Below are 72,089 nucleotides of genomic sequence, written 5' to 3'. Positions count from 1 at the left end.
GGTGACCATTTGAGAATACCAGGTGCTGTATGTAAGACGTCTCCATCTTGCAAGTATTGGGGAAAAGAAAAAAAAAAAAAGACTGATGTCGTAATCTCATCTGACCGGGATATAGCCCACAGGGTTCTTTTGCTTATCACTAGCTAGGAGAAAATCTATGTTGCCTCCATAAATGTCAAGTTATCGCATGACTAGTGCATATTGCTTCTGTAATTGGTTCCAGTTCCTTGAAGATATTTTGAGCTGGGGTCAATAACTCGTATGTTGCAAATTCACCAATTCATGATGACATGCATAAAAGTCTGTCATCATCAAGTAAGCCTACTTGTAAAGAGACATCTTAATATTCAGTTATTCATACCACTAAACAGTACAGACAATTTTTGTAAATCAGCTGGGTAGACACCAACAGTTTCCTTAGTGAAGTCGCTGGCCAATAAATTATTATCATGCAACAAAAGAATTTGTACCAAATGCTGGGCTTAATTTTGTTCAAGTCTGGTTCATCCCTGAATTGCGTAGACTCCTCTGGCTAGAAAAGAAATCCAGAGTTCTATGATATGGTTAACAGTGGAAGACACAAGATGAAACAAATGGAAAAGAACAGACACAAAGCAGTGAGTAAACAATGAACAAATTTTATATCATGATCAAAAATCAAAACAAAAAACGAATATTGTCTCTTTTCATATACATAAAGTTCATTTGAAAAACTTCAAATATGTTCATATGCAGATCAATAGTATTTAAAGTCCATTCACTGACTATATATTTTTTCTTTCTTTTCACACATTCAACATCTCCAATCAGACTCCTCATAATCCAAACACTTTACTATTCTTCAATTCAAAAAAAAAAAAAAATCACCCTGCCAAAAAATAAAAAGGATTGACAGCTAAACTTCGGATTTCCCTTTATTTTTCGTAAACATTATAAGATCCATCACTCACCCTCTACAATTCTTACTCCTATGAAGTCAGTAAGGAAGAAGGAAAAAAAAAACATCAGCTAAACTGCAGTTAAAATCATTGTTACTCGCTCTCTCTCATATACACACACACACACACACACGCACGCACGTACATACACAATGCATATACGTGTGGTTGTCATTTCTTCCATTTTTATTTTTACCACAAATTTAATTTTGATTTCAATTTAAAAAAAAAACAATCAATGATATTTTTGTACTTGAAATAGACATTTAAGTGTTGAATTCTCATCGCATGTAAACACTATGGATCAAATTCAATGCAAATCTGAATTTTCATACGGAAAGTTATGCCCATATTATGCTCCCTAAAAACCTATATGATATTCCATGAAAATTGAAATTAAGGGAATATTTAATTGATATCTAATATTTATTTTTAAAATTTTACAGAAAAAAAAGAAAAAATTAAAAGGTATCTGAATGTTCATGAAGGGCTTTCACTTTTTTTACCTCCTTTGTATAAAGCTAAATTAAACTAAATATAGTCCACATTTGGAACCCTTAAGCTTAACAACTGAGTTTCAAAATTCATGATTACTGTACATACAAATATGATCACATCTAAATTTATATAGAGATAAAAATTTAAGCATTAGAAGTGCATTACATTTTTTATTTAAAATAAATAAGATTTTAAAATTTAAATTTCTTCATTACATTTTTCTTTTTAATTAACTATTTTAAACAAATTAATAATCAGACAATTTTTATTAACTTTTTTTTTCAGATCACACTTACTTGTATTCACACACACAATATCTCACCAGATAAAATGTTGGTTCTTTCTCAGGATTCAACCTAATTAAAAAAAAACAAAAACACAGAAAAATCTTTATGATGTACATATCCATCAGGGAGCAAAAGATGTCATATTCCAAAAATCATATAAATTGATCAAATATTTCTTTTTTAGAGAGAAAATAATTTTTTTTTTTACTATTTTTAGCGATTTTGATGATAAAATATAACCATTACAAGACTGATTTTGATCTCAGTGGTTCAAATTGAGTTGTCTCCCCTTTATTAACATTGGCTGATCAAACACCAATGTCTCGCTTTGTCATAAAATTTGATTTTCTTAATTAAAAATAAACTACTGGATCAATTTACACGACTTTTGGAATATGATATTTTCGTTCCTTGACAGGTAAATACACCATAAAGATTTTTCTGTATTTTTGTTTTTGACCCAGGTTGAATTCTGAACTTTCACAGAAATGTTTAACATATTTGCTTCCTGGACAACATAAGGTAAATCTGCTCAAGTTGAATACCATCAACTAAAGTAAACTTTTTTTTCAAAATACAAGAAATAATTCAAAATCTTTTTTCTCATCCTGATTGTTGTTATCACAAAATTTGATCAGTTTTGTTCTGAGGCCCTTTTCAGGTACCTTGCAAAACCTTCAGGTGCTACCAGCGTAGTTTCATCTGCCTTTTCCAGTGTACTATATATGTGTTCAGAGATGACGGTTAAGATATCCGTGGTAGAATGAGATTGCCTCAATTCATACTGTTAGCTAAAAAGATGTTTAACATTTTTGAGATGGTGGACTATTGTTAAATAAATTACTGATTCAAAGATTTTAAACAAGAATGAGAGGAGACTTATAGTTCAATAATATTTAAGTTAGTTCTTTCACCAAAGATTTTGAAAACTGATAAAACAGAGGAAATATTCCAGCTGCCAGAGAAGCAAGATTTGGCAAGGCATTTCTTATTGAGTTTTTAGAGAGGACAGAGACCAGCTCAACATTTGTTTATTACTACAGCAAGAATAAGATTTGGTCTACATGATTTGGAGATGTCAAGGTTTTTTTTTTTTTATGATATCCAAGACATGGAGAAAGATGAGGATCAGATCTAGTGTGGTTTCTATAGTGGTAAATTAAGGATGCTGGGAGGTGGTTCGATGGGGGTAGGTGACTGTTCATTGATTTTCTAGAAACCATGAGTTGCTACTTTCTGCAACTCGATGCGTTTTCATCTTAATATATCTACACTTAGTTGGGGCTGTTACATTCTTATAGTGGTTTCTTGATGCTATACATTTTCATCCATTTGTATCTAACCTACAACGGTTCAAATGGCAGAATGCTTGCTGCCTATGCACAACAGCAGCTGAACAGGTTGAAGTGAACCATCAGGGAGAGTGGAAATTTCTATAGAATTTCTGTATCAGAACAAATGCTTTGATCCATTCATTTACTTCCTTTAGACAATGTTCAGCGGAGAGAGGGAGAGAAGAAATTTTACCTCAAGGTGCATTGCCATAGAGATCTCACAGAAATTTCCAATCATCCCAGTGGCAATATATCGTTTTAAGTAGTGGCACTTCGAATTGGAACATGGCGATATCAACCATTATTACTATAGAATCAGCATTCTAGGATGTTTCTCTGTGGTGGACATTAAAATTCCCAAATACAAGTAGATCCAATGAAAGCACTTCATCTATGCTATTGAATCAAGTAGTGTGGGAGGTATCCTGACCTATCAAAACGATATTTGTAAAGAACAGTTTCAAAGAAGGAGGCGGTTTGGTCATTTTCAGAGGGGTGTCCAGTTTGATGATATTACTGTTTATTCTCCTTGTCATTCTTTATAGATAGAGTGGATTGGACAAAATAGGCATTAGTCAGAAAACAAAGTTCACACAATAAGCTATTAACTGAGTGTGGCTTGGGAAAGCCAACCGAAGATAAGTGCAGGGTCTTTTTCCATGCACTGCATGGCACTAAGTTATCCCAATATACAACTGCTCATAGCGCTACATGTACTACCAGTCGGAAACAACAGCCAGACCAGCTGTCAAACTTGTACCCTAAATCTATCAGAGTAAACTAAAACAGATGAGTCATGCAAAATTAAGTGATAAGTTGCCCGGATAGAGAGAATAATCCCCCCTTCCCCCAAGAAAAACATATTTCATGGAAAGACATTGGTATAAACATTTCTGCAAAAGTTGTAATTATTTAATTTGTTCAAGTTTTTAATGTAGTCCAATTAATTTCTCAATCGAAGGATATTGCCAGTCATTCTCTGCTAATGCTTTCGCCTTTTGCCGAAGTTGCTTTATGCGTTTCTCGTGTAAATCTGAAAATAAAGTAAATCGATATTAAACAGGTAAAAATTTAAAAAAAAAAAAAAAAAACGATGGCCAATTATTTACGATAATGCCATCATGAAAAACAAAATAATCTTAATATTTTTTTTATATATTCCAATTTTTGACATGGATATTTTAGTTTGATTTTTCTTGATGCATCGAGTTCTAGATCATGTTTTACTAGCTGACTAGCGAAGTAACAACATGTTTGCCATAAGAGATTTCTTGGCCTTCGAGCCAAGATCAAAGTGTAGTATCTGTTCCGGCAGATGCTGCACTTAAGATAATTTGTACCAGTCAATGGAGGGGAAACCCTCTATACTGGGACAATTATTATTTTTGGTAACCAGAGTGCCCCCTTTTTGCCTACTTTTAGGGGAGCTGGTTTTTACCTCACATTAAAAACGGCCTTGTGCCTAATTTGCTCAGTGGGGGAGCAAATAAATACCATCTGTTCTAATGCTACACTTCAATTATTTTCTTCTCGGTTAGTGGAGAAGAAACCCTTCACGACTGAGACAATTTTTATTTTTGTTCCTTCCCCAACATAAAAAACTGACCCTGGTGTCTAATTCTGCCCTCATGGGGAGGCAAGTAAATAGGAACAGCATGTTTACCAAATCAATTGCATTCTTTACAGGTTAATCATCGAAATGAAAATGAATTTTTAAAGTTTTATGAAATGTGGGTTTTTTCCTACACATTTGAGTAAGTTCAACTTTTTCAGATCACCACGCATCAAGAATTTTTAATATATGTAAAATATTTTGTATATTACTTTATTAAAATAAATCCTGTTACAAAAATATAAGTAGGATTTAAATCTTTTGTTTTGCTCATTTGGATGGTTGCTTTTTTAGTTTCAGTGGCTGTACAGGCTCGAGATATTTTATTATTATTACTATGGAGAGGAAGAATTATTCACAATATCCAACCATGAAAAAATAGCCATATTTTTTTATATAGTCCAATTTTTAACATGAATATGTTGGGGTTGCTTTTTTTTAATGCATGGAGTCGTAGGTCTTGTGCTGATGTAGTGGTGAACCATTGGATTGTTTGATATAAAAGGCATGACTCACAAGTCGACAAGTTTTTTCCCCCTTTTTTACCAGCTGACCATTAAAGTAACAATCTGTTGGCCAAATCACTTATTTTTTATGGTTTAATGATTGAAATGAAAATGTTAGTCCGTTGCTCAAAGACAAGTTTTGTGCGAGATGATTTTCTTTATACATTTAACTTAGTTTGCTTTTATCATATGTCTATGAATTAGGAATTTGTGATATATATTGACTATTTAGGATAATTTCAATGGAGAAAAAAAAAAAGAAAAAGATACTTGCATCGTTTACTGACCGTGTAGAAATAATGTTATTTAATAACCTATGATTAATATGAAAAGGGGAGGGGTGGCTTTTTAAATAGGTTCAAGTACTAAGTAGTTAATAAATAAAATATGCGGTAAAATATTTAATAAAACAAAAAGATACCATTTGCCAATTCAGCTCCTGCGATTTCATTGGCTAAGTGTTTTGGCATCCTCAGGCCATTTATGTAATCTGCCTAAACTACATCAACGATAATGCAGTCTGTATTCTGTGCACGTATTGAAAAATTATTTAAATAATAAAAGAAATTAAAAAAACTTAAAATATTGATTGAGCATCTAATTTGTAAAAGATATTTTCAAAAAATAAAATAAGAAAATGATTGTGTTATGTTATTCGTTATTAGTTTTATTTAGTGATGGGATGATTCCGATATTTTTCCTGATTCCGATACAATTACCGATTCCGTACTAAATTCCTGATTCCGATTCTTTATAAATCTCTAAATATTTAATTATAAAAGTGTTATTTCATCCCGATTACTGTAAAAATACATATTAAATGTGCCTATATTTTCTCAAACGTAAAAATACACTTGTGAGGGGGGGGGGGTCTAGAGATTTTTGTCTTACTTGAAGTTTAAAATCAGTAAATATTTATTATTTTATTATCACTACAAGCAGTGGAAGATTTTTGTTTAACTAAAATCAAATAAAGATAATTTAAGGAATCTCTTTTGGCATCGGAAAATAGGCTCAAATTTTTCCGATTCCACAAAAAGTTAAGATTTTTCCGATTCCCAATTCTGATTAATCGTCCCAACAGTAGTTTTATTCTATCATTTCACTCAATGTAATTGTGTGACAGAGCGCAGAGATGCGCGTGAAATGAAATCATGGTAAGGAAAAGAAAAAAAAACTACAAAAAGGAGACAGTCATGTTAGAGATATGGATGACATTCGAGAGCACTTCGGAACACCATTCAAGATGACAGAGGTCAGAGAGAAGGAGCACGATTAGTTTATTCGGAAATGTACCCGAAAATAAATGTTGTGGTTACAAAAAAAAAAAAAAAGGAGTTATTAGTTGTCCTATGTTTCTTGCAACATACTCTGCTATGTGTTGGTTGCCTTTCAATGTTACAATAGTTTTTCTTATGTGTACAACAAAGTATTATCAAGTATAAAAAATATTTTATCAACTATTTCTTTTTGATTAGAAATTAGCAATACAAATTTTAGAGGGGAGAAGAAAAAGAAGAATTTCTTTATTGGTTTTTGTTACCTTCTCTGGTCTGGTTACTTTGGTGATATTGGAGAACAGGGTGGGGTAGGTGTTAGTGCAATTACAAGAGTTAGGAGTGAATAAAGTTCAATGAACTTTTACCATTACTAACCAGTGGAGTTTTATCACTTTTGAACAAAGGAAGAGTCTATCTTGAATGTGTATGCAGTGTGATGATGTATGAAAGTAAAACCTGATCAGTAAAAGTTGAGGACATGCATTGCATGGACAGGAAGATTAAATCTGGACAGTATAGGGAGATGTATACAGAAGGGTAGACTTCGATGGCATGTCCAAATTGAAAGAATAGATGAAAGCTCTTAGTGGATGTAGAACAGTTGAGAGAGCAGATTCAGTTCACAGGGGGGAAGCCAAGGAAAACATGGAAGTGATAAGAATGGAACTTAGAAAAAGAGGGATAAATAAAGACCTGGGCAGAGATATCAGTCAATTTGGAAGTAAATTTCTAAAAGTCACCCAATATATGCCAGCATATAAAAATGAACTGTACACCAAATATGAATTTTTATATATATATAAATTTACGAAAAAATATATGGCATATATATCATAATGTACTGTCCAGCTCTACTCATGTATTGAGCACTGCTGAATTAAATATAGAAAAATCGATGCATAAATTTTATCTCATGATAAAAGTTTATGAAGATACATGAAATAATAATAATAATAATATATATTTCTATCTCTGCTTATGTTTAAAAATTCCAAAACGGCTAGACTGATTTTTAAAAATTTCACACAAATATACTTTATGTGTCTAGAATGTTTCTTAGATAGATTTTGTATAGGAATGTCCCTGATAAGTGTCAAAAATTGATAGTTGAAAAAATCCGATTAAAGAAAGAACGGTCCGATTTTGAGCAAAGTCAACACCCTTATACAGTCTAACATCACAAGTGCATTTGAGAAGCACATTTGAACCATCGTACTTGACTTTTGCATTTTAAACTTTAATTCATGCCATTATATAAAAATAATTTATAAAATCAACAGTATGTTCTCTACAGTGCAATGTAAACTATAATGTATTCTGGACTGAGTCACTGCAGGGGAGATATGTGAAGCTTTGGTAAGTCATTGACTAGAGCAGGCAATCAATCGATTTAATTGAAAACTGAGCAATTTCATCGATTTTGATGACAATAAAAGTATTGGCGGTGTAGAACATTCATTGATCCTTATTCAATCCTGGGCAATGCCAAGTTTCTTTCCTAGTCAATGAATAAATGTAAATTCTGTAGACATTCACGTATCCATGCTGAGATTTAAAATAGGATAATCTTAAATTACTATTCCTCTCTATATATTCAAAAACTTGTTTAAATACTTAACTCGCTTAATCAGTAATCGCTGTGCATTTTATTAGTTATTCAAAATTACGAACAAATCTTTGTTCAGCATGCCTCTTTCATGTAAGACACGGGTTGCATGTTGACCATGGAAACAGTTAAATAACTATCTTGTGTTATTTTAAATTTTATGGTTCATAACCGGAAAGTAGGAGAAGAGGGTTCTATTTGCTTTTTAATAACTTTGCAAAAAGGCAAGAGTTAAAAAATAACACCCTTCCACTGACAAACCTTGAAACTATGCTAAAAAACAAACAGAATTTCTACAATTTTTTTTTTTTTTTAATTACATTTTCACCCCAGACAAGGCATATTGCCACTTTGATGTAGAGGGCTACTATCAGGGACCTAATTTCCAGGGGTACTATGTATGGAGTTTAGCAGCAAGATGTCTGTTCACATTACATTTGAACTTCTGCATGTCAGTACAGTTGGGGAAGCTGGAAATCGGAAGAGAATTCCAAAGTCCTGCCGTTCTGGAGAAGAAGCTATTAGAGTAAAGACTTTCTTACATCTAGGGATCTCAACTGTGAAGGGATGGGACTTTGCTGTTTGTCGAGTTTGTCGGGGGTATTTTCGTCGAGGGGGTACAAGTGCTTGTAGTTCGTCAGAGCATCTACCATTAAAATACTTGTAAAACAGGCAGAGGGATGCAACATTTCGTCGGTGGGACAGGGGCTGAAGTTTAGATGACAATTCAGGACCTATTAGGTTGGAGACTCTCTTTTGGACCCTGTCCAGAAGTGAGAGACTAGTAACAGATACACCAGCCCAAATGTGATAGCAGTACTCCATACATGGGCGAATGGTGGCTTTGTAGAGGTACAGGATACTTTCAGGCATAAGTAACTTTCTAGCATGATAGAGAGAGCCCACCTTTGCCTTAGCAATGATCTCAATGTATCTATTCCAACTCATGTTTCCTGTGAACGTTAAGCCAAGGGGCTTGAATGAAGTGCCCTCAAGTAAAATATCTCTAGCCATAGCTATTGGTGGGTGGTAAGGTTTCATGTAATTATGACAAACTTGGACTAAGATTAAAACAAGTGAAGCATGCATGCCCCCGCCCCATGAGTGCACAATGAACGAGGAATAAAATAATGACTAAGTTCGGCATTGCCCCCCCCCACTTAGCCCCCAGGAGGATGTCAAATCCTGGTGGAAATGAACAAATGGTGCAGTTTTAGGCTTTAACATATGTAAATTTGTAGTTCTGCACCATGCAAAAAAAGAAATGACCAAGTCCATATTTGCACCCCCCCATTTAGCCTCAAAAGTCCCCAAGGCCTTAACATATTTAAATTTGAGTTCAGCACCAGGCAAAACTGCTAAATAGACATACACAGAAAAATTTGGACAAATATGGTAAAATAGTCCCAAAAATGGAGTGTTTTTATTAGCCCTAAAAGAGCCCTTGGGGCACACCCAAGAGTTATCGCGAAGTATAGACAAACAAATTTATATAGAAATCAGTTAGTTAACAACTTTTCAGAAAGTTTTATAAAAATCCTAGGCATCAATTTTTTTTTAATAAGCACAAAAATGTCAATTTTAGCCATTTTAACCCGAAAGACATCCCTAGGGGACAACCGGAGTTTTCTCAGAAAATCCGTTCTGTTACCTTTTTACTCATATCATGTTTAATGTTTGTGCAAAATTTTTTAAAATTCCAAGATGTAGTTATTGAGAAAAGTGCGGACAGATAAACGGACAAGGGTGAATTTACAGGTCCAGTCTCCTTTTGTCGGGGGGGGGGGGGGGGGCCAAAAAAAAAAAAAAAAAAACAATCATAGTATATTGAAATAAACAGTATTTATTTTTTTATCAAGTTAAAACATTTGATGACATTAAAAAAAATCGTGTGATATTAAATGCAAGTAGGAAACGACAAAAAAGCTGAAATCAGATGAATTTTCTAAACCCCCCCCCCACCTCATGCGGGAGGAGACAACATCACAAAAGCAACTGGGATGATGATGTAATAGTGATAAATAGCAAATCACATTTAAAATAATTTGAAAAATGTTTAATCAGTGAAATATCAATTTTTGTTCAACAAGAATGTCAAAATTAAAAGACAAAGAACAAATGTATGAGGGGGGGGGAGACAAGTTATTCTTTAATGAAGCAAAACTCATCTAACTCCCTCATCCCCATCATAACTCATTTGAATCTTAGCCTTTGCAGCATTCAGACAGAACTGTCATAAGAGCAAAAACTAAGGTAAGACAAGATGGAGAGAAGAAAAGAGAAAGAAATGAAAAGGAAAAGAAAAAGAGGAAAAGAAATAAAATGCAGTAACCAAAAAAATAAGAATGTAAAGCTATAATGATTTGACAGAAATCAGTCTTTTCTTATTAAAAAACAAATAAAAGCGGATTTTGATCCAAAAGCAGAGAACTCACATCCATGTGTGGTCATAGCAAATTAAGCGGAAATCTGCCGTTTCTGAATAAAAAGACATGTAATTCCACTAAAAAGTGGAGATTTCACATTCCTGAATCCGGATTTTGTTATAATCTCTGTCTGAGATTCTTATTGATGACTGTTCTTAAACTTCTTGGGGGTTTTTCTCATCAAATCTTTCTGGGAGTTTATATGTTAGATCCATTGTGCTGTCTGCTTCTTGTAAAGTCGGTTCTCTCTATCGCTCTAAACACTTTCTCATGTCAGAGGCTATTCTTTATCTTTATAAACCTAGTATCAGACCATGTATGGAGTATTGTTGTCATATTTGAGCTGGTGAATCGCTATCCCATTTGAAGGTCCTTGATAAGGTGCAGAAACGTATCTGCAATTTGATTGGTCTCATCCTTTTTTTTTTCCTGCAACTTTCTTCTCACAGATGTGGTGTTGCTAGTCTCAGTTTCTTCTTTAAATACTATTATAGCATGTGTTTTTTTTTCAGAATTGTCAGATATATTCCCTGCTTTCTTTGTTCCAGCTCGTTTGACTCATTGATTTAGTGGTTTCCATCAATTTCCTGTTCTGATACTTCATTGTAATTCAGCTTCTTATTCTCGTAGCTTCTTTCCAAGAACTATAATCTTGTGGAACTCTTATTACTGATTGTTTTTCTCCTAACTATAGCATTAGTCTTTTTAAGACTAAGGTCAATAGGCACATCCTGTCTTTGTGATAATCAACTTTCATTTTTGTTAGCTTGTTTGGAGCAATTTCCATAAAAAAAAAAGTGTAAGTAATGTTAAAAAAAAAAAAAAGAATTTTTTAAACAATTCAACAATTTGGTAATAGTTAATCATGAAAATTAATTCTTCTGTAATTATATTCAATGTATTTACTATTATTATACTAAGTTTTTATTTAATATTTTATTACAGAAATTTCCCCAACAATGCATGAAGCCACTTGATGTAAGGAGCTAAGAAAAAAAACTTTATGGTAAAAAATTAGCTAATGATAAATGTTGGATGGATAAATTCCAATCTAGAAAACTTAATATAGGAATTTACTATATTTCAAAATTTTTGACATAAGGGTTGATAATTTATACAGATTACTATTCTTATATTGGTTGTGATTTTCATATACTGGATGATCTAATCTCAGAACTTTTTTTTTTCAAGTGCATTTTTCTGAACTTGGGAATATTTATACTAAACTTAGGAACCGATTTTGAACTGAACCCATTACTTATTTTTTTTTTATTGCATTTTCACCCCAAACAAGGCACTGTGCCACTTTGATGTTGGGTTAACTATCTGAGACATAATTGCAGGGATACTGTGAAGGGAGTTAAGCAGCAAGATGTCTGTTTACATTACACTTGAACTTCTGCATGTCAGTACAGTTGGGGAAGCAGAAACCCAGAAGGGAATTCCAAAGTCCAGCAGCTCTGGGGAAGAAACTATTAGAGTAGAACGCTTTCTGGCATCTGGGGATCTCTACTGTGTAGAGGTGGGACTTTGCTGCTTGTCGGGTTTGACGAGGGTATTTATGTCGAGGGGGATACAAGGGCTTGTAGTTTGTCAGAGCATCTACCATTAAAATACTTGTAGAACAAGCAGAGGGATGCAACATTTCGTTGGTGGGAAAGAGGCTGAAGCTTAGATAACAGTTCAAGACCTATCGGGTTGGTGACTTTCTTCTAAACCTTGTCCAGGAGTGAGAGACTAGTAGCAGATGCACCAGCCCAAATGTGACAACAATACTCCCTACATGGATGAATGGCGGCCTTGTAGAGGTAATGGATACTTTCAGGTGTAATTAGCTTTCTAGCAGGATAGAGAGAATCCACCTTCCTCACAGCAGCCACAGCAATGCTCTCAATGTATCTGTTCCAGCTCATGTTTCCTGTGAATGTTAAGCCGAGATGTTTCAACAAAGTACTTTCAGGTAATATATCATTAGCCATAGCTATTAGTGGTTAAGAAGGTTTCTTGTAATTATTAAAGGAAAGAAGCTTAGTTTTAGCAGCATTGAATGTTACCATCCATTTTTGTACGCATTTAATTACAGACTTCAGATTTTCCTCAGGTTTCCGCCATTGCCTTATATGTGTTCATTCATTTTCCCTTCATACCTACCATAGAGCGTGGTGTCATCCGCGAATATACCCATCTCATAGACGATTTTATCAGGGAGGTCATTTATGAATACCAGGAATAATAAAAGTCCAAGGATAGACCCCTGAGGCACACCCACATATCATATTGTTTTGACGTATGTCCAATGAGCAACAGTTGTGGAATGCTCTCATTTAGTCAACCATGTTATTCTTAGTTATTTTTTCTTGTCATAAGGATTGTACTGTCAACCCACAGAAGATCATTATGTAGAACCAATTGTTAACTCATTTAACCATTGCACCACGAGTTCCAAAATTCATACTAGAATTTTCCTCTGTATTAGAAGTCTTTGTCTAACACAAAGCAACAAAACTTTTTGGCTAAAAGGTCAAGCAGAGGTTCGCTAGTCACAAGTTGTGTCGAGTAGAGTTCGTTGTTCACAACACGAGATACACGTTGACATTCTCTATTCGCTTGTCTTAAACGCTTCTCCCACTCCTCCCGGCGACTCGCCTTTTATAATGTTTCGGTTACACCCAATTTGCATATACCACACGAGACTGCTAGAGATCTACGCGTGACCGGAGGCTTTAAAAGACAACAGCTACTCTTATTTTTTCACTTATTTTATTTATGGGCCTCTCTTATTTTTTCTTTTTCTTTCTTTCAGCCTGCTACCGAGACAGATTCTCGCCCGTTTCTGAGGTAGGTCCTCTATGTCTATCACATCCTTATGGGCAACCAAGATTACCAGAGTTTTTGTAATCATTGTCTGATGCTGTCATTCATAATCTGTTCTTCTGTCATTTAGTTGCAATGTGGTACTTAGCACATCATGTTTGAGGAATGTTTCTTTAGAGAAATGCTTCAGTTGCCGATCGGCTGGAGAACTAATGTTGTGATTATTCGTATTTGAATAATTGACGAGGAAGAACACAGTAACAGTTAAATAAATGTGTATTAACGAAAATACACAAAAAAGATAAATTGAGCAGTATCTTTGCTCAACTGCTGGATTAGTTGGTGATGACCATATTATCTGCATGTCCGTCTTTGACTGGCTTTTTTAACCGGTTCTCGTTACCCGGAAGTGACATCATGGAATAGTTCATTATTCCAGGCAGTAAGGGTGCGTTCCCAACAACTAAGAAAGTAGACACAGGCAAAAGATGGCAAAGAAGAGAGGACAAATGCAGATGAACAGTTGTGAAAAAACAAAAAATGTTATTTTGCCATAAATACAAGAAAATGTAGACGAACTGGAGAAAGTTGATTGATGAGGATTCTGAAAGCAGGAAGGTTGATGGACAGAAAATGTATCTGGGCAGCAGCAGAGATAGAAATCTGAGAATCTGGACAGCAGGAAAAACTGGATTGTGGACACCATAGAATGACACCACATGGAGAGAGATGCAGACATCCCTGAGGTGTGACAGGATGTCTCAGGTAGGTCCAGTTTGTGTGTATCTGGCCAAGGGCTGAATCAATAGGAACAGAGACTGCAGGAGTGAGTCGGAAGTGAGGAAGCTGGATCCTGGACAGCATGGAATGATATCACATGGAGATTGATGTGGACATCCCAGAGGTGTGATGAGATGTCTCGAGTAGCCCCCCCCCAAAAAAAACCGTGTTCAAATCTATAGTGTACCCACATAAAAATAATGGAGCTACAAATTAATACTGTGACACTGGTGGAGTTGATCTGATGATTTTAAACATAAAACCTTCAGTAAAACCAGTTCATCAGGAATGTTGGTCATTGGATCCAGCTTCCTCACTTTCAGATCATTCCTGCAGCGTCTGTTCCTATTGATTCAGCCCTTGGCCATATCCACACAGACTGGACCTACCCAAGGCATCTCATCATACCTCAGTGATGTCTACATCTCTCTCCATATGATATCATTCTATGCTTTACAAGATGTTTTTTGTTTGTTTGTTTACACAATGTTCCATTATTGCTAGAAGATTCTTTAGGCGATAGTTGGATTGGAACCTTTTAATTTTTCATGAGTTGATCAAGCATTTAAACTACAGATTTCTCATCTATGGTTATATCAAAAGCAAATCTTATTCTTAAACACCAGAACGAATCAATTTAAAATTGAGAGTTCTAAAATTGAAAAAAATAAAAAAAACAGAAAAGAAGGTACTTGTACAGTTTAATCAAGACATTAAAAAATAAAAATATTGAAAAAAAGTTATATTGTATGTATCCGTTACGGAATGAAGTTCTCCGGAAAAAAATTTCACTTAATTTGATCAAGTAGATTTTTTTTTTTTACAGCAAAAAAACAATGTTATGATACCAAGCAAAAGGTACTCGTGTTTCGATTTTTAAGAAAAGTTAGTATTTAAGATGGGGAGAGAGTGTCGGCGCTTTAAACTGAGTTATCTCCCCATGCTGTGTTCTAAAACTTCAAATATGGCTACCTTCAGCGTGCTGTCATAAAAACGTGTTTTTCCACTGTAAAAAAAAAAAAAAAAAAAAAAAAAAAATCTACTTGATCAAATTAAGTGAAATTTTTTTCCGGAGAACTTCATTCCATAACGGATACATACAATATAACTTTTTTTCAATATTTTTATTTTTTAATGTCTTCATCAAACATTACAAGTACTGAAAAGAAATATAGAATACCTTTCTCAAGACCGTGATATGAAAGCTCCAAATCATGTTCGAGTTGTAGTTTAAACATCAGTGCAGGATTTCCATCTGGAAGTAAAAAAAAAATTGTTATTTATTTTAAAAAAGGCAAAGTTTTTTTTTGAAGATGGGACATTTGTATAAAAATTATTGGAGAGCTAGTATTCACTGACCTGTTTGCTTGAACTCTGTATGTGCATCTTTTTTTTTTTTTTGGTGGGGGACGGGGCTTTGGTTTTACATTTTAACAAAAAATAAAATGGTTTAATTGCTTACAAATAAACCAAAATACAAAAATATGGTGGAATTTAATTTTTTAATGAAATTGATGTGGCAGGGAGATGTTCATTGACTTCTTCACTTGATTCCAGTGTGTTTATATTTTTGGCAGTGGTGAAGAGGTTTGTTTTTAATTTACAATGTAGAAGTAAATTGCATAGAAAATCCCAAACAGATTGCTTCATACAAAATGGTAAGTTTTTATCTATGGCATAAAATATTTGTAAATATAAATATGTGTTATAATAATGCGAAAATGACAATAATAAAATGTGAATTAATGCGATGTCATTTTGCAAAACTACATGCAATTTCGTATTAATTGAATTATTCGGATATTGCTCTTGTCTTGAGTGTTATTTTAAAAACGTTTCTGTCGGTGTAACCTTTGACTTTCAAGTATATCTTGCCAAACTCAGGAGACTTTCTATAAAACTCGGGAACCTGCAAAGAATTCTAATATATCATCCTAGAATAAGACTATGTTGCTGAATAAATAAAATGTTATTTTATTAGTGAGGCCCAACTACTTGTGAGCCCGACAGTACCACGAGGTTGCCTAGATTCTCAGTGGCACATTTGCGCCAGATAGGCAGAGAGAACTGGAAAGAGGATCTTGCGAATTTTTAAAACTTATTCATACTTAGTGATATCGTCTGGGTTTTTTTTTTTGTGCTTCTACAGAATTTGAACCAAACTAACTTTTGCAAATCTAAAACTTACTTTAGGGTTAAGTTAAGGTTTAAAAAATAACAGTGCTTATGCACTTATGTTACCGTCCTATTTTTTAAATAGTATTTTATTTTCATGTTGAATTGAAGTTTTACAATATCTTTTTTTATTAAATTGTTAGGCAAAAGTACAGAACAGTCATAAAACACCCATCCCGTGTTACAAATGGCTTTCTAAATAATAACATTATTTCAGCATGATAACATAAGTGCATAAGTACAAAAAGACACAGCTAAGTTCAAATTCTGTAGAAGTACCTACATTGTTTTAGAGGCTTTCAAAATGCCGAAATGAAAACTAGTCCAGAAGAAAAGTAATCGCCATTTTTATAAGCAAGTTGAAAAAAATGGCCTCACTATGGAATAATGATAATTCAAATTTTATTATTTCGTTAAAGGACATTGTTAATTATAATTATCAGGTAAAACAAACTTGTTTTGCAGTAAATAATATCAAAATTATCCTGGAACCGATTTCTAAAAAGGCATGCTACATAACAGAAATTAATAAAAGCAATCATAAAAAGAGCTGCGGTCTATTCCAAAACTACCCCAAACAATGAACTAAATTTTTAGTGATTAAAAAATGTTCATAATAGACTTTTATGAAATTTAATCTTTAAAAAGAATCTATTTATAAAATTATAGTTCCTGTCTGCTTATTTCATCAGGTTTTGAATAGCCTTGGAGCACTTGAATAAATATAGTTCATTTTAATCGGCAGTTCTCTCTCACTGCAAGAACTTAACACCAGGGTCAGAAAGTGGAATTGAAAAGTCAGCACCCCACAGGAGGGGCACGGCACACTGACCTGCAACCCCGTTGGCATTTCCCTGTAAGGGCGCCTCAGGTGATTAGCAATAAACTAACCCCTTCTCAAAGAGAGATGGCAAAGCCTGGGACGTTGGACCTCCTAGAACTGCACAGAACTTTACTCCCACCGCAAAATCCACAGGGACCGGATCATTACAGGAATGGTAATCTCTGTTGATTTTTGGGGCTCAGGATAAAAATCCTTAACCTAGTTCAAAGGAGAGTAGAAAATTGCCATGGGGTTTGCATTCACGTCAGACATACTTAAAAAAGAAAATATGACGTTGTCCTTTACTTTGTTTATAACTTTTCAAATTAAATTCTAGTTTTACAAAATCTTTCCGATAAATTTTTACTTAATAATTACCTTTAAAATGACGACTTCTGAAGGTTTTCGGGTATGGAGGTTTGTGTTACTATAGACATAGATTCGAAAAAATGGTCAAAAACCAAATATATAACAAATAAATGTTACCAAAGGCAAGATAAGTTACTCTTCTACCTATCTGCAAAAGTTTTTAGTGGTTTTACTCACTTGAACACGTGTAATCGGTTCGAAAATCAGTGTTTATCGATATATTTGAAAAAGAAAAATGGCGGCATGCTTGCTGTTGAACACGGTAAGTTTGGGAAAATGAGTTCAAACAAACAAATTATACAAAATACTGTTAGAAACCCATCGAATATATGTCTGCCTATGTCACGGTAACATATAAGGAGTGAGTTTCTAACAGTATTTTGTATATTTTCTTTGTTTAAACTCGTTTTCCCAAACTTATCGTGTTCAACAACGAGCATGCCGCCATTTGCGTTTTTCAAATACATCGCCATATCGGTAAACACGGTATATTTTTCAAACCGAATAAACACGTTACATTAAATAAAAACACTAAAAAATTATTCAGTTAGGTAGAAAGGTAACTTACCTTGCCTTTGATCATATTTATTTGAGTACTCCTTGGGCGTTGAGTTCCATGTCGACCAGCATAAAAAACAAGCGTCGCTCCCTACCTGACGCAAGCACACTTAACATTTTTTTTTATTTACTGACGTTGACGTAGTAACTAAACGATTGTCACATTATTTATTTATTTTGAAAAAGTTTTACTCTTTATGAATATTAAAAAAAAAAAAGTTACTAAACATTTATTAATAATGTCTCACTTTTACAGACATTGGTTTTTTTAATTTCTTTTAAATGACTTTTTTACGACTTTTTTTTTTAATAGCATTTGCGGATGATGGGTAAAAAACAAAAAATTAAACCATTTACTGATAATTTCTCACTTTTACAAATTTTTTTTTTCACAAATAAATGTTATCAAAGTTAAGATATTGAGAAATTGTCAGTAAATGGTTTAGTTATTTTTTTTTTTTTTTCGTTTTTTATCCATCCGCAAATGCTATTAAAAAAAGCCGATAAAAAGTCGTCATTTAAAAACAAATGTCTGTAAAAGTGAGACATTATTAATAAATGCTTAGTAACTTTTTTCTTTTAATATTCATAAAGAGTAAAACTTTTTTTTCAAAATAAATAAATAAATAAATAATGTGACAAATAATCGTTTAGTTACTACGACAACGTCAGTAAATAAAAAAAAAAATGTTACGTATGCTTGCGCCAGGAAAGGAGCGACGCTTGTTTTTTTATGCTGGTCGCCATGGAACTCAACGCCCAAGGAGTACATTTGTTATATATTTGGGGGGGGGGGTTGACAACTTTTTCGAATCTATGTGTATAGTAAAACAAACTCGAAAATCAAATTTTATAACGATGTGATAAGTGTTTTGATCCGCCATATTTAATAAAGAGGGACAACTCAATTCGAACAACTGAGATTTTAAAATCAGTCTTGTAATAACTACAATATACTATTAATCGCTGAAAATCGTAAAAAAATGAGTTGATAATTATAATGAGTTGATTAATTTACGTGATATTTGGAATATAGTTTTATTCCATGACGGGTACGTAAATTACTAAGAAATTTCGTTATGTTTTTATTTGTTCGTTTGTTTTTAATTAGGTTGAATTCTGGATACGAAACCAAAAGCTTAGACATAAATGTCCTTTTACTACATTCGGCTTTTCAGTTAAATTTGGGTTATATTTGAATGATTATTAATGGAATTGAGAAAGAAAGAAAACACAAAATTAAATAATTTTACAAAAGATTTTTAGAAGTAAGAAAATATTTTTAAAACTATAATTTTCAAATTTTATTTCAAAATAAGAAATAAAAATTAAGTTGAATAAAAAAAACTATTTTTATTGTTGATTGTTTATCCAACATGTTGGATTGAAAAAAGAAGGTTCTCCCACTCATTGAAACCGGATAAAAAAAGAAGTTCATATATTATAGTGAACAAGTCACTCTTACATCTTAAACAACGGATTTATTTATCTTTTACTTACCTTCGCTGCCACTTGGCGATCTAAATAGTTGTTTCCTTAATTCTAATGGTGCAACTGACATTTTGTAAAATTCTCCTATTTTTCCTCCAGAGAAAAATTCGCAAAGGAAAATCTCCAACTCCAAATGAATGAGAATGAGAGATTTAAAATGTAACTATTCCAGAATAAAAGAATGTATAAACCGAGACAATTTAATCACATGTATCTTCTTATTCTATAATTCTGTCAGGCTCATTTTCAACTTTCAACAAACCAGTTACGCCATCGTTGCTAAAGAATTAAAGCAGCAGTATTTTCCGGGAATATTTACTTCATTTTATTTCGTTTTTTTTTCTTTTTAATGGCATTTGATTTTTTTTGGTATTTTTTTTACGGCCTGCCCCAACGCCCCAACCCCATGTTAAGAACGGCTTTCGGAATAAACACCCTCCGACTTCCCCATGTTAAGAATGGCTTTCGAGGTTGGGTGTGTTTATTCCGAAAGCCGTTCTTAACATGGGGAGGTTCGGGTGTTTATAATAAGTTGGGGCACGTCGTAAAAAAATTCCTTTTTTTTTTAATAGTGGTTGACTTTTTTTAACAAATTAATTTTTCTTAAATAAAATTTTGAAAGTATCGTTTGATTCATCTTTTTTTAAATTAATAATGAATAAATAGTTATTAACTATTTATCAAGACTTAAAGCCACTCGAGAGTAAGGGTTAATGAGATTGTCAGTTGAATGATGAAGAATATTATGTTAGTATTTTTTATTAACGAGTCAACACTTATCAAGGCTAAAAGCCACTCGACGATAAGAGTTAATGAGACAGGCTGTAAGTCAAATGATGAAGAATATCATGAGAGGATTCAAAGTGATAAACGAATGAACAAAGTCTAATTATTTATGAGGACAATTTATGCCAAGTATTTGTTCATTTTCTACTTACACAGACGCAGCTGGTAGCACAACACATAGCTTCACTGGACCCTGCAAACCGCCCCCTCTCTGACTTCCTTTGCAGACAGATGCCACACTAGACGATATATTCCCTATCACAGACGGTTACATTTCCAACCTGTTTCCCTGACCAGCAAGAACAACACGCAACATTTTTAGATCTGTTTCTGACCACAGTCCCCAATGATTGCATTACGAATGCCCACAGCCCACTTGGAAATGCTGATCATGTAGTGATAATAGTTGAAATCGCACTAAAATCTAGAGCCAAAACGGAAGAGCCATTACTCAAAACAACGAGATATTATAAAAAGGCTGACTGGGAAGCCATCAGGGATCTCATCAGAGATACTCCATGGTGAAATATCTTCTCACTTCCTGCTGAACACACATGAGACCACTGAGTGGTTCAAAACAGCAATTGAAGCACATGTTCCCATGCGGAAGTTTTATAACAAGCCCCACTCTCCCCAATGGTTTACTTCTACCTGTGCAGCTGCCATCACGCAAAGGCAGCATGCGTACTGCAGATTTAACCGACATAAGTCCAGTTCAAACAGACAGAAGTATATAGAAGCCAGAAATAACTGTAAGAAAGAAATAGCGACAGCTAAGAGATAATTTACTGAAACCACCAAAAAACGCATCGAAGTACAGAAATTAGGAACCTGTGACTTCTGGAAAATCTACAACAGTGTAGTAAATAATAGGCAATCAACAATTCCCCCACTATCCAACAATGATGAGGTTGTTTGCTCAGCAACTGAGAAGGCTAACATGCTTGCCAGTCGGTTTGCCTCCAACTCCACACTGGACCCTGCAAACCACCCCCTCTCTGACTTTCCTTTGCAGACAGACGCCACACTAGACGATCTGAAAATCACCCCTTCTTAGGTGCATGCCGTCATAAAAAATCTTGACACTTCAAAAGCATGTGGATCTGATCTCATCCTGGCTGTGCTATTAAAAAAGTGCTCCGCCGAAGTAGCGCCAGTTCTCTCCAAACTTTACAACAAATGCCTTAATGAATCTTGCTTTCCTGCTTGCTGGAAAACTACTTCTGTTGTACCAGTTTTCAAGAATTCTGATGAAAGAACTGACCCAGTAAATTACCGCCCCATTAGCCTCTTCCCACTTTTTGCCAAAATATTTGCGTCAATTATAAACCAAACTCTAGTCCATCACCTTACAGATGCTAAACTTCTGACCGACCAACAATAGGGATTTAGGCAAGCTCGTTCCACGGCAGACATCCTAACTGTAATCTCTGAGTGTATATACCATTCACTTGACAAAGCAGGAGAAGGTAGAGTGGTAGCTCTAGATATATCTAAAGCTTTTGACAAGGTATGGCATGAAGGGCTTCTCAGGAAAATCAGATCATACGGTATCACTGGAAGAATCTTTAACATAATTAAATCCTTTTTAGATAAGAGAAAAAATCCAGGTTGTCATCGATGGTCGTACATCTAAACAATATGATATAAATGCGGGAGTGCTCCAGGGGTCTATCCTTGTGTTGTATATTGATTTATATTTGAGGAGATGATATATTAAAACGGGTCATGTGTTATCTAGTGGATGTAAGATATTGTTCTTTTAACAGACAGATAATAAACGTATAAATCGTATGTATATTGTTTAGCCAGGAGGACATGATATTGACGTGTAAACTGATCAGACTTATCACATGAGATATTTTTACAGTTCATATGTAAGAAGAATAATATATGCTTCATACCTTTTTTTCTTGAAGAGTTCTTCTGTATCTTCCCGCTGCTCTGTGATGAACCATGAAGCGATCAGCACCATCCAATTTAGACATCTGTTCTTATTTGTGAAACCATAAAACAACTCTTTATATTTTTATAATATAAATTTATTACAGTTGTCTCACATGGTTTTCACAGGATCTGCAGTTCATCTACATTTTCTATTCTTACAGCCTGCTCCTAGCTGTCTGTCCACCCCTGTCTAGACATCTGTCCGCTTTGGTGGTCAATTCTCAACTCTCTGAATCTCTCCAAAACTAACTGCATCACATGTTCTCTTACATCATCTAATTACATGTCTTTGACCAACCTAATTTCCACAACTAGTTATTTGTTTATTCAAAACCCCAAAATAATGTTTACATCTATTTTCTATTTTCACATTCCTTTTGCGATTCACACGTCAATCATTTCTTCCCCAATTAAATTGTTTATTCTTCTAATCATAATAACTGATCCAGCGACCATCAACCGCTCAAATCAATTAATAATAATACAATAACAATAATAATAATGTTTTGACCCTTGACCCGCTTGCCACAGTTAACAGATACTACACTATGATCACAGTCTAAATGATCATAACATTACACTTGGACCTCTATTATTCGTAATATTCATAAATGACCTCCCTGACAAAATTGTTTCTGAGATGGGTATATATGCTGATGACACCACTCTCTATAACCGACATGACAGGAAAACAAATGAACATGTATCTAGAGAAATGGCAAAAACACTAGAGGATGACCTCCGATCTGTAGTGGAATGTGGACAAAAATGGATGGTAACATTCAATACTGCTAAAACTAAGCTTCTTTCCTTTAATAATTACAAGAAACCTTCTCAACCACTAATAGCTATGGCTAATGACATATTACCTGAAAGTACTTTGTTGAAACACCCCGGCTTAACATTCGCAGGAAACATGAGCTGGAACAAATACATCGAAAGCATTGCTGCGGCTGCTGTGAGGAAGGTGGGCTCTCTCTACCGTGCTAGAAAGCTACTTACACCTGAAAGTATGCTGTACCTCTATAAGGCCACCATTCGCCCATGTATGGAGTTTTGTTATCACATTTGGGCTGGCTGGTGCATCTGCTACTAGTCTCTCACTCCTAGACAGGGTTCAAAAGAAAGTCGCCAACCTAATAGGTCCTGAACTGACATCTAAGCTTCAGCCTCTGTCCCATTGACGAAATGTTGCATCCCTCTGCCTGTTCTACAAGTATTTCAGTGGTGAATGCTGTGACGAACTGCAAGCACTTGTGCCCCTTCGACGTAAGTACCCTCGACAAACCCGACAATCAGCAAAATCCCCCACCTTCACAGTTGAGATCCCTAGATGTAAGAGAGCTTTCTACTCCAGTAGTTTCTTCCCCAGAACCGCTGGACTTTGGAATTCCCTTCTGACTTCCTGCTTCCCCAACTGTACTGATATACAGAAGTTCAAGTGTAATGTGAACTGACATCTTGCTGCCCAACTCCCCACATAGTACCCCTGTTGCTTATGTCCCTGATAGTAGCCCCCTAAAGCAAAATGGCAATGTGCCTTGTTTGGGGTGAAATTGCAATAAAAAAAAATTTTTTTAAAAAGTGCTTTATTCATGAAACGGAAGGGGAGTTGTCTATTCATCCACAGACAGATTGTTTCGCTATAGCACAGCTCTTCAGTGTAGCTAGACTAACACCCAAATATAAATATAGAATAGAAAAACAAAGCTTAATTCTAACATTTAAACCTACTTTATTAGGCATCTTCGTTAATGTGTTAATAACAGAGGAATGGAAAAGTCAATGGTTTTCATAGCAAATCCTCAATTCAGCCTGGGAGCTAGGAGCCTCTCAAATCCTCACTTGACTAGTAAAGTTGGTGGCAAGAGCCAGCAGTAGCAGTACCCAAACAGCCGTTTTCAAGGCTAATCAACAAACTAATTATGCGATACACAAACTGCCAGAATGCAATGCACACTCTACTCTACTGCTGTCTGCCTCCTGGGACACCCCTCACAGCCTGACACTTCAGTTCCAGCTCATTCCTGCAACAACCAGCACCTCCAGCTCCACCTTACTCCTGCAGCTTCCATCTCACTTTTGCAGCTTCCAGTGACTCCAGCTTACTCCTGCAACACCCAGTTTACTTCTACAGGACTTCCAGCTCACTTCTGCAGCTTCCAGCAACTCCAGCTAACTCCTGCAGCAACTCCAGCTCACTCTAGCGGTTCCAACACTTCCACTCACCAGTTCCTATATCCCACAAACGTCCAGTTACCTGTTTCTGTGGCCCACTGATGTCCAGCTACCTGCTCCAGTGCCCACTGACATCCAGCTACTTTTTCCAGTGCCCACAGACATTCTTAGACAATGTGTTCATCTGGATCTCACATCACCATAGCAAAGTATATCTTTCCAAGCCCTTCCTACTTTTTCAAAGGATTTACAGAAAGGAGAATGCTTCTGTAGCACGCTCCTTTTTCCTGCTACCAAGGAATAGTATCGCAATCATAATGTAGTTTTCTTCGTCTCTTGTGGTATTTTGTGTTGATACGAGTAAATAATCCATCACGCCTCGACGCACTACGTATGCGCGGCTCACTTTCTTTAAACTTCATTCTTCAAATAGCTTGCTTTTATGCACTAGAATCTGCTAATTTGCACGCAAACAGCGAGAATTGATATTACTTTTGCATGACTGTTGAGCATAAAATCAGCTGTGTATCACCAATGACCATTGTTTTTTTTAATTGTTAAATACCTGGACTTTATAAAACATGTAGACATGTAGGCATTTTTTAGGTAAGTCATTTTCCCAATTGCTACAATTTTCCCTACACATAATCATTGGCATTTCTTTCCTTTTGTGGAAAGCAACCCATGTGAGGTGGTTGGATCACATAATAATCAATCAGCTTTTAGAGCATACTAATTTTGATTAAACAACAAGACTATTTTTAGACCCTTTGCGATTTGCAGGTCAAACAGGGAGATTCCTGGCATGAGTGAAAAAAGATGCCCTCTCTTTCTCCTCCATCCATCGGACAGCTAAACAAGGCTATTTTCACTTGAAGAGATATAGCTTTCTTAGTTTATTACTTCTTTCATTCTGACACTGTTCTCACTTTTAGCAACCTACACCTAACGATGTAAGCCACCCAAAGAAATATATTATCTGTTATTTATAGAAGAGCTTTGTTCTCTTTTCCTTTTACAATTCTTTTGTTACAAAATTTTATAGCCGTTAGTCTTACAGTCCATGCGAAGATAAGTTTTTTTGGGTTTTTTTTTTTATTACATTTTCACACCAAACAAGGCAAATTGCCACTTTTGTGTAGGGGGCTACTATCAGGGGCAACAACTACTGGCGTACTATGTAGGGATTTGGGCAGCAAGATGTCGGTTCACGTTACACTTGAACTTCTGCATGTCAGTACAGTTAGGGAAGCAGAGACCTGGAATGGAATTCCAGAGTCTAACGGTTCTGGGGAAGAAACTACTGGAGTAGAAAGATTTTTTACATCTATGGATCTCTACTGTGTGGGGGTGGGATTTAGCTGCTGTCGGGTTTGTCGAGGGTATCTATGTCATGGGGGCAAATGTGTCTTCAGTTCGCCAGAGCATTCACCATTAAAATACTTGTAGAACAGGCAAAGGTATGCAACATTTCGTCGATGGGACAGAGGCTGAAGCATAGATGTCAGTTCAGGGCCTATCAGATTGGTGACTATCTTTTGAACCTTGTCTAGGAGCGAGAGACTAGTAGCAGATGCACCAGCTCAAATGTGACAGCAATACTCCATACATTGGCGAATGGTGGCCTTATAGAGGTACAGGATACTTTCGGGTGTTAGTAGTTTTCTAGCACGGTAGAGAGAGCCTACTTTCTTCGCAGCAGCCCTGGCAATGCTGTCAATGTAATTGTTCCAATTCATGTTTCCTGTGAACGTTAGGCCAAGAAGTTTGAAAGATGTAATCTCATATAAAGAGCCACTGGCCCTGAAAAATGTACTCTCAGATAAAGAGTCACTGGCCCTGTAAGTTCCTATAAGATCGTGATCACAATATGATCTGAACAACTTTCTGCTCAAGGCTCATTTTTTATCCAGGCAAATAAATAGAGAATGGACATTTTCCATTATAGTTAACAAAACAAAAAAAAAAAAAAAACGGGATGAAAATAATGTACAACAAATGAATGTTATCAAAAGCAAGCTAAATTACTTAATAAGTTTTTGGAGTGTCTTAACTTATTTTAAAGTTTTTTTTCATTTAAAATAAAAATAATGTAAAGCCTGTCGAGTTAGAATGAAAAACAAAATGGTGGTCTCATGAAAGTCATAGTTGAGCCTCGATAATCGCCCAAAAATCGAAAATTAAACAAAACACTGATAGTAACACATCCAATAAATGTTACCAACTGTGCGAAAATGTAACGTTCTCTCAGTATTTTGTATAATGTGTAATTTTTAGCTATTATTGAGACTCAACTATATCTCTAATGAGACAACCATTTAGTTTTTCATTTTAATTCGACAGGCTTTACACTGTTTTTATTTTTAAGTAAAAGAAAGCATTTTAAAATAAGTTAAACCCAAATAAACTTATCCAGGTAGGTAGAAGATTAAATGGTTGCCTTTGGTAATATTTATTTGTTCTCTTTCATATATTTATATATTACTCTTTTATTATTTTGTTATTATTTTGTGAGCTATTCTGAAAAATTCCCCAATATAAAGATAGAGCGGAGAAATTTTTTTTTTTATGAGCGAGACTTTATTTGTCATCTGCGTTAGTAGCGTGTACAAGAAAGAAACAGGTTAGTAGGTGGAAGTGTTCTTGTGTAAAGATAGATTTAATATCATACCAGCTGGTTGAAGGAGAGAATAGTTCAGTGTTCATGTGCACTTGTATTTATAGTAGTTGTATAAAGAGTTCCTGATGTGGTTACGAAGATTAGACATTAGTAAGGCCTGTTGAAGGAGAGAAAAAAGTGTTTAATGTGTTGTCGTGGGTATGTGTGTGTGTCAGTGTATCGACGATAGCAGTTCTTTAGCATGATAAAGAAAGTTCATGTGGGTACTGCATGTGAAAATAAATGGGAGTTAGAAGGTCACCAGTTTAACTTGTTGTACACATGTTCTGCCTGGGGCTTTGGCCCCAGGCTAAGTCTGCTGCCCGACAGGGTCAGGAAGAAAGAGGAATAAGAGTTTCACATTTCACCTTTTATGTACTCGGTCATGTGATTGAGAGCTGGTTTGTGATTTGACAATCCAGGGAGAAAATGGATTTCAACTCTCGAGCTGCGAGAATTAGCTCCTGCCTGTGATTGTAGAGAGTTTCGGCTGTGTTCGAACATGTTTTCCCTCACATATACACAGCCTCATACACACGCTCACATTCATGCGCATACACACACCCGAGCTGTGACGTCACTTCCTTTTAAGTGAAAACCAGACATGCACACCCAGAACACTAACTTCAGTATAAAAGTCAACAAAACCTGTTAACTTCCCTTTTTCGTCTGGACCAGCGTTCAAGTTGCTTAGTCAACGAACCGACCGCGTTTTCCAACATCACTTCCCTGCTACTGTAATGTGGGGCAAGCGCAAGCACACTTTATACGCTTTCCCTCTCCATGAACTGGATTGACTTACTCTCTCTATCTCCCTTTCGTCTTGGCCCATCGACACAGACATGTGCGCGACGTTCTACTGAGATTAACCCTTTCTTTCTACAGCCGGCTTGCCACTTCACGTTTCTCTATTGCATTCCCTTTCCTTTCATGCGCGTAGTTGTCAACGGCTGAATGAACACGTGTACACCGAAGACTTTCATTTCTCAACAGAAAATAAACAACATGTTTATTTTATTCCAGCATTTCATTTTTTGTTCCTCTACTCCATTTCCTTTTCTTGCCACGCGCAACATGAAATGGTGACCCTCCTTTATTTTAAAATGAAATGAATGAGAGTGAACGAAACACACGGTATAAGCTAAACCCTTCCACACAAATTCACGGCACGCAGGAAAAATAATTTTTCTCTAACAAACAAAAAAACTTGTCAACCACGAGGAGGAACATTTTCAAACCGCACACGAGAAATTGAAATATAAAAATTTCAAAACAAAATGGCACTTCAACAGACGGATTCCTACAACGAAACCATGGCATTAAACATCCCACCCTTCAACCCGACAAATACAAAAATATGGTTCATCCAACTACAAGCCATATTTGACGCTAAACGGGTAACGTCACAACGAGCACATTACTGTTATCTAGTGGAAAAACTGCCATTGGAGGTGGTAGAGGAAGTCATGGATTTCCTCAAAAATGTACCGGAGGAAAGACCGTACGACACGTTGAAGCAGGCAATCCTGCAACGAACCGGTGTTTCTAACGAAGCCATGCTTTGTAACTTGTTCACATAAGTGAAGTTAGGAGACCGTACGCCTTCTCAACTACTTCGTCACATGAAAGCCTTGCTGGGAGACAACAAAATGTCGGATAGCATTTTGAAGAATCTATGGTTGGATAAATTACCCCCAACTACCAAACAAATCCTTGCTCCGATGTCAGAGGAGACGGCAACAGAAAAGCTCGCTGACATAGCCGACAGAATTCACGAAAGTTCCCGGAGCCGACAATTATACACCCACCAACGACAACCTGACCGAAACCAAGACGAGCAATTAATAGAATTAAAGTCGGCGGTTGAGAAGCTTTCGAAGCAACTAGCTGACGCACTTCAAACGCGTCAACATTCTCACAGAAACCACGGCGACACGCGGCGAAATTACAGGCGAAGAAGTTCAAGCAGGAACCGATCCACATCACGACATAGACAAGATGTGTGTTTCTATCACAAGAGATTCGGCGTCGACGCGAGAAGATGCACTAAACCCTGCACGTTCAAAAAACCAGCACAGGGAAACAAACCTTCCAGCCAGTAACAACAACGACTGTAGCTGGAGCACACAAAAAAGGTTGTCTATTTTATATCCGAGATAAAATTCACGGATATAACTTTTTAATAGACACCGGAGCGGAAATCAGCGTCATACCGACACCGCATGGCAATCCAACAGGGACCCAATTTTTCACTCTACAAGCCGCCAACGGTACCAAAATACCCACTTTTGGCAAAACAAACCTTAAATTTGAACCTTGGAATGCGGAGGAATTTTTTATGGAATTTCACCATAGCCAGCGTGACTACTCCAATTTTGGGGGCGGATTTCTTAGCCCATTTCAACCTGTCTGTCGACATGACTCATCACACGTTGACAGACAACGAAACGAAGATTTGATTTCAGTGAGAGGAACTACCTCGAAATTTTTAACCACCGGAATCAGCACTGCCTTACCCGAAAATTTACACGTCCGCCGGTTACTCCAAAAATTTCCTCAATTTTCCCAGTCATTTAAAAATACGGACCCCATCAAACACAGCGCTAAGCACTATATTAAGACAATAGGACCGCCTGTCTATTCAACCCCCAGACGTTTGAAACCGGATAAATACAAATTGGCAAAATCCGAGTTTCAAAACCTACTACATATGGGAATAATACGGCCCTCGAAAAGTGCTTGGTCATCACCACTCCACATGGTACAGAAAGCTGACAACACCACATGGTGACCGTACGGAGATTTTAGACGCTTAAACGCAAAAACTGTTCCAGACAGATATCCTATTCCCCATATCCATGACTTCGCCAATGGACTCCAAGGCGCCACAATTTTCTCCAAACTGGACCTCGTTAAGGCATATTTTTCAAATTCCAGTCGTGGAAGAAGACATTCATAAAACCGCACTGACCACACCATTTGGCCTTTACAAGTTCCTAAGGATGCCTTTCGGGTTGAAAAACGTCTGTCAAACTTTCCAGCATTTGATTGACAAAGTTTTCAGAGGTCTGCCATTCATATTCGCTTATGTAGACGACGTTTTAATCACCAGCAGAAACCTCGAAGAACACCGGCTACACCTGGAACAAACTTTTGAAAGATTGTCACATTTCGGTCTTAAACTAAACACTGATAAATGTGTTTTTGGCCACCAAGAAGTTCAATTTCTCGGACATTTAATTGACAAGGATGGAATCTCCCCTTTGCCTGAAAAAGTAAGTGCTATTTCGAATTTCCCTCTACTGACATCTGTCAGACAAGTACGCCGTTTTGTAGGCATAATTAACTATTACCGACGTTTTTTGCCTAACTGTTCCATGTTACTCACACCTTTAACGGACTTATTAAAAAACCGAACCAAAAACCAACAGTTAGTTTTGGAAAGACCTGCACTTATATCCAAGATAGTGATACAACGGAACTTACGCTTACGACGGATGCATCGGAAATAGCAGTAGGAGCTGTCATTCACCAAATTTCTGACAACAAAATGACCCCTATTTCATTCTTCTCTGCCAAGTTAAACAAAGCGCAAACTAAATATAGTACTTTCTCGAGAGAGTTACTTGCAATTTACCTTGCAATTAAGCACTTTAAACATCTCCTCGAGGGCAAAAAATTTTCCATTTATACGGATCATAAACCTCTAACATTTGCTCTACACACACATGTCGACAAATATGGTCCACGAGAAATTCGACACCTGGAATTTATAGCCCAATATTCTACCGATATACGGTATGTAAAAGGACAAGAAAACATTGTAGCTGACGATTTATCTCGCGCAACAATTGCTTCTGTAAATTCCACTCCACTAAGTATGGAATTAATAGCACAAGAGCAATTAACCGATACCACACTCCCAGCTATAATGGACAAAACTTCTCTGAAGCTAAAAGAAATGCCGATACCATTCGGAACAACAACTTTCTATTGCGATGTTTCACAAAAACACCCTCGCCCTTATATTTCACCCATCCTCAAACGACAAGTTTTCCAGCACTTCCACAATTTGTCCCACCCAGGAAAACGTGCCACCGTGAAATTAATAGCGGAACGTTTTGTTTGGCCAAATATGAATACGGACATCCGTAGTTGGACCAAAACTTGCATTCCTTGCCAAAAAAACAAAGTTCACAGGCACACAAAATCACCTTCAGGAACTTTCAGTGTACCAGACGCTAGATTTACCCATGTTCATATCGACTTGGTTGGACCCTTGCCCACTTCAAAAGGACATACCCACATCCTTACTATAGTCAATAGATTCAGCAGATGGCCGACAGCAATACCAGTAAAAGACACATCAGCTGCAACAATAGCCAGAGCGATTTTACAAGATTGGATAGCGATTTTCGGAGTGCCCTCCGTAATCACAACAGACAGGGGCTCACAGTTCCAATCAACTCTTTTCACTGAATTCAACCATTTGTTGGGAACAAAGCACATTAAGACTACTGCCTATCATCCTTGCACAAACGGTATGGTGGAACGATTGCATAGACAATTAAAAGCATCTTTGGCTATGAACGAAAACAAATCGGACTGGTCAGACAATTTGCCACTCATTCTCTTAGCAATTCACAACACTGTGAAGGAAGATTTGCAGAGTACACCTGCAGAATTAGTTTTCGGATCAACACTGATTTTACCAGGACAATTCTGCGAAAACAATACAGACATTTCCCCAACGACAACTTTTGTGACGGACTTAAAACACAAAATGTCACAATTAAAATTTACTCCAACCAAAAAGCCAGACACAAACATTTTCATTCCAAACGATATTTACACATGTAAATACGTTTTTATCAGGAACGACGCAGTAAAATAACCACTACGTCCAAATTATTCGGACCTTATTTAGTTCTCGACAGGAGTAAAAAGTATTTTACTATTTTAAAAAGAGAAAAAAAAAAGACACTATAGCAATAGACAGACTTAAACCTGCATTCATAGACGAACAATTACACATTTCTCCTACTCCAATACAAGAACATACACACTCAGAAACGGACAAAGAAATTACAAAAAACAACACACCACAAACAACAACAAAAACTGGTCGAAAAGTTCATTGGACAAAACATTTCAAACAATATATAACTTTAAAAAAAAAAAAAAATATGCATAAAAACAAAACAAAATACGTTTCTCTTGTATATATATTTTTTTTTTCTCCCCAGGAGGGGGAGTCTTGTTCGAACATGTTTTCCCTCACATATACACAGCCTCATACACACACTCACATTCATGCGCATGCGCATACACACACCCGAGCTGTGACGTCACTTCCTTTTAAGTGAAAACCAGACATGCGCACCCAGAACGCTAACTTCAGTATAAACTCAACAAAACCTGTTAACTTCCCTTTTTCGTCTGGACCAGCGTTTGAGTTGCTTAGTCAACGAACCGACCGCGTTTTCCAACGTCACTTCCCTGCTACTGTAATGTGGGGCAAGCGCAAGCACACTTTATACGCTTTCCCTCTCCATGAACTGGATTGACTTACTCTCTCTCTATCTCCCTTTCGTCTTGGCCCATCGACACAGACATGTGCGTGACCTTCTACTGAGATTAACCCTTTCTTTCTACAGCCGGCTTACCACTTCACGTTTCTCTATTGCATTCCCTTTCCTTTCATGCGCGTAGTTGTCAACGGCTGAATGAACACGTGTACACCGAAGACTTTCATTTCTCAACAGAAAATAAACAACATTTTTATTTTATTCCAGCATTCGAGTTCTTTTGTTTCCTTCAATTCCATTCGTTTCATTATTTTCTTGTAGCGAGTTAGGGTATTATTATATCCTGGTCCGCAACAGCTGCTACAAATTGCTCCCAAACTAGTGAAGAGGATAAAGCCTGCTTTTTTTTTTGTTTACCCCATTTCCCAACCTTATCACTTAATCGATCTCTCTTTATCCAGAATCATCTGGTAAAAAACTGATTTTTGTAGCCTTGCAAGTACAAATAACAAAGTAGACACTTCTGTACCGTTCGTTCTGATCTGTGCCAATTGGACACTAACTGGCAATGGAAGTATTTAGTTCTCTCTCCCACTGTGATAACTTAGATACCAGGGTCAGAAAGTGGAATTAAGAAATCAGCACATCAAAGAAGTACTCTTACCTGCAAAAAGTACCTGGGTAGCCTCGTCGGTATTCCCTGGTAAGGACGCCTCAGGCGATTAGCACTAAACTAATCCCTTCTATAAAATAAAAAGGCAAAGTCTGGGAGGGTGGACCTCCTAGAACTACACAGACCTATCATTTGCACCACAACCATCAGGGACCAGATCATTACAGGAATGCTCTAATCTCTGTTGATGTGGGTGTCTAAAGATAAAAATCGGCACTTCTACACTATTGGGACGAAATTTCGGAAATCATAATACTGAATTTCACATGAAAACAATAGTATCCACGTATTCCTCGTATTTTTAAAATGATTATATCCAAAATTACGAGAATCGATATGGTAAAAAATTATTTATTAAAGAAAATAAAAATAAAATTTGAGGAAAATGATCGTAAGACACAGGAGAGTTCATAAGGGCGGTAATTTTCTGTTTCGATTAAAACAAGATAGCAGCAATTTTTCACCTGCTACCATGATTAAAGTTGTTTTTTCAATAAGTCAGTCATATTCAGGTAAATTCGACTGCATAATTTGGAAACTACCATTGTAACTTATTAGAATTGACAAAAAAATCAGTTGAAGCCATTGTTTTTTTTTATCTGAAAACTACATTTATCTACTACAAAATCTCGTGTAAAATAAAGTGTAGGAGATCAGTATGTTTTCTTTCAACAAACAGGAAATAAAATCACACAAATTCTATCATTCTCTTATTCCGCTATTCCATTATTATTCTATTGTCATTCTGTTATTCTTTAAAACCAGCCTCGTTTTCAACTCTCGCGATTTTATTCTTTTTTTGCCGGCCGCGTGTTTCTCTCATATTAAAAATGCAGTGGAGTGACTGTAACTACGAACCCAGTCATGAACAATCGGTATGTAAATATTTTTTATTATTAATTTTTGTTGCTCCTATCATATACATAAACACTGATTTATTCTTTCTCTAAACCAAGTCGTCTCCTTATCGTCTTGACGATCTGTTCCCAACACTCGCAAATCTACCGGCTACTATTCATACAAAATGGACGTTTTTCTCCTTTCTTCCACAGAAATGTCTCAAATTATTTGATATTATAGCGCCACTTTTTTTTTTTTTAAAGATGTTTGAACGATCTTGCATCTTTATTTAACAGCGATAATAAGTTATACAACAAATCTTCAAACATAGATAAATTTTCATTATGAAAACTAAAACATTTCATATCCCTTATTAACTTGTCTCCTCACGAGGGCAATTTCGGTGCTTATCTAAAAAAAAAAATTGAGAAGCAAACAAAAATTGGGAATTTAGCAGAGAAACCAACAAGCGAAAAAAAAAGGGGGATAGATAAAAAAAAATTAAAAATATAACAAATGTTACAAAAAAGGCGAGATAACTTACTCCTTTATCTACTTGGATAAGTTTTGTGTGAGCTTTTAATTCGATTCGAAAAATAAGTAGTGTCGAATTAGTAAGTTAAACCGAAAACATCATGGTCGACAAGAACATGCCGACTTTAGATTGTCAATAATGGATCAGAATTCGAAAAAATAAACAAAATACTATATAAATTAACCCAATTAGTGTTTTTGTTTTTTTTTGTTTGTTTTTTTTTTGCATTGATACTGGGACGAAATTACGAAAATCGTAATACTGAATTTCACGTGAAAACAATGGTATATAGGTATTCCTCGTATTTTTAAGATTATTACATCCAAAAATTATGAAAATCGATAAGGTAGAAAATTATTGGCACTTGTACAATTTAATGAAAATATCAAAAAAAAAAAAAAAAAAAGTCTATATTGTTCGTATCCGTTTTGGACTGAAGATCTCCGAAAAAAATTCATTTAATTTGATCGAGTAGTTTTTTGCCACTGTGACATTTGCTGAACACGCCACGGGGAGATAACTCCATGTAAAGCGCCGATACTCCCTCCCCATTTTTATTAGTTTTTCTTCCTAAAAATTGAACCTTTTGCTCGGTATCATAACAAATTGTTTTTTCGCCGTAAAAAAAAAAGAAAACTACTTCATGAAATTGAGTGAAATTTTTTTTTTTTTTTTTTTAGAACTTCGTTCGATAACTGATACGTACAATATAACCTTTTTTCTATATTTTCATTTTTTTAATGTCTTGATTAAACTGTACTACGTAAGACACAGGAGAATTCAGAAGGGAGGTAATTTTCCGTTTTGATTTAAACAAGATGGCGGCATTTTTTCACCGGCTACCACGATTAAAGTTTTGGTTAATTATTCAGTATAATATTCAGGTAATTTCGACTGCATAATTTGGAAGCACCATTGTAATTTATTAGAATTGACAAAAACAATCAGTTGAAACCATTGTTTTTATCTCAAAACTCCATTTATCGATTACAAAATCTCGCCTCAGTTCTGTAGAAGCGCCTTCTTTTTACTCGCGTTCACCCCAAACAAGGCATATTGGACGTGAGTAGCTACTAATTGGGACTCTGTCTATGAAAGATTAACAAGATGTTGGTTTACGTTACATTTAAACTTCTGCATATCAGTACTAGTACAGTCAATGAAGCATTGAAGCGGGTAGGGAATTCCGGTGCTTATGCACTTATTGGACCACGCAATTTTTTAAATAGTATTTTCAAATTCAATTCAAGTTTTACGATATCTTTATCTTTATTAAATTGTTAGGTAAAAGTACAGAATAGTTACAAAACACCCCCTCTTCCCATGTGAGAATAGCTTTTTAAATAATAACGTGGCGCTTATGCCAACGGATCATCAAATCTAAGGGAGATAACCAGCATAAACATAGCAAAAATAAGCATATTTAGCAAGATATAATTTGGGACGCTGAAATAATCAGAACAATGAAAGAATGTTAAATGAAAAAAAAAAAAAAAAATTACACGATTACTGTAGCCGAGTTCCGGAAATTGCTGAAGCAGTTTACGAAAAGGAAACAAGTTAGCGAAGTTAATCAACGAACTTAAAAATATAACCAAAATCAACTTATTAACGTTCACAAAACAAAAGTAAACAACCTGTTACAATGAAACTATGTTAATTAATCAACAACAAAAATTAAATAAACTTGTTAATTAATCAAGAAGTTGTTGTCCAATTAGCCAAAGAAAAATGCTTCCCTTATTTAAGAGACCCCCACCCCACCCAAAATAAAACCTTGAACACTTGTGCAGAATGTTTGAACGTTATTTTTTCCTGCTTTAATTATAGACAGAAATGACTGATTACCTAAAGAAAAACAAATTTCTTATTTTTTAATTTTTTATTTTCGTTTAAAAAAAAATTACATTGACGGTTTGAATACTTCAAAATGTCCTTAAAAAAGGTTTTAATCATCCTGACGCTGACGCTGACTGATTACCTAAAATAAAGAAAAACAAATTTCTTTTTTGTGTGTAATCATTTTTTTCTTTTTTTTTCTTTTTTTTTTTCCGTTTAACATTCTTTCATTGTTCTACCGATCTCATTAAAATTTGATTTTACTCTGTAAAAAAAATATTACTTCATTAAATTAAGCGATTTTTTATGAGAACTTTATTTCATAACGGATAATAGTTCTTTTTCAATATCTTCGTTTTTGGTAAACTGCACAAACACATGTTTTTGTGATGAAAATACATTTCTTTAACCATAGGCGGCAATTTTAATTGTACTGAATTACTTCCCCTTATTATTTACCATATGGCCTATTATTAAACCTTTTAAACAATCAGTGTCGCTATAGTAGGATATGAGGTCCCTAAGTCCTCTACATTTTTTACTCCCTGATTTCTATTTATAGGGAAAGTGTAAAACTGAAGAGGCCGTTCGTTCGATCTAAAACAACAAACTTTTGCTTTGTTTAAACGCTTTTCGCATACGTTAGGACGGCGGCCATCTTTAAAATGATGGCCTTTTTTTTTTCTTTTTAAAATAAAATATGAAATTCTAGCAGATTAACCTCAGCTGGGTCTCAAATATGTAACTTGGTGCAAGTCCAGAGTTCAACTTAATTAAAAAAGAAAAAAAAAAAAACTTTGATCTACATATCTGTCATGCAAAAAATGTCATATTCCTGAAATTACGTAAATTGATCAAGTAATTATTATTATTATTATTAAAACCTCAAACTTTATGAGTAAGCAAAAACATTGTCTTGATCCGCCATATTTAATAAGGCTTACCCCTTTCATAAATAAGAGATCAAAATCAGCCTCGTAACGGTTACGCTTTGTCGCTTTACTATTAAAATCGTGAAAAAAGAAAACATTTTCTACTATTTGATCAATTTACGTGAATTTTGGAATATGACATATTTGTTATGTGACGAGTACGTACACGATAAAAGATTTTCGGCAATTCAGGAGATTTGGGCGACTCAGACCGATGTCAGGTTAAATCTTTGTACCGATCTAAGAAGGTTCCGCTTAGCAAGGAAATTAGCATGTGAAACTCGAACTTTTGTACAAACTTTTATTTTTTCTAAATATATTTTACAGAAACAAAAAGTAGGTGCAATGGAAGAATGGGTGACCAAAACGGAGTCAGTTGAAAATCACTATTGTAAAATTGTTCCGCTTCGGCGCTTCCCAGACCGGACTTCCTATTTTTAGTTTTATTTCACTAGCAGCCATATGAGTATTTTTTTTTTATTATTATTATTTTTTTTTTGTTACTTCAAAAGTATTATTGCTTAAAAATATTTCAATAAATAAACGCACGCAATAAAAGAAATAAATTATCGGATAACACGCTTTGCTCAAATAAAGTATTTTAGAATTTTATGGTATCGAATTAAAATTTAATGTAAAATGATCCTCTATTTCAGAGTCCTTTTTTTTTCTTTTTTTTTTTACATAGGCATCCCCACTTATCAAGGCCAAGAGGCCACTTGAGGATAAGGGTTAAAGAGTGTACAGTAGAAATTGGACAATATAGTAATCGTTAGGAATGGAAATTCAGTAAATTTGTTAACAAGTGGAACGGCTCATCAAGAACTTGTTTACGTTAGACTTGATGACAACCATATTGTAGTCAGCTGGAAAGCAGGAAAACAGAAGACAATTCCACAGGTGTGCAGTTCTAAGAAAGAAGCTTTGTTCACGGAATCTACGTTTAGGTTTAGGCACAGATAACGAGTGGGGGGAATTATTGATAGTGTTTTCAGCTAGGCGAGTGTTTCTTGTGAAAGTCTGGCGAGGGGGGGACCCATAGACTGAAGCTCAGTCGAACACTTTCCATGAAAATAACGATACAGCAGAGACAAACTCGCAACATCTCTTCTGTGAGATAGAGGTTGCAGGGAAGAGAAAAGGATATCTCCTATGAGGCTACAAAGTCTATTTTGAACTCTATCAAGGCAGGACAAGTCCTTTCTAGCAGCTCCTGCCCAGATGTGGCAACAGTATTCCATCCTTGGACATACCTGGCTCATATAGATAGAGAATTGCATCAGCAGTGAGATATCTACTGGATCGACAGAAGGATCCCACCATTTTTCCAGCGGCCTTGGCAACAGATTTAATGTACCTGTTCCATTTAAGATCAGGAGTAAAGGTCAAGAAAAGCAATATCTGATTTTTTTCCAAACAATTATACATTTGTGTGTATTATTATTCATCGGACTACTGTTCTCATCTTGAGTGTGATTTTCACGTTTCGGTCGATATAATCTCCGACCTTCTTCAGGTGTATCTTGTTAAACTCGGGAATTTGGACGGAATTTCGAGCGGAACTCATTATTAACTTCATGGGGGTAGCATGCTCTTGTTCCATCAGCCATGACTGGATAGAGGTCCTAAATAATTCGCAAATGTATACTTTGGTTGCCCACACTAAGGATTGAACCTTCAACCTTCAGGAGAATATCACTTTTACAATTGATTTTTCCTAGTACTCTAACCACTGCGCCACTGGTCCTTGCTGAAGGTTGAAGGTTCAATCCTCAGTGTGGGCGACCAAAATATACATTTGCGAATTACTAAGGACCTCTATCCAGTCATGGCTGACGGAACAAGAGCATGCTACCCCCATGAAGTTAATAAAGGGTTCCGCTCGAAATTCCGTCCAAATTCCTGAGTTCAACAGAAACATTCCCGAGTTCGACAAGGTCGGAGATTATATCGAACGAAACGTTGTGAAAATCACACTCAAGATGAGAACAGTAGTCCGATGAATAATAATACATATAACCAACCCTTATCTCAAAAATTCAGAAACATAATTATTACATTCCCTGACTCGTTAATAAAATGACGATCACATTTATATACTTCAAAAAGATTTCTAAGTTCGATTAGAAAGTACTTAATTTTTAAATGGATCACCTAAAGAAGGTCTGAGATTACATTGCAAATATAACAACTAATGTTATATTTCCACAAGAAACTGGAACAACGGATACAAGTGCTACGTTATAATCTAAGTAATCCCTATATATATAAAATGAACTCATTTTTCCCCTCTGATTTTGACCTTAATAGGATTAAAAATCAAGACATTTCATGCAAATGTAATATGCACAAACGGCAGCACAATATCTGAGGTGTGTTATAGGCCTATTACCTCTCCACTTCCTCGATAATCGTAGATTCCTATATTTTTTCTGCTGAGAGTTCACTGCCAAAATCGGTAAAAATCAATGGAGGTAGTAAAATCTTTTCCCTCTAATATAGGCACCGCCAAAAATGGCCAAAAAATCAAGTTGTTGTTGTTTTTTAAAACGAAATTACATTTATTAAAATCCATTATTTCTGAGTAACTTTTTTTTTCCAGAAAGATAAAACCCTGAATTTTATCATATAAAAAGCAGAATAATGTAAAACTTTTTCTATTTTTAATTAAATTTTAAATGTTAAATTTTCCCCAAAAGTTAAAAATTGGCGTTTTTTGTTTTGCACAAAAAACGTATATAAAGGGTTTAAAAAAAAAAAAAAGAAAAAAAAAAGGGTTTTGAAAGAATTAATTTGTTTATTTCTTGTCTAACTAAGATTTAGGATGATTTTCTATGAGAATATGCAAAAATATTATAATATAAGTACCTGGATTTCAAATAATTCCACTTATTCATATAGGCAACCAGTTACTTCGAGTCGATTTGATTACTGTTTACATTTGTGCTTGATAAAAAGCAAACTACGAAAGACCAAAAAGCCAAAAAAAAAAACTTATCTTTCAGTGATGAAAATTTCAATGTATTATTAACGCTGAGGCTGGCCAGTACCAGATGGGTGACCATTTGTATGAGTTTGGTTTTTAATGTGTATGTGTGTGGGAGCCAAGCTCTCCAAAATAGGGAGGGGGGCAATTTAAAGCAGAATAAAAAAAATTATTTCAGCGCGTTTGGTCCACCGTAGTCGAAAGGCGGCAAATGTTTCCAAACTTGATCGAAAAAATGATATTTTTAACACAAAAGGCACAATATTTATCAAATTTTTTTTTTTTTTGTATCGATTCTTCAAAGCATGCCCTGTTTAATAATGGTCATGCATTATTCGGCTTGCTAAAAAGAAATTGTTAATTTATTTATCAAAGATTTTAAAATGGCTTTTTTCGTATAAATATTAAAAAAAAAATTTTTTTGTTTTGCTTAACTTAAATTAATTATTTTACTTAACATATTCACCGAATTTCACATTTCAAAACTCAAAAGCGGGATAATAAAACAATCGAAGTTTTGATATTCAGACATCAAAATAAGGTATGCAAAAAAGTTTTTTTTTTTTTTTTTTTTAATCTATAATCCCGTCCCTTACAACAACATAATGTTTTGTTTAGTTTCAGATGATTATTTTAAGCATATTTGGAACCCCCTCAAAACAAGGGGGGGATTTTGTAAGCAAATAAAAATATACATATAAATATTGTTTATGAAAAATAAGTGCACTGTTATAAAGTTCATTCTTCTCTTAATAATCGCTGAAAATTTCGTATTGATTAGATAATTACCTGATTTTTGGTAGATTTTTAAAAAGACGGTCCGTCAAAAAGTACTTACCTGCCCCTCCCCCACCCCCAGTTTTGGCGGTGCCTACTCTAATAAATTCCTCCTTCCCCGCCACTAGTTTACACTGTTGCGGGATCATTCACGAGGGAAAGTTACGAAAGAACACCGGTTTCGGTTTTCTTTAATTCGTAGTTGCTTAAAAGACCTGGAATGGACTTAACCAACTCGAAAGATTATTTATGCCATTTTTTTTTTTTTTTTTTTTTTTTTCGCTGTTTTTTTTGTTTTAGTTTTTCCGAACATGTTCATCATTTTTTTACTTGATTTTTCCTTTTTGTTTTTCCAATGTTTTTATTAAATAATTTTTACGTTTGTTTGCTGTTTTTGTTTTGGTTTCGCCGATTTTGTAGAGAAGTTTACGATCGTTTTTTTATTTATTTTTTTATTTAAGCAGGATTATTACTACGCTTATTCTTTACTTTACCCCCCTCCCTACACACACACACACCTCCAAACAACCGGGCAACCCCAGGTACCCCCACTAGCACTTTTATATAGGTTGAAGATTCAATGCTGAGTACATAGGACATCTTGGCCATCATGGTTGAAGAATGAGAGCCAGCTGCCCCCGTGGATTAAATACTTCCAATTGTAATTTTGTACAGATTTTTGAGTTCAGGATGCACTTGAAAAAAAGGTTGGAGGTTACATTGTCCAAAATATGAAAATAGCAACCAAGATGAGAACAGTAATCTGAATAATTCAAATAATCCATCCTCTTCTCAAAAGTTTCAAAACAAAATTTATTGTAAACTCAAAAATGCTTATCAAAGATAAAAAAAAAAAAAAAAAAAAGAAGGTATTCCCACATAAATGGAGTATGTGTAATATATTTCCAGAATCTGGAGCATTTCTTAAGTTATTTTTTCCTAAAAAAAAAAACCATCTCAAATTAGAAAAGTTGAAAAAAAAACCCAAAAAACATCAATTGGTATATAAAAGAAATTCACTTATTATGGGGGGAAAAAAGATATCTTTCCAAATTCCTTGGTAGTGGTGAGGTGAGTTACTATTTGTTCTCTGCTGTTCCCTTAAAGACTTGTAATGGTTTCATCCAGCAGTTGTTTTTTTTTTTTCTTTACTTTCTAATTTTTGTATGTCGGAACTGATATATTTATTTATATACAAATAAATATATATTGGTCTTTATGATTTATTGTTGGCATTTTTTTTAACAATATTTACAACTTTGAAATGCTGTTATTTTTTTATTTTAATCACCTTTTCAAGAATTTACTTTATTATTTTTCCTTTTTCAGGATAATCCGTATGCGTATCCAAGCGGATATAATGATTATGATTCCCACACTGGTAAGTTAAAAGATTGCTGGATTTTATCCTATCTACAAAATACCTTCAATAAATTTCACAATTTTTTTATATGAGCACTTTCATTGATAGTACACATGAAACTCTAGTTCCATTCAAAGTAATCTCCTCCGACTGCAATGCACTTGTTGTACCATTCCAACAACTGGAAATCCCAATGGACGTCCTCTTGTGTCAGCATGTTAATGATTTTCATCACAGTCAATTTCATCTCCACAATCGTCTCCTAATGGCAGCCTCTAAGGGAATAACCAAAAGTCACAGGGAGCAAGGTCTGGATAATAGGGAGGGTGAGGACATATCTTGATGCTCATCTTGGTTAAATAGTTTGTGACATCGATGGAGTTGTGGATTGCACCCTTAGGACAAACTGCGTAAAACTTCCACATCTTTAGTTCCTCATGAATAATTGTGGGTACAGTTCCCACACTAACCTCAAACTATGCACTTGTTTCTATAGACACACGACGGTCCTTATCCATGAATTACTTCATTTGGCCAATCAAAACCGACGTTCTGACTTCCTTACTCCTCCCACACCTCTCATCATTCCTCACAAACTCCCTGCCTTCCTTGAATCTCTTATGCCACTAAAACTAATGCTTGATTCATGCAAGATGGTTCAAAAGCAGTCTGAAGTATTCCATACATTTCTCTGGCATTTTTTCCAAGTTTAAAACAAGAATTTTATTGCATATCATTCTTCTAAAGCGCTCTTACGTCCAGATTGCATTTTTGAAATTCACCAGCTGTGATAATCAGGCTTTAGGGTGTATTCCAATCCCTGCTGTAGCTGTTCATTTGAACCTGAAAGCATAAAAATTGGTCAGTCATTTCAGATGTATAGCAATAGCATACTGGATGTTCAAGAGTCTCCGGCAGTTTAAAATTCCTGTATGAAAAAAGTCTGGAAACTTATTTAAGGCACCTTTATTTATTTATACATGCACACACAAACTCGTTATATTTTTTTAAAATGTTTAGTGAAGATACTTATTTCTGCTTGGTATGTACATCTTCACTTGAAAGGTGATTTTTTACTTGTGACCAGTACTCTATAAATACCAGATATTAGTATTACTTCAGGCCTCTATGGACAAGTTTTTCTTTAGTTGACCTTTGACAACTAAATATTTTCGTTTACTAGCCAAATAGAAAAGTTACTAGCCAAGCCTACATGATTTTTGGAATATGACATCTTCGTTCTGTTACGAGTATGTATATTTTTAAATAATTCTAATAAACAAATTTTATGTTGATACTTGAAGGTTTAAACATTTTGATTTCTTCAGATGTTTTTATTTTTAAACAGCTTTCATTAAAAAAAAAAAGAGTACTGTTCTATTAAACTTTTATTGTTTAAATAATTTAACTTTGTTCATTTCATAAAAAAAGTTGAAAAAGTATTTTTCACTCAGTAATGAACCTTGGAAGATTGTCAGTAAAAGAAACACATACTTAAATCATTCGTTGACATCTATGCTGATGACACGACCATCTACAGCAACACATCAAAGGCTGTAAATGACAAAGCTCTCTCTGATCTCGAACGAGTTGTTCAGTGGGGGAAGACGTGACTGGTTACCTTTAATGCATCTAAAACCAAACTCCTATCTTTACATCATCAACGCTCTGATCCCCATCTGGCATCAATTGAAATGGATGGCTCTCGTCTAGGAGAAGCCCCATGTTTTGACAAGCTTCTGGGCTTGACCTTCACTCCTGATCTGAAATGGAACACGTACATCAAGTCTGTTGCCAAGGTCGCTGGAAAGATGGTGGGATCCTTCTACCGCTCCAGAAGATATCTCACTACTGATGTAATTCTCTATCTATATAAAAGCCAAGTACGTCCAAGGATGGAATACTGCTGCCATATCTGGGCAGGAGCTGCTAAAAACAGCCTATCCTGCCTTGACAGAGTACAGAATAGACTTCGTGGCTTAGTGGGGGATGCCCTTTTCTCTTCCCTGCAACCTCTCTCCCACAGAAGAGACGTTGCCAGCCTATCTTTGTTTTATCGTTATTTCCATGGCAGGTGCTCGTCTGAGCTCCAATCTCTGGTCCCCCCCTTGCCAATCTTTTACAAAAAACACTCATCTAGCTGAATCCACTGTTAAAAACTTTCCCCACTCTTTATCTATGCCTAAATCAAAATGTAGATTCCATGAACAAAGCTTCTTTCTTAGAACTGCACGCCTGTGGAACTCTGTTCCGTCTGCCTGCTTCCCTCCTGACTACAACTTGGATGTCTTCAAGTCCAACGTAAACAAATTCCTGATGAACCGCCCCCTTAAGTAGACACTTTAAATATCCACACTAACGTACTGTACTTACAATAACCCTTATCCCTTAGTGGCTTCCGGGCCTTGATAAGTGGTGACCACCTTGTTAAAAAAAAAAATACAATCGCTAAAAGATAATCGTTTCATTATTTCTAGTCGACACTTTGAAAAATCACTCGCAAATGCGACTGTTTCACTTTCAATGTAGAGCTCTGTTCTTAATAGTATCTTGTTTCCTTGATAAGATGTACCTGCAAATTAAGCTCTAACCCGCCTTTCCAAAGAACATAAGCCGTAGTTGAGAGTAACAAGAAGAGAAAAGAAATGTTCATTCAAGCTGTTTTAATGCAGTGTATACTGTTTTCAAACTGTCTTGTTTTAGATACATAAAAATAACATCCCAAAGACTCTCTCTCCTTTTTCTCGCTTTCATAATTCTACAATCAACCTTCCCTAATCTCAGCTAATCATATCAGGTGACACACATCTTCATCAATAATCAAGACGCAAGTGTAATACACTATAAGTTACGGCCATGCACACAAATTTCAAATTACAGCTTTTATACTTGAGAAAAATAATTTTATACCACGTCACGTGGAATCTTCAAACTGTCTAGAGTAGAACGCGCTGACTGTTTCAACATTTATGTGATTGTCTGATTGATAAGTAAAAAGTTGATAGGAAATCATTTCTTTGATCAGCCCCCTCCATCCCCCATAAATGAAAGAGTTATTCAATCGAGAACATAAAAAGGAATTGTGGCGTTATCACTGAATTTTGATTCCCATTTGTTCAAAAATGGCAAAAATGATAAACCCAGTCAACTTGTGGATAAAAAAAATGCAAAGAAACAAATGTAATCAGCAATCACTATTTTTGGAGTTGGAATACGCCATCTGTGAATTTTTCTTCTTTTTTTTTTTTTTACACTTTGGTTGTTTACATTTTTTTCTAGAAAAAAGGTTAGAAATTTGTATTAGTCGGATTTCTGTTCTTATCTTGGATATTATCCAACCGATATAATCTCTAACCTTTGTTAAACGCATCTTAACAAAATCTGGGAATCTTTTTTTTCTGGAACTTAAGCAGAGTTAGAAGATTTCTTTCTCTACCCTCCCCTACCCCTATTTGTAATTAAAATGTTTTTGTTTTTCCAGTTGTCTAGGCAAGGGTACACATCTCTTTTCAATAAATTGTAGTGATATACATTATAGAGTCAATAACATGCTACAACAATAACAAATGAAAATTGGTTAGTCAGAATCAAAATTTGATATGTCATCTCCAATGCTATTTGAATCCAACCATTAAAATGGAGATAGCTGTTGTGTCTGTTTTAGTATTAATTTTAATTTTTGTTTCATTTTAGGAGATCCCCGCCAGGATCAAGACTATAGTGATAGTCGCCAATACTCTCAGCCTGGATATATCATCCCAGAGTACATCAAAAACTTCTTAACCTATTTCCAAAAGTGCATTAATGAGCAGAATGTTTATGAAATCCAGAATGCATACGAAAACGGGTAAATTCATAATTTTATTTGTACTCCTCCAAAAATATAAAAGCTTTTATTGATTCCAATCCATTATTCATTGTACCAATTCAATGAAATCTGCATTTTGTTTTTTCATAATGATTCTCATGACCCTGTATAACATATCCTGCAGTGTTCATCAATCTGCGCTGTGAACTGTTAGATGGCATTGCATTGTTGACACAAAACAGCTGTTCATCTCTGTCTTGTTGACATGTAGTTTACTCATTTGATGACAACACTCCGCAATGGTGACAACATTAAATGCAGATATAATTTTTCTTTTCTTCTTTTTGTGACTGAAATAATAGTAGTAATTAAAAAGAATAGTAAACAACTCCATTATTTGCTCTGGGGTTTTGATTTATGTCTTGCAGTAATTTACAGTCAGTATATCAAGAGGGGCTATATTTTCCAGCTCCAGTAGGGTGGAGAAAGAATCGAAAACAGCTCTAATCATTTTCTTAATTACTCTCTAACTATTCAGATAGATATTTCTTTCATGACATATCCTGACACGTAATTTATTATACCTGTAAAGCTGATTTTTTTTTTTTTTTTTTTTTTTTTCTAACTCTGATATTGATGCTAAAAGCCTATTTTGTCTATTTAAAAATTATTAAAACAAACTTAATACTTAATTCTTTTTATGCATAGTTACATTGTGCATAATTGCATAGAATTTAGGATAAAAACGTTCTAGCACGTCGACATGTTTTATTATATATATATATATATATATATATATCTATACTCCTATAGATTCGTTTTTGTTTTGTGTGTATTGATATTCATATTAAAACCCTCTTTTCTATTTATTTAAAAAGAAAATACAATTTTCTTATATATGGGTTGTGGAAATGCATTCACTAGCAAAAGATCTAGCTAATTTGCATATTCTTTTAAACATTCATTTTAATTAATTCCCTATTAGTTTTTTCGGTTTTATTATGGGATGATCATCTAGAGTTAACTATTACATGTAATTATATTCATGCAGATATTCTACATGATTTATACTTGCATAATATTTGCGTAAAATATTTACAGTAAACAAAAAATTGTTTCCATATATATTTATGTATACGTATATATTTTTGTTTAATCTATTAGTCTATATATCTATAAAAGTGAAGTGTCTGTACATTTCCCTACGCAATAACTCTGTCAATTTTTAGTCTACAGACTCGAAAATTGATATACAGGGTACTGAGATTTGGGAAAATCTATGTGATCGGTTTGCGGACAGAAATTTGGCTGTTAAGGGGTCAAAGTTCAACAATTTGACATTTGAGAACTCTTCCAAACTCCTCCGACAATTTTGGGTCTAAACACTTGAAATTTTAGATATAGGTTCCTTGGACATGGATCTAACTTAATAACTTAATTTGAGCCCAAAACAATAAATGTTAAGGGGTCATAATAAGGGTCAAAGTTAAAAAAATTGACCGTTTTTTTTTTTTTGCTCAGCATACACCTCCAAACCCCCGGGCACCCATGCTAATGTAATATATATATATATATATATATATATATATATAAGTGACCGTGTGTGTGCAAGACGTCTCTATCAAACTTCTAAATATTTGGTCTACAGACTTGAAACCTGATATACAAGAGATTTGGACTTGTGGAACATGTTCGATTTTGTTTTTTATCCTGTAAAAATAGCTGCTAATGGGTCAAATAAATTGACTAGCTTCTGAGCATGTGTACATATACATTTTTAGCTTAAAGTCGTTTAATTTTAGCCTTTTTTATCTATCTGATGATAGCTCGTGCAGTAACGATGAAGTTTGAAGCATTTAATAGCGAGTATGGCTAGAGTGCTGAATATTTTGATTTCTATTTCGATTCCAGCTGATGGCACCAAAGCCCTTTCTTTTTTAAAATTTTTTTTTTTTTTTTAAACTTTTGAAATCATTACTATATATATATATATATATATATATATATATATATATATATATATATATATAGGGTGTAATATAATCAAGAGAGCATTTAATATGAAATCTGCATAAATTAAAATATCATATTTAAGCACATTTTACATTTAGCAAAGCCAAGGCATCCTGCTAGTCATAATGCTAAAATTTTAAAATTATAAATGGGACTTTTCACTTTCTTTGCTTGATTTTCGCCAGAACTCTAACCGTGTATCTCTGATACTATCCTGTGTTTCCATTTCCTCCTAATATTGACTCTTGATTTCTTTTGTTTCTTCTCTTTATGGATGAAATAATAGAAACAACTAAAAAAAATAGCAAATAGCTCCATTATTTACTCTGGGATTTTGATTTACTTCTTTCGGTAATTTGCAGTAATTCCATCAAGATAGAATGTATCGTCACCCAGAGTCTGCAGAGGCTTGAAAAGGCATTGAATTTTGAGCTTTGTCTTGAAAAGGCACTGAATTTTGGGCTTTGTCTTGAAAAGGCACTGAATTTTGGGCTTTGTCTTGAAAAGGCACTGAATTTTGGGCTTTGTCTTGAAAAGGCACTGAATTTTGGGCTTTGTCTTGAAAAGGCACTGAATTTTGGGCTTTGTCTTGAAAAGGCCTTATTTCTATTATTATCTTGAAAATGCCTAGAAAATATGGAAAATGTCTTCAAAACGGTTTAAAAATCATATTAAGTCCAGTATTGTATTATTATTACCTGTATTGTTGATATGAGTTATGTTCCTTTATCACAAGACTACCTGATGTTATCCATATACTTTATGGATGTAGCCAAAGTGAAATTCAAAAGTAAAACTAACACAATGCAGACCAATCCGCAATGCAGACCACAACAATATGTAATTGTGCTTGGTTGGCCTAATGTAAATGGGTCAGTGAATGTAAATATGAACTGAAATAATTCAAAATCACTGAATGACAATGTAAATAGTTGTGTAGTGTTGAGCTTAAGTTGTAAATAGTTGACCAGTTTTGTTGCATATTATTGTAGAGAACTTTGTGTAAATAACTGACTTTTAAAACTTCATGAAATAGATAAATGAAAGTGATTTCTGTCAGTTACTGTCTTTTTTCTTTTATTGTTTATGTATCAAATTTGTTTTGAAAACTTGAATTTTGTCTGTAGAAGGCCTGGAAAAGTCCTTGAAAATGCATATTAAAAATATGTATGACCCCTGTCCCCTTCCATCCCCAATCACATGGAGAACGCGTACCTGCATCTGATCACCTTGACATCCAATTCGATGCCACATATATCTTCCCATTACTACCAAATGTTAACTTCAAAATGGCATTTTCTATTCTCATGTGGAAAATACTTAACATTATTTTTTTGTACAGTCATATTTCAGTGTTGCTACTTCCATATATGTACACCCAACAAAAAATAGTTAGAAATAGATTTCTTTATGATGATTCTCAAGACTGTGTAGCATAGCGTGTAATATTCATCAATCCCCATTGTGAACAACTGGCTGGTGTGACATTGTTAACACAAAACAACTGTTTCTCTCACTCTCTCTTATTGACACATCATAGTTTACTCATTTGTTCATCAAGTATACTGCATTGGTGACTAGCAGATGCAAATAGCTTGATCTTTTCTTTCATTCTGTTTATGGGTGAAACAATTAAAAAGAACAGCAATTAACTCCATTATTTGCTCTGGGATTTTCATTTACTTCTTAGTAATTTGCAACAATTCCATGAATATGCACTGTATCTTCCCCTTTCAACCCAATAAGATGGAGGAGAACTTAAAACCTGCATCTGACCACTTTAATATCTAATTCCATGTGTAGGATCTTTCTGGCTTTCCTGCCACATACTTTATCCCATTAACAAATTTTAACTCCAAAATGGTATTTTCTATTCCCTCTGCTTAATTTGAACCTCATGTGGAAAATACTTAACATTATTTGTGCACACTCATATCTAAGCGTTGTTACTTTCATATATATATATGCTGAACGAAACATTGGCCAGATAACATTAACCACAAGAATGAAATGATTGTTCTGAACTGTTGGTCAGATTAAGTAAAAACTTTAGAAATTGTCTTTTGAGAAGATAAGTAGTAATACACATGAAACAATTCAAATTGCTGAAAATATCTTAATACATAGAAAGAATCTTTGTAAATTTTTAAAATCTAGCCAAATATTTAATAAAGTTATGACTATTTTTGTGCCTCGCACATTTAGATATTTTTCCCTTTTTAAGACTGTATGCGTTTTGTCACATTTTTTTACACTACTTTTTCGGTAAAAATGTTGTTTGTTAAAACATAAGATTAAGCAATGAAATTTATCATATAAGTGTATTTTTGTGCAAGAAATCCGCATATGACACTGAAAATCTCCAGGAAGTAATGGTTTCCAAGTAATCGGCAGTAAATGTGCATAAATATGCTGCAATACCATAAAAATTCCATGTATCCATTAAAAAAAGAAGTTAGTTACATTGTAATGCAGTTTATGTACAAGAAATTGAAACGTATTACTTAGGACTGTTTAAAAATGAATATATGCAAGATTTCTTTGGTATTATTACACCTGCTAAATTGCCCTTGCCTGCCTCTCCAAAGTATGTAATCCCCCTCGTTTTTTAAGGCAATTTACATCTAAACACTTAAAAACTTGGCAGAAATTAAAAAATAAAAACATCAATTTAATATAAAAAATTTGATATAAATAAATCTTAGATTTTATGGGCATTCTAACCTTTTAGGGCAGTCTTTTAGAAAATTATGTATATTTTTAAGAGGGTTTTTTGTAGGAGGAGGAGGCTTGCCACTCGGACTTTGAGTTAGTGGTAGGGCTAGGGGCAATTAAGTGTGAACACCCATGGCCTACTATATTATTATAGTAGGCCATGGAACACCTTGAAAACTTGTCAGAAAGAAAAAGAATAAAAACAATTATTTTAGAGTGAGGGATGAGTTTTACATATAAATTGAATGTAAACTATCCACCATTTCCAGGCCATTCTAACATTTTAGAGCAGTTTATTTTGAGATACAAGTAATGTGCGTTTTTTTAAGGGGTACTGTTTGATTTTAAAACAGTTTGTATGATAGGGGGGGGGGGCTTGCCACTTGGACTTTAGATTTGTGGTAGAGGTTATGAAAGGACTTTTATTTTGAAGTGGGTGTCATTCGAACTTAGTTAAAAGATTTTTTCGAGGTGGGACATCACTCAGATTTAAGGGTAATGGTACAACTGGTTGATGGGAGGCACTTTTTTCTTTTTTTTTTACATAGGCATCACCACTTATCAAGGTCCATAGACCACTCAAGGATAAGGGTTAAGAGTGTACAGTAATCAACTGGACAATATAGTAATCGTTAGTAATGGAAATTGGATAAATTTGTTAACTTAAGTGGAATGACTCAAGAACTTGAGGAGGTGGGCTTGTCACTGGACCAAGATTTAATGGTAGCATAATTTTATATGTATATATATATATATATGATAAAAAACTTAAGCAAAATCTGACAAAAGCAGAAGGTATTGTCTATTGGGTATAATTGTCAAGAATCCTATTATCTGAACGTTATTCTTTTTTTTTTCTTTTTTTTTTTCAGTCATTGGACATATTAAAAAACGATTTTAAAAAGATTAAAAACTGCTTATTTTCTTCAAAAGCATGATGCTTTTTGATTCCTTGAATGCTAACTAATATTCCATTCTCACATGTTCAATTTTCAGGTTCAATAAATTAACAGAACGCTTTTTCCGGAACTCTCCGTGGCCTGGCGCAGAGGTTGTCTCGCCGATTGTCAATGATGGTAATTAAAATCTTTTCTTTTCATTTTTAATTTTTTATCATCTATGCTTTAGAAGAATAAATCCAATGTGATGTGGTTCTGGGTATGACTTTTCAATGTATCCAGTTGTGAAGCGCCAATTTGGAGGATTGTGGAAACACCTCTTAAGTGCCATTATACCCAGGTTCATTCTAACTCTTGAGTGCTAGAATCATTTACAAACTATGCACCTGCAAACTTATATTTACATTTATTACAGAAAAGTTTTTTTGTTGATCAATTATGTGATTAAATTTTTTCCTTATAGTTCAGACAAAAGAGTTACTCAATTTTATGTTTAAAAAAAAAATTATTCTTACATATTTAGTTTTTGATAAAAATGTTATTGACATGTGTATTTAAAAATAAGTTACTAATACTTTTATTTTTTAAATTTCAGATCAAGTTTTCCTGATCCTCTACAAAGAGCTGTATTATAGGCATATCTATGCTCGTGTTCAAGTGAGGCCCGTTTTAAATTATATACATCTAATGTCATCCATAACATAGCGTCAAATTGAAATTCTTTTATCAAATTTAAATAGAAGAAAAATGAATTTGATCAATTTTGTGTTTAAGGGAGATGTGACACAAGGTCAGGAAAGTGGGATTTGAAAAGTCAATGCTCTAGAGGAAGGAGCACTCTGGCCTACAAAAAATGTCTGCAAAGCACCATCAGTATTTCCTAATAGGGGCACGTTAGGCGATTAGTAATGAACTAACCTCTTTTTAAAGTTTGAGAGGATGGACCTCCTAGAACTGTACATGACAGGACCATATATCTCGGTTAACAGACAGGTTTAGGGTCCCAAGAGGAAACTTATGACTAAAAGTTTGAACTGTATCAAATCTAATTCTGTCGCATCTTATGGCTTTTTTGGAAAGTGCCTGAAAATTATATGCTACAAATCTATCAAATCTTCTTGAGTGACATTACCTACCCAATCTATTTTCAAAATGTTTCAGTCGATGTGACCAATTTTCACATTCTCTGGTGGTACCAGATAAGGTTGCCTGAAAATATTGGCTTCCTGACTTAAAATGCATCAAACATTAATGTTATTGTTTTATTTCTTTCCCTTTGCAAAATTTAATTATATTCTGCAAAGCCAAATCAATTTCCTCTACAAACAAACCAAATGCAATGAATAAATATTTGGAGATATAAAAGTTAAAACAAAACTTTTACTAAAATGACTGGATTCTGCATTAAAAAAATGAAAAGGATTGAAACCAAACCTTCAGCTTCATTTTTCAAACTCAGACCTATTTTGAACTTCATCTTTTCTTTAATTCATGATGGTAGATTGTTCTTGTTCTGTCAGCCAAACCTGGTGTACATTTTAATCAAATTATTCTTATTTATTATTATCACCTGTAATCAGGATTGAACCTTCAATCTCAGAAGACCATCATTTGTTAGTCAATGTCTTTTTTTGTACTACATGTCCATATATAATTTTCGATTCCCAAGAATCGAAAAATGCACTTGAACAAGGTTGGAGTTAACATTGGCCAAAACATTATGAAAGGCTTATCAAAATAAGAATAGTAGTCTGAATAATATAAGGAACTTTTAGAATTGCAAATGTTTTTTTTTCCAAATTTTAATTAAATTTTATTATTATTATTATTTTTTAATTGTAAAATTAAATTTTATTTCTTCCATTTCAGTCTGGACCAAGTTTGGAGCAAAGATTTGACTCTTATTACAACTATTGCAGCCTTTTCAATTATATTCTGAGTAAGAATTTAATTTTTAATTGTTTGATATTTTTATTTATTATACACTAGTGGGGGTGCCCGGCATTGCCCGGATTTAAAAGGAAGAAAAAAAATTTGGTAGGGAGGTAGGATTGAACCCGAAGCCTTAAGGCGAATAGCCTGACAACTTACCACGACGCTACGCAGGTAGAGAAGTGAGGAAGGGTATAATTAAATGTTTAAAAAGGCAGGTGGTTAAACAAATGTGAACGTGTGGGTTTTTTTTTTTTTTTTAGGTCAAGCATCAAGCCATAGTAAGTAGTAGAGAACATGAAATCACAGCGTGAATTTTGTAATATAAGAAAAGATTCAGACAATCTTGTTTCGTAAATCTGACATATTATAATCTAGACAGTATATAAAAAGTTATAAGATTTAATGACTCCCTCCTAGCCCCCCCCCTCTCCCAAAGCCTTTGGCGGACATAGAATAAAAGCACACACACAAACACATTTTCACTTTTATATTATAGATTTAAATATGACAAATGTTCATACTCTTTTAAAATTTGTTGCAACTGTGTTCACCTTTGTCAAGTTGAGAGAACTTTTTTTCTGACCTGCACTATATTCCACAACCATGGCAACCCAAGCATGATGATCCTGAGATGGCTAACCAATTGTGATTTCATTGTTGAAGGCTATCTGTGAACCTGAGAGCTCAGCCAAGTCTTCTTTGATGGTTGATGTCTAGGTCCTCAGCTGTCTACATATATGATGTGTGTGTATATATATATATATATATATATATATACCACCCAGGCAGACAGGTTGGGAGGATTACTGGGTGACAAGCTGCATTCTGAATACATTGAAGATGACACTGCAACAGGACAGAAACCAGGGTCTTTAGATTTAGGTGTTTGCAGAAAATAGCAGTTGAATACATTCGACTCACTGACAATGTAAAATGCAGTCATTGTCAAAAAATTCCAATGAGCAACTACCATTGTTGGTCATATGTTACAGCCATAGAAGACGGTAAATTGGTAGATTTGCCTTTTAGTTGATAATCAGATTTCCTGACGTCCTCATGAGTCCTATAAAGCAGTCCCAACATGATCGACCTCTGTTCCATCCTGCCTGAATAACTCCATATCATCTAAAATACTGCTGTTCAGAGACAGAATCTCCACCCCAACCAAGAAGTAAACATTAGTCCCTGATGTGTTAATGTGCATTTAATCAACGAATGCACATCAATTATTATACGGTTACGTATATCTATAAAAGTGAGAATGTGTGTGTGTGAGGACACTTTTGGACCTTTATACACAGCGAATTGTTGATTTACATACTTGTAATTTGGTATATAGGGTATTCAGATATGTGGGAAATATTTTAATTGGTTTTCATCCTGAAGAAAGAGCTACTAAGAGGTCAAAATTGAAAAATTGGTGTATGGGGGAAGGGAGGGGAGTCATTGGATTTTTATCTGCTTGTTAACTGTTTCATGAATGCACATGTGTGAATCGTTCCCATGACAGGTTACTTATGTTAAGAATGAGTAGGTTTTAAAACACCTTTTTAAAGGTTGTGTCAAGCTGGCCTAATGGTTATCGTACTTGACTCACTGTTTTTAAGTTTTGGTTTCAACCTCAGCTTGAGGATTTTTTTTTTTTTTACTTACAAGAAAGAATTTCACTTTTAATACCTACGGTATTTCTGTTTATAATAAATAAGAATTCTGCATTAATTAAAATATAATATGCATATTTTACGACCTGGCAATGCCAGGCATCCTGCTAATTTATAGAAACACTGCAAGAATAGCATCTATTATGATGCAAAAAAATGATTTTATTTTCTGAACAGTTTAATTAAATGAAGATTTTTGTTTTCATGTTGGAATGAAGCAAAAAAGATCTGCAATAAAATTGCTAAGAAAGTTTTTCCATGTGATAACTATTTATATTTTTGATATGAGGATTTATTTGGATTATTCACACTTAATGTTTTCATCTTGCATATTATTCTCACAACATATCAAACGATGTGACCTCTAACTTTCTTCAGGTGTATCTTGTCGAACTCTGGAATCTGCATAGAATTTTCAATGGAACCCTTTATTTACCCATTTTATTTGCTACCACTGTGGATTAAATAAAGAATTCTATTCAAAATTCTGTACAGATTCCCAAATTTGACAAAAATGTTTCAGAATTCAATAAAATACACTTGAAGAAGATTGGAGATTATATCGGCTAAAATGTGAAAATAACAACACTCAAATGAGAACAGTAGTCCAAATAATGCAGATAACTATTTACTTCAGATGTTATCAGTTTTGTGTGATTCATTTTGTAATTCTTTCATCAGATGCTGAAGGGCCGGTTCCTTTGGATTTGCCGAACCAGTGGTTATGGGACATCATTGATGAATTCATTTATCAAGTATTTATTCCTTTTGTTTTCTTTTCTCTTTGTCTTTTTTTTTTAATTTATTTTTTTAAATCTAACTAGTAGAGTTACCCTGGTATCAAATATTCAGGGGGTTCTTTTCTAAATTTCATCTTTGCTGAATCTTCGTTTCTTAGTTCTTTTCCTGACCGTATTTTCATCATTGACTGTGATCAAAAAGTGGAGACATTTCTTCATTGTACTCAAATTGAGTTTTACGTGCAGGCATTTGTTGGATAGTTTTCAGAAATTTATTTTTAAACTAATTTATCTCTGACCAGGTCTTTATTTATCCCTCTTTCTCAAATTCATCTTTATCACTTCCTTCCATGTTTTCCTTAGTCTTCCCCAGCTAAATACCTTTGCTACCTCAACTGTTTTACACCTACTAACTTAAAGTTATTGAAGTTAAGCAATGTTGAGCCTGGTCAGTACTAAAATAGGTGACCATTTGGGAATTCCAGGTGCTGTCTGTGCTGTTTGTTTATCTCTGCATTATTTCCAGTTGTTCTGGATTTGTCCTTGCCACCGGACCCAAGCAGTACTAATCCAGGAGAGGTGTGGTTGGGATTGTGCAACCCTTTCCTCACAATTTGTACAGCTACTCTTACAGTGGTATCTCCATTGTCTCTTGAGACTGAACAGAGCCATTGATTAACTTAACTCTCATAAATTCTTTCCTTGTGACAACTACTGAAGCTTTCTGTTCTGTACATATCATTCTATGCTATACATATTTAATCTTTTTATGGATCTGATCAGATGTAAGCCTGTTTTTAAGACTTACGTTACACATCCTTCGTATATCATTTCTCTTCATTTTAACCCATATCCTCAATCTTCACTGGTCAGGTTTCATTTTCATTATCCCCAATGAGCTGAGATATCATATGTGCTATAACATGTATGAAAAATGTATGCTACTTTGGAAAGTAAGATGACTATGGAAAGTTGGAGTGGCATTGTGGAAAAACAATAAGTTAAATGGAATATGACTAGTACAACAAATAATACCTTTTTTTCTATGTTCTTTCTTTGCGCCAACATGTGTGGAAAATGCAGCTTTGCAAAAATACATATCAAAATATTCTTATGTGTGATTATTAAATGTTCAACATGAAAACTATTTGTTCAAGATGCTGTCTTTGGAATCTTCCTCGGCTATGGAGTTGATCTACTTCAGTGACATGGGTTCTTACGGAATTTCAAAGATTCACACTTTTCATTGGGAAAGTAGCTGAGAAATTTTTTTTTTTTTTTTTTTTTTTTTCTTACAGGGCTTCTGTTCATCTTAGAAATAGCTAGTATTATGGATTGTCTTCCCCTAAAACAAAATAATCTTAGGGACCACTTCTTTTTAATATAATAATTAAAAAGAAAGATTTTTTTTTTTTTTTTGCTTTAAGCTCATTTCTTTTGTTTTCAGTTTCAGTCATTCAGTATTTACCGATGCAAGTTAACTAAGAAAGATGACATGGAAACCAAAGCCTTACGCAACAATGCTAAAGTAAGCAAAGATTTTAAATTAATTAAATAAATTTCTTTTATTAACCTATTTTTAATCATTGCCCCCCCTCTCTCTCTCTCTCGTTACAATCTTTAAATTAAGGAAAACTAGTTCAACTGTTTATAAAATCCAGTACTGGATATTAAAATATTTCATTTTTACGACAGATTGCATGGATCTCTGATTTTAACGAACCTTTAATAATTTCAGTAAAATAACTGAATTTTTCCGATTTTATGAAAATTGTTTTAAAAAATTTGTTTCTTTTTCTTCAAGACCTGGAATGTTCATAGTGTGTTGAATGTGCTACACTCATTAGTTGAAAAATCAAACATTAACCGTCAACTTGAGGTCTACACCAGTGGAGGTAAGAGTGTTGATAAATTACAATGAAGTAACTGAAAACAATGAGAATATTTTCATGTTATAAAATGATATTGAGTTGTTCCTTAATTATTCCCCAGGAACAAATCAAATCTTGTTTGTTTCACTTAATAAAAATTGTACTTTCGTATATATTGGCTGATTCTGAGTTGCATACTTCATCTTTTCATTAAAATCAAATATACAGTAAAGTATATAATACACATGTATATAATCAAATAACATTATGAATAACACTGTGGGTGGGTGGTGGGGGGCAAATACCATAGCTAGGGGCTGGAAAAACATTGTATTCCACATTGTAACCTGAAAAAAAACGTATCCTAGGGCCACCGTATCTTAGGATTCTACTGTATTCATGTTTGGATTCTGCCCCTCATATGTCCCTGTAGGAGGTACTTAGAAATCCTCTAATTCAAATTTTATGTCTAAATGTTTTTTTTTTTTGTTTTTTTTTATGTAGATATAGATTTTGTATCATTCTATAAAAAAAAACAAGGTACTCATGCAGAGAGTGAGTCATGCTAAAATAATGTTATTATTTAAAAAGCCATTCTTAACATGGGGAGGGGAAGGTGTTTTGTACCTAGTCTGTACTTTAACCTTACAATTGAATAAAGAAACATATAAAACTTTAATTAAACATGGAAATACGATTTAAAAAATAGAGCGGATCACTCTCTACATTAGCACCAAAAACAAATATTGATGAACTCGTAATTATAATAATGGATTATTGTTCATTTCAGGTGATCCAGATAGTGTTGCTGGTGAATTTGGTCAACATGCTTTATACAAGATGTTGGGCTATTTTAGTTTGATTGGCCTGTTGCGTTTGCACTCTTTGCTCGGAGATTATTACCAGGCTCTAAAGGTCCTGGAGAACATTGACTTTAACAAAACAGTTGAGTATTTTTCATCATTTATTGTTACACTGGGTTTCATTTTTATTTCATTAAAAAAAAATTTTTTAAATATACATATTATTCAGTACTTTCCCAGGCAACATTATAGCGATGCTAATTTAAAATGATAAGCATTTCATTCATAACTTTGTTATAAACACAAAATCTTAACATTTTCATGATCCGAAACAAATTTATTTTTTAAATACATACCATAAAGAAAGGAACAGAAAGAAATCAATTTGCCTGTTCAGTTACAATGTAGAAAAATCAAGCCAGTTCCTCTATTAAAAAAAAACAAAAAAAAAACAAGACAAAACATATAAATACAAATGCTAAATATTTATTAAGAATATAAAACAAATCAGTCTATTATATTTCTCTTAGTTTGTCCATTTTGCTTTTTCTTGGAAAATACTGGGCTGATGTGGATGAAATTTTGTGCAGAGCTTATAAAATACAGCTAAGCATTGAGCTTCCCATTCAATGCACAGTTAAGGTTTGATATGCTGTAAAACAAAATGAAATCTCATTAATTCACTATTCGTTTTGATTGCTTTCTAATTCAATTATTTTTATTTTATTACTAGCAGTTCAGCCGGGCTTGGCCTCGGGCCCTATGTACTGTTCATAATTTCATGTGCATATGTACGGTAATGCCTTTCTAGATAATAGTCTTCCTTAACTACCATATACAAAAGTTGGTAGAGACCGAAGAGGTCAAAGGAGTGTGGTAGAGTCTACAAAGAACAACTCTTTCAAATTGACCTCTTGGCAGCCAAAATTTTGCCCCAAAACTGATTAAAAAGCTTATTGTATGTCTGAATACCCTTTATGTAAAATTGCAAATGTTTAGACCCAAAATTAGTTCTCTAGTTTGCTAGAGACCACAAAGATCAAATCTTTTGAACTTTGACTCCTTGGCAGCCAAATTTTCAGCCAAAAATCAATTAAAAAGCTTGCCTTATGTCTGAATACACTTTATATAAAATTTTAAATGTTTAGATTAAAAATGGGCTGAGTAATTTGGTAGAGACTGCAGAGATCAATTTTTTTTTAACTTTGACCCCTTAACATTTATTGTTTTGAGCTGAAATCAAATTAAAAAGTTTGATCCATGTCCAAGTAACCTACATCTTAAATTTCAAGTGTTTAGACCCGAAATTGGTGGAGAAGTTTGGTAGAGTTTTCAAAGGTCAAATCGTTGAACTTTGACCCCTTGACAGCCAAATTTTTGACCGAAAACCGGTTAAAAAGATTTTCCCAAATCTCAATACCTCTTATGTCAAATTTCGAGTCTGTAGACTGAAAATTGACAGAGTAGTTTTGTAAGGAAATGTACAGACACACGCACACACAGACAGAGAGATATATATATGTGTGTGTGTATATATATATATATATATATATATATATATATATATATATATATATATATGCAGATATTTTATATCATGGATAAAAAATAAGATTTTGGAGTCAATAGAGTCTTTCCAGTCTCTTCGTAGTGATTTAGAATTTCCTTTGAACTTTCTTTTTACAATGTTTCATTTTAAGAAAAAAATTTATAATTGTTGATGTATGTCATATTTGTTAATGCTAATGTTTTAACTTTTTTTTTTTTTTTCTGTCTTCAGAATAAATACTCACGTGTACCTGCTTGCCAGATAACAACATTTTACTATGTTGGATTTGCTTATATGATGATGAGACGATATCAAGACGCAATTCGAACCTTTTCAAATATCTTGCTGTACATTCAACGTACTGAACAGATATTTCAAAACAGAATTCAGCTCTACGATCAGGTAAAATCCTATCGCTCATGAAATTTTGTTAAAGTTTTTTGTTTTTTTGTTTTGAAGTATTCAACCCAGTCATATATTTACCTTCTACAGAATAAATGCATTACTAAAATAGTTTCTTCAGGAATAATAAATCTCATTGAATAACTCAACATAATTAAAACCTATCGACATCACAAAGCTGAGTTTTAATATTAATAGATATTTTCTTTCTGTCGTGGATACATACATCATAAATTTTTCTTTATTTTTGGTTTTTAATATAGGAGGAATTTCAGACAAGCACCAAAAAGGCTACAAATATATCACAATTTATTTAAATTAATGTCGCTTACATCCCCTCTCATATCGTGGAGTCACCCCTAAAATCTAATCTAGAAATTATTAAAAAGAAAGTTATGTGATATTAGATTGGTGCAAAAATAATGTTTTTTTTTATCAGATATATATACGTTAAAAAATGAGTTATTTTTTCACCAACCTAATAATAAGGATATAAGATTACTCATTCATTCCTGGACAACACCAAGTCTTTGTTATTTATCGAAGCAAGAGAAAAGTTTTATGTATCTACTTAGGCAACACCAGATAGATACAATTATTAAAACAATAGATTTATTAATTAGTTGGGACTTTCTTGGTAGTTTCAATAGTCACAACCAATTGTTCATTTTTATTTCTTGCCAAATTGATATTGTACACAATTGACGTCTTTTAACTCCTTTTGTTTTTCTTTTTTTTTTTTTTCTTTTTTTTTTTAATATAGAGTAACAAGATGAACGAGAAGATGTACACCGTATTGGCGATGTGCCTTGTACTGCATCCCATGCGTATTGATGAGAGTGTGCATTCTCAGCTTCGGGAGAAATTTGGAGATAGGATGATACACATGCAAAAAGGGTAAGAGAAACTTCCCCCACCTCCTTTCTCTGTTAAGTGTAGATTCATACGAATCAGCATATTTTGAAACCCTTCTGAAAGAAATACATTCACACTAGAAAATATAATGAACTAAACATTCCAACTACAGAAATGTCACTTAAAACTATATTCATACTTAACCCTGCATTAGTCACGTGGGTGTTCCAAACATGATTAGTCCCCTGTAGTGTTTATACAACCCAATACAAAAATGTTTATAGTGTTATTATTTTGTAAAATGTACTTATCCTGTTGGTTCAGGATATATCTACAGTTCCTGTTGAACAGTTTGAATCACTTGTATCTTACTGATATCAATATAAAATAATACAATAAAATAAATGATAAAACTAAGGAAAAATTAAGGTATTACATTAGCTAAGCTCATAGTTACAAGATTGAAAGAGTAGTAAATTGTAAATAAAATAATAATCCCATGGAAACTTATAAAGAAAATATTAAAACATTAACTTCATATTACAGAGTAGCCTAATGATACATAATATGCATTTATATCTACAAATTTTCATTCCCACTGGAAAAATACAAAAATATATAAAGCATAAAATCATACCTACCTTAGTCAGTTGGTGTAACTGGACACCCCCAGAACAACAAAGCGATGTCTAACTCTAAGGAAAACTGAGATGCAACTGCGCCATACCATGTGTATTATAGCCTCACTGAGTCGGGAGAGTACTGGGAGGGAGGAAAAGAAAGAAGTTGCTAACTAGGAATCCTGAGTATTTAAGCGAAAGTGGAGTAACAAAACACTGTGAGACTAACGCAGGGTTAACAGGAAGGTGAACATTGTAAAATATGGACTTAATGGAAATCTTTGAATCTTTTTGGCATAAAATGATCATAATCGGATTGGCATGCCGTTAAACCAAATCAATCAATCGTAAAACACGTCAAAAACTTCAGCAAGAATCTGCTGAATTAACCATTAAAAAATGATGCAGGAACACACGCACGCATACATCTTTTTATATTGTTGTGTAAAGATATACTTTTGGCAAGTAAGCTACATAAAAATGTTTGCTTTATTTATCACATAAATACCTAAGATGATAATGAGATTATTTCTTTATAGTTAAGTTGTGCCCACTTCAACTTCCGTCCATTCAGTTTCTAATTTTTGTACTCCTCTCTCGTTTGTATTGTGTAACCTCCAACCTTCTTCAAGTGTTGTATTTTGTCAAACTCGAATGCGCACGGAATTGCGAATGGAATCCTTTACAGAAGGGAAACATGCTTTCATTCCATCGGCCATGATTGGGTTAAAGTCCTAAGTAATTTGCAATTTTATTTTGAGTGTCACACAAAGGATTGAATCTTGAACCTCCAGAAGAGTGTAATATCAGAGCTGAATTTTACCAAGTAATTTATCCACTAGGTCAGGGATCCTTTCGGACACTCAAGGTAAGAACAGTAGTCCGAAATATCCAAACAATACGAATAATCAATCCTCATCTAAAGAATTCAGAAACGTAATCCTCTCTACTTATTTGTTTACCTCAACCGATAAATGTTTGTCCCTTTGTTTAAAAGAGATTTTCGCACACTTCACGAGTAAGTAGTTTAAATGAACAAAGGGTGACTTTTTTTGTTATTTGCCATATCATCATACCCTATCCTGCAGATTCTGATTCAATTACTGTGGTGATCATTATTTTTTATTCAGGTGTCAATATAAAAAAAAAAAAAATTATCATTAATATGAGATTTTTAATTTATTGGTCTCCCTACAAAGGAAGGATTAGACCTTGTAATTCAGTCCCGTTTGTATGTGTGCACTTTTCTCAATAACCACTTCTTGGATTTTTTTTTTTTTTTAAATTTTGCACAAACATAGTCTCATGGTAAAAGTAAATTTTTCCCAGAACGGATTTTCCAGGATAACTTTGGTTGCCCCCTTAGGGGACATTATAAGGGTAAAATTGCCCCCAAATTGTTTATGTGTTTTATAAACTTTCTATTTCTAGGGCAATGAGTGAATTTGAAGCATGCTTTTACTTTGCCTCCCCCAAATTTCTCTCGCCTGTTCCTCCTAATTACGATGAGACTGGACCGAATTTACACAAAGTAAGTATTCTTGTATTATCACAATCACCCCTCCCCTTTTATGACTATCATGTAACTTACTTTACTGTTTGTGCATATGACATGAAAGTTGCATCAACTGAGAAGTTTTGGGAGTCACTTTATAATTTTCCTTACTCCCATGTCTACTCTGATCCTATTGAGTTTCTATCTAGGGAAGTCATTTAAGAAAAATGAATACAGAATATTTTGTTAAACTTAGAAACATACAATAGGCAAACTATTATTCAATTAAATTCAGAAATGTAAATTTAATAGGCAAAAATTTGTATGCAATATGTAATTGTTGAAAACAATGAAATGTATTTCTATGTGCAAAATCTTTCTGAATAAAAATAAAGTTGTTTTTTTTTGTTTTTTTTGCATACGGCCCACATTTATCTAGCTTAAATTAAATCTCAATTATTTTCCACTTTTATATTTTCTTTTACTTGAAATAAATTTTAGATTCAAGAATTGTAGAACAAAAGAATCTTTGGATTTTCTTTTTTATTTTTGTAATTTTTCTTTTATTTATTTTACTTACTTTTTGTTTCAGGATCCATACCTGCTGCAATTGAATGTTTTCTTACAGGAAGTTGCCCAGCAAATTAATTTGCCTGTTATTCGAAGGTATTATTTAATATTTCTTTTTAATACTAGTCGACACTGTCAAAAATGATTGAAAAGAAAAATAAATTTTGCTTCCCTTGTGTTTCCACTGTCTTTTTTATTTGGATATATTACTAAAAATATAATTATATATAAAATTATATGATTACACGTTTTCATATATAAATTGTCATTTCTGATGAACACTCACCGTTGACCTTTTATTATAGTGAAGAATTTCTTCTGAATTCATTTCAGGCAACAGTGTTAGGTGGCTGTCTTATTTGTTAACTGCTTTCTTGCTTTCTCTCACCACTTGAAATGATTTAACAGGATGAGGGTAGAAAAGACATTTTTATTCTCTAACATTTAATTGACTGAATGGAAGTATGAAGGTGTATGTGTGTGTGTGTGTATAAATAGAAGTAATATTTATTCCATGTTGGATAAGATTAATTCTAGTTTTGTACCATTTTTATGTCCCTTTATGAAGATTATGACTAGGGCTATGACAAGAGAATATTCTTTCCATTGTTTGCACTCTTGCGTATATATTCATTAATATCTTATAGACTGATGTGGTTCTCGGTTGATTAACTGTGTTGGATATACACTCGAGAGTCAAAAGAATATGCTGTTGTCACCGCCGTAACTATAATCGTTCTTCTAATTTTTAAAATATATAAAATTTAAGTATTGAGCTTAAGGAGTCTTCACAGCAAATTGTAATCGAGTAAATCTTGCTTAATCGGTGTCTAATGACTATAAATCAAATTCAGTGCAAATCTGATATATTAGAATTTTTAAATGAGAACCCCCCCCCCCCCCCCCCCCCAAAAAAAAAACTTTAAAATATTCAAAAGAAACTAATTTGGAGAATATATTTAAATTTTTCTAAAATTGGAGAGATCTGAATTTCCACAAAGGGTATCCATTCTTGTTTTTTATCCCTTTGCATAAAACTGAATTAAACTAAGTATAACCCGCATTTAGACTTGTATAAGGATATACAAATAAACACACATTGCTATTTATTATAGAGCGATGGACTAGATAACCTGTGACCTATTACATCACAAAGTTTTTATTGTAGTTAGTTATTATTTATATAAAAATGTGTTTTTATAATTTTTATAAAATGCCTTTAAATACCAAATTCTCCTGAAAACTACACTTAATTTTTGTCATAACTGACTAGATGAGGTCTGCAATATCTTGTGAATCATTGTTCTCTAATTATCAAATGTTGCTGGTAAATGTGATTATCTGTGTATAATCTTGTCTAAACACAAATAAAAAAAATTCTCATGAAATAAATCGCAAACATCAAAGTTGAATTTATATTATTTATAGATTAGTCAAACTGCTATTCTCATTTTGGATGTTATTGTCACATTTCAGTCGATGTAACCTCTGACCTTAAGAATCTGTATAGAATTTTGATCTGGACACATACAGGCATACATTGTTCTTGTTCTTTCAGACTGGGTGAACATTTTGAATAATTTTAATTTATTCTTAGTATCTTTTGTAATGAGGATTGAACTTTTAACCTACAGACAACTGTCACTTAGGACTGATTGTAACTTAACACCTGAATCCATTGCGCCATCATTTCATATGGCCGACAAAATGAGAACCATCCATCCCGGTAGATTAAATAAAGGATTCTGTTCAAAATTTCCTATAGATTCTGGAGTCTGACAAGATACACCTAAAGATTAAATTTGCTGAAACATTAGAATAACACTCAAGATGAAAATAGTTGTTGGAATAATGTGAATTATCAATTTTCATCTCCAAAATTTCAAACAATATCATGTGATTAATAAAAAAAAGCAAAAAAAAAAAAAAAAACAATTTAATTATGTGCAGGGAAGTGTATGTGACTTGGAACCGCTTGTGAATATATATTAACTTAAGTCATCCTGAAGGAAGCCAAGGTAAATGCTGAACCAGGTGGAGTATAGGGACTCCAGAGAACTATATCACATGATTTAGAAAAAAATTCTGCCACTTCTCAGAGTCTTAGGCCAATCTTTCAGCTATCAAAAGTGGTATACCAGTCTCAACCCTTATTTGATCGGCCCATCTTTTTGGTTGCTGTCCTCTTAATCTTTGCTGATATCATTTTTATATTGCTGGAGTCTGATATTATGTGCTGATGAATTTTTCTATCATTTGCCAAAGTTTCTGCATGAGTGAGTGTGGGATGCAATCAGAGGGAGGAGGTTTTAAATGGGTAACCGACTGAGGAGGTGTTGAGAGAAAGGTGGATATCTTTTAATTCTATTTTCTTAACCAGGTTCTTGGGCAACGTTGGATAGCGGTACTCATCAAGGCCTATAAAATGATAAACCTTTTTTTATATATACTTCTAAAAACATCAGTTTCATTATATTTCAATCTTAAGTCTTTTTATTTTTTTTATTTCAGTTTTCTAAAACTATACACTACTTTGCCCATCTCTAAACTTGCGGCATTCATGAATATGGTAAGTATTAAAAGTTTTAAAAACCCAAACGCATACTAGCATTCACCCAGTGGGTGTCAAATATGTTCAACTTGTAAATAAAATGGTGCATCTGTCATGAGTCCCTCACTCTTAGACAAGGTTAAAAAAAATCTCAAATCTAGTAGGTCCTGCATTATCAGTTAAGCTCCAACCTCTGTCCCATCACTGCACTGTTGCATTCCTGCGCCTGTTCTACAAGTACTTTAATGGAATGAGCTCTGATAAATTCATAACATTTGTGTCTCCCTCGACGTATATTCTCTTGACTAACACGACAAACAGCAAAATCCCACTCCTTCACGGTTAAGACTCCTAGATGCTGGAAAACCTTTTATTCTAATAGTTTCTTCCTTTGGGCTGCTGGACTTTGGAATTGCCTCTGTTTCCTGCTTCCTTGATTGTACTAAACCGAAGAAGTTTAAATGAAATGTGAACAGACATCTCGCTGCTTAACTCCCCACAAGTTCCCTGTTAGATACAATTTCAAAATAGTAGTCTCTTACGTCCAAATGGCAGTATGCGTTGTTTGAGCTGATAAAAAAAATTGTTGGGAAAGGTAAAACTCACTTTATTTATGCCTTAAATGTTTCTAACTTTATTCAATCTAATAAGAATACTTCATACATGTCAACTCGAGTTCTTGCCTCTTTTCCTCAATTTAATATATCTATGCAAGTCATTTTAGATGTAAATAAAAAAATTAAATGTAATAAAAATAATAGAAATTGCATAAATATTTTATTTGAATAAAAATTTATGTAATGAAAAATTTATTAGTAAACGATTAATTACAATGAAATGTAACAATTGCAAAAATGGTGCGTCTATGTTATTAAGGTAAAATTCAAAATATTGAATTTCAAATAAAACAAATGGCATTTACTTAATTGTTATATTGCAGTAATGAACATATCCAAAGATTACGAAAAACGATAAAATAGAAAATTAATTATTAATGAAAATAGTTTTCAAAGACAATTAGTGAAAATTGAGTTTGTTTAATTGGCCTGAGATTTAAGTTTTCAGAAAATAATTACCTCCCTTGTTACGTACTCATATTCCTCATATTCATAAATGACCTCCCTGATAAAACATAAGAACAATATTTTTTATTTTTCTTAGCAAAGCTTAATTTTTGCTAATTTTCTTAGAAAACTATTTTCATTAATAATTAATTTTCTACCTTAACATTTTTCAAAATTTTTTAATGTGTTGTGACATGACAATTAAGTAAATATCATTGATTTTACTTGAAATTTGATATTTAAATTTAACCAAGGAGTTTTAAATTTTAAGAAATCCCAAAGTTCAAAACAGCCATTTTTGTATGACTCAGAGAAAAGTAAATGGTAATAGTAAAACGACTTGCTGGATTAATTTAATATTTAACTTAATAAATTTAATATTTTCATTTTATTAATTAAAAAAACTACTCCATATCCATATTTTCTAAATTTGACCTGATGGACCCTTAAAATATCTCGAAGTCCCAGCTGAGGAATTATACAAGTGTAATCCATTTGCAAACATTAAATGAATTTCAGCATTAATAATCGCAAAGTTTAATCTGACGTTTTAAACAAAATAATACTTTATTATTTTAGTTTCAAAAGAAAAAAAAAATTGGGGCCATTTAAAAGCAGGCAAAAACATCTTCAGGGATCTGCTGATTCTAAATATTCTATTCATTTATCTTGGGGATTAATCAATTACACCCAAAGCGTGGGACACATCTTTGCTTGGCAAGGATTAAAGTGTAGTATGTTATGTTACTATGCTTCATCTTGTCTGTCTTGAAGAAATTCTAGCAATATTTATTTTTGTCTCAGTCTATTTTTTAGGGAGCTGTATTTTTTCCACATTAAAAGCTGACCTTGTATCTAACTCTTTGTGAGGAAATGGGGTCATATTTATTTCATATATAGATTTTCATCTGTAAGTAATTACAAAGCATAAGTGCAATCATTGATGGTGCAAGTTTAAAGAATGAATAAAACATTTTACTTGTTAATCTCTTTCCTTTACTTTTTCTTTGTCAAGGCGGGAGATAGGATAAATAAAATTTCATTGTTATCTTATGCAGTTTCTTTTGAAATCTAAAACTATTCTTTCATAGTGCCGCTAAATATGTTTGAAAATAGTGAACAAATTTTTTTTTTTTCTCTTCAGTCGGAAGATCAACTCCGAACTCAGCTGATGTGTTTTAAGGTAAGTAAAAAGTTTGCTCAGAATTCTATTTTTTTTTTATAAAGAATTTTAGTGATTTGTGCTAATTGCTGCAGACAAGATTCAAATTTTATCTTGTTATTCAATGTATTTTTTATCTTTTAGTGAGGAAAAAAAGTTAAGATTGTTAAATTGTAAATAGATTTTGTACACTAGATTCAAATTTAATCTGATTAAATTATTTCTTGTGAAAGACTAGCAGATATCTTTTCTGTGAAAAAAGACCTGTGAAGAAAAGAAGAAATTCCTTGCTTTCTTTTTCTTTGAAAATATTATTTTTGCCATGAAGGCTAAGTAGGATTTTAAATAATTCATGAAAGCAGTTGGAGAGTTAGATTGTATATGAATTCAGTTTCTATTTTTACACTCAATACTTCCAAACCTTTTGCAGCTTTTCATTTTTTTATTCTAAATAAACTCTTAAATAATCATTTTTGTAACTTTTATATTATAAAATAAATGTTAATGAATAAAACATGCTTTTAAAAATGTATAAATGACAACTTTATAATTCCCTGTTGCATAGTCATTTGTTTTTTTTCTTTATTTTCAAGCACAAAATGAAGAATGTGGTATGGACAAAAGGCACCAGTGGTTTAGATGGAGAATTTCAGTCCGCTTCTGAAGTTGATTTCTATATTAACCAGGTAAACATGGGGAATGCAAATATTATGTTTACATATCTTTCATGATTGGCTGTTGAATGTATATATATATAATAGAATTAACAGGCCCCCTCAACATTTTCAGATAATGGATACCTTTTTTATTTTTGAATTACTGTAATTTTCATTTATTTTATTTGGTTCCAGATAAATTAAAAACTATTTACATTTACCTTCGTTTTTTTTTTTTTTTTTTTTTTTTTACTTCTACAGTGTAATCAAGACGTTAAAAAATGAAAATATCAAAAAAAAAAAAAAAAAAAAAAAAAAAAAAAAAAAAGGTTATATTGTATGTATTTTTTTTGGACTGAAGATCTCTGTAAAAAAGTTCACTTAATTTGATCAAGAAGTTTGTTTTATTTTTTACAATGAAAAAAAACACGTTTTTATGACAGCGCGTTGGAGGTAGACATCTTTGAATTTTTTAACATGCCACGGAGAGATAACTCAATTTAAAGTGCCGACACCTCCTCCCCATCTTTAATTCTAGCTTTTCTTCTTAAAAATCGAACCTTTTGCTCGGTATCATAACAAATTGTTTTTTCGCTGTAAAAAAAAAAAAACTTGATGAAATTAAGTGAAACTTTTTTCGGAGAATTTTATTCCATAACGGATACGTACAATTTTTAAAAAAGTTTTTATATTTTCATTTTTTAATGCCTTGATTAAACTGTACAAGTACCAAATTTTTTCTTTTTTAATAAGTGAACATGACTCTATAATATTAACTTGGTCTTTTGTGGCTCCTAAATAAATGAATATTATAGTAGATATTTTTTTCTACCATAATCTGTGTGGGGTTCTACTAAATCAGAATATTTAAATGTATTTTTCATAATTTTGGTAATACAGAAAAGGTAACTTCCTTTATATAATAGAACCTGAATCCATGAAATTGTACATAGAATTTTAAAAAAACAAAACTTTTTTGCTCTTTGCCAAGTCAAATTTACTAGGATCAAGATGGCTACCTTTTACTCGTGAATAAATTGTTGATATTAACAGGATTAACTATATCAAAAAGTATTGGAAGTTGAACAGCACTTCTCATTAAATCTGAAAATACTTCAGTGCATTCTCGTTATTCTCCAGCTTCATGCATACAAATGTAACTATGAAAGAAATTTCATTCCAACCTACAATCGATGTTACTTCTCTCTTAATAAACAGTGGCATTCACCCTTAGTGGGTTGAACCAGCTTCCTTCAAAGGCACAAGTTTCAAATGAATATTAAATTCATAAGCAGTTTCCAATCACATATACCTTCCAAGGAAGATGATAACGTTAGGTTTTTACAGTTCTTGCAGAAGGTGTCAACATTCTACAAATAGATGTTTACATTTATTTTTCATAAATTATCCTTTTCTGAAAAAAATGTAATGATCATAAAAATGAAACAATGAGACTACCTAAATACCAAATCCTCAAAATGGGTAATCTTTTCCTAATTATTAGTAGGAATATTAACTGAAAGTTTTTTTTTTTTTCTAAAATTCTATTTCCCTTTTTTCCAGGACATGATCCATATAGCCGATACAAAAGTAGCTCGGCGTTACGGAGACTTTTTCATCAGGCAAATTCACAAATTCCAGGATGTAAGTGTCCATTTTACATACATGAGGGGAGGGGTCATTTGCAATGCCATTTTGATGGATTTGTTATTTTTTCATAGTTACACTTTATTTATTTATTTATTTTTTTGTACATTTCAGATAATTCAAACGATGAAGACTGCGTCAAGTAGCTAAATGTATTTTTCTGCCCTCTGCTCTCTCTACCAAATCTATTGCAACAAATCGGCTGCATATACAGACTGGTTTATCATAAGTAGTCGGGCATGATTACAGACACAGCTTATTCATATACTGTTTTGTTCAGTCTCCATTAAAGAAATAAATCAAGGAAATTTATTTTTTGTTTTTGTCTTTTTTATAGAATTATTCTCCTCTGTTTTGATTTTTTTTCATTTCGATGTAACTTCAAACTTTCTTGCCTTTTCTGCTTCTTATTTCCCCAACCATATCAACTTACAGAAATTTAATCGCAATGATAAAAAACACCTTGCTGCCCAATTCCTGAACCAGTACTCCATTGTCCCTATAAATCTGTTCCCTATCACAGTAGTCTCTTA

The 72,089-nt window shown here is 33.8% G+C and overlaps 2 protein-coding genes across 2 annotated transcripts; one reads left to right on the top strand and one right to left on the bottom strand.

The window, feature by feature from the left end:
- Window positions 1–622: 622 nt before the first annotated feature.
- Window positions 623–19,794, bottom strand: LOC145293006 (uncharacterized). Its single transcript, XM_080139264.1, has 3 exons — window positions 19,507–19,794; window positions 15,262–15,336; window positions 623–4,090 (listed from the first exon to the last, which is right to left on the bottom strand). The coding sequence occupies exons 1-3, from the start codon at window positions 19,565–19,567 to the stop codon at window positions 3,987–3,989; spliced, it is 240 nt and encodes a 79-aa protein (XP_079995390.1). The 5' UTR covers window positions 19,568–19,794; the 3' UTR covers window positions 623–3,986.
- A 14,213-nt stretch (window positions 19,795–34,007) lies between these two features.
- Window positions 34,008–71,868, top strand: LOC145293003 (eukaryotic translation initiation factor 3 subunit L-like). Its single transcript, XM_080139258.1, has 19 exons — window positions 34,008–34,143; window positions 42,507–42,558; window positions 46,234–46,387; window positions 52,073–52,152; window positions 52,571–52,632; window positions 53,845–53,914; window positions 56,253–56,326; window positions 57,759–57,839; window positions 58,116–58,206; window positions 58,973–59,127; window positions 60,766–60,936; window positions 61,700–61,833; window positions 63,843–63,942; window positions 64,499–64,572; window positions 66,988–67,045; window positions 69,236–69,274; window positions 69,847–69,939; window positions 71,473–71,553; window positions 71,671–71,868. The coding sequence occupies exons 1-19, from the start codon at window positions 34,099–34,101 to the stop codon at window positions 71,704–71,706; spliced, it is 1,650 nt and encodes a 549-aa protein (XP_079995384.1). The 5' UTR covers window positions 34,008–34,098; the 3' UTR covers window positions 71,707–71,868.
- The last annotated feature ends 221 nt before the right edge of the window (window positions 71,869–72,089 follow it).

Source organism: Euprymna scolopes, chromosome 14, assembly GCF_053919585.1.
Source record: "Euprymna scolopes isolate OS-2025 chromosome 14, ASM5391958v1, whole genome shotgun sequence".
Classification (NCBI taxonomy): domain Eukaryota; kingdom Metazoa; phylum Mollusca; class Cephalopoda; order Sepiida; family Sepiolidae; genus Euprymna; species Euprymna scolopes.
The sequence above is the reverse complement of the archived record's forward strand: the minus strand, read 5'-3'. Positions and strand labels throughout refer to the sequence as shown.

Excerpts from the sequence above, each read along its gene's own strand:
- LOC145293006 (XM_080139264.1), bottom strand. The coding sequence starts at position 19,567 with ATGTCAGTTGCACCATTAGAATTAAGGAAACAACTATTTAGATCGCCA. Across the intron at positions 15,337-19,506 it reads ATCGCCAAGTGGCAGCGAAG|ATGGAAATCCTGCACTGATG; the intron begins GTAAGTAAAAGA and ends TTTTACTTCCAG. Across the intron at positions 4,091-15,261 it reads ATATCACGGTCTTGAGAAAG|ATTTACACGAGAAACGCATA; the intron begins GTATTCTATATT and ends CTTTATTTTCAG.
- LOC145293003 (XM_080139258.1), top strand. The coding sequence starts at position 34,099 with ATGCAGTGGAGTGACTGTAACTACGAACCCAGTCATGAACAATCG. Across the intron at positions 60,937-61,699 it reads GAATTCAGCTCTACGATCAG|AGTAACAAGATGAACGAGAA; the intron begins GTAAAATCCTAT and ends TTTTTAATATAG. Across the intron at positions 71,554-71,670 it reads AAATTCACAAATTCCAGGAT|ATAATTCAAACGATGAAGAC; the intron begins GTAAGTGTCCAT and ends TGTACATTTCAG.